General features: G+C 43.9%; 1 protein-coding gene across 1 annotated transcript; it reads right to left on the bottom strand.

The window, feature by feature from the left end:
• Window positions 1-442: 442 nt before the first annotated feature.
• Window positions 443-44,385, bottom strand: LOC112233954 (astrocytic phosphoprotein PEA-15-like). The gene is made up of 4 exons (XM_042329536.1): window positions 43,971-44,385; window positions 2,250-2,424; window positions 1,407-1,562; window positions 443-645 (listed from the first exon to the last, which is right to left on the bottom strand). The coding sequence occupies exons 2-4, from the start codon at window positions 2,419-2,421 to the stop codon at window positions 581-583; spliced, it is 393 nt and encodes a 130-aa protein (XP_042185470.1). The 5' UTR covers window positions 2,422-2,424; window positions 43,971-44,385; the 3' UTR covers window positions 443-580.
• Between the last annotated feature and the right edge of the window lie 27,704 nt (window positions 44,386-72,089).

Here is a 72,089-nt window from a genome sequence, read left to right on the forward strand (position 1 = left end):
CACGGACATGCATTCAGACACACACACACACACACACACACATACACACGCACACGGACATGCATTCAGACACACACATACACACGGACATGCATTCAGACACACACATACACACGGACATGCATTCAGACACACACATACACACGGACATGCATTCAGACACACACACACACACACACACATACACACGCACACGGACATGCATTCAGACACACACATACACACGGACATGCATTCAGACACACACATACACACACGGACATGCATTCAAACACACACTTACACATTTTCTTAAAACAGTGTTACAAGTACAGGTACGTACACAAGCTCTAAACTGACCAACACATCTCTTAACAAGGGGGATTCATTCTCTCCATCTTTCATCTTCAGCTCTTCCTTAGCCTTGGATAAAGGGGCGGCGAAGCATCATGGCGATCTGATTGGTTGATTGGAGAGGTGTTGCTAGCGTCTCTGTGTAAAATGGTTTGTGTTAGTGGAACTGGGAGGAGGCGGGAGGAGGAGGGGGGTCGAGATGGTTGGAGTGCCAGGGGTCAAAGTGCAAAGGTCAGAGGTGTAGACCTCACACTTTTTTAGGGGGAGGAGCCAGCTTGATGATCTCATCTTCAGAGGGTTGGCGAATGATATCTAAAGAGATAGAGAGCAAGAGTGGAGAGAGAGAGAGAAAGAAAGAAAGAGAGGAGAGAGAGAGAGGTCTCAGTAAACTGCTGCAACAGACGTGAGAAAATGACTGAAAATAAATGAAGAAAAAGTCCAACAAGAAAGAAATCTGAGGTTAAGTGAGAGGAACGCCTCGAGGAAGGACTAAAGAAGACTGAGCTCAGAGAAATACAGTTTATAGTTTGAGACAGATTAGGAAAGAGAGCTCAGAGAAATACAGTTTACAGTTTGAGACAGATTAGGAAAGAGAGCTCAGAGAAATACAGTTTACAGTTTGAGACAGATTAGGAAAGAGAGCTCAGAGAAATACAGTTTACAGTTTGAGACAGATTAGGAAAAAGAACTCAGAGAAATACAGTTTACAGTTTGAGACAGATTAGGAAAGAGAGCTCAGAGAAATACAGTTTACAGTTTGAGACAGATTAGGAAAGAGAGCTCAGAGAAATACAGTTTACAGTTTGAGACAGATTAGGAAAGAGAGCTCAGGGAAATACAGTTTACAGTTTGAGACAGATTAGGAAAGAGAGCTCAGAGAAATACAGTTTACAGTTTGAGACAGATTAGGAAAGAGAGCTCAGAGAAATACAGAAAAGATAAGGAAAAAGTGGAGAGAAGAGGGAGAGAAAGTGAGAAAAAAACAAAAAGTGGAGTGAGAAAGATAAGGCAAGAGGAATAAGGAAGAAGAAATGCAAAAAAGAGCCAGAAAAAAAGAGGTATAGTAAAGTGACCTTTGTATTTCTTGGCGGAGGGGATGCGTGTGAGCTTGGTGTCGATCTCATCGTCCTCAGAGATCTTGAGAACCGTGGTGCGGTACTCGATGACACGGGTCAGCAGGTCTGGTCGCCGTGAGATCTCAAAGATGTGCTCAATGTACGACAGGTTATCTGCGAGGGAAACATAGGACATTTTTAAGGTGCAGAAGAGCACAGATCTTTGCAAAAATACAGTAAACCTTACTGTAACATGGCAGTGTGATTACATTTTTTGATTTTCTTCAACGTGCGTTATAAGATCTGTGCTCATTTGCAGCGTCCTTCCTCCTGCTCCCTCCTCTCCCTCTCTCTCTCCCTCCTCTCCCTCTCTCTCTCCCTCCTCTCCCTCTCTCTCTCCCTCCCTCCTCTCCCTCTCTCTCTCCCTCCTCTCCCTCTCTCTCTCCCTCCTCTCCCTCTCTCTCTCCCTCCCTCCTCTCCCTCCTCTCCCTCCCTCCTCTCCCTCTCTCTCTCCCTCCTCTCCCTCTCTCTCTCCCTCCTCTCCCTCTCTCTCTCCCTCCTCTCCCTCTCTCTCTCCCTCCCTCCCCCTCTCTCTCTCCCTCCTCTCCTCTCCCTCTCTCTCTCCCTCCTCTCCCTCTCTCTCTCCCTCCTCTCCCTCTCTCTCTCCCTCCCTCCTCTCCCCTCTCTCTCTCCCTCCTCTCCCTCTCTCTCTCCCTCCCTCACCTTGTGCCAGTTTGTCATTCTTCGCCAGGTAATTAAATCACTCTCCACTCCCCTCCATCCATCCATCCATCCATCCTTCCCTCCCTTCCTTTCCCTTCCCAAATTTTGAGCTGGGAAACCTGGAAACGTCTCCCTCACCCTGTGCCAGCTTTTGGTTCTCCTCCAGGTAGTTGAACCACTCCTTGGAGGAGGTGATGGTGTTGCTCTGGTCCTCTGTGATGTCCTCCTTGCAGGCAGACTTCAGCTGGTCCAAGTCCTCATTGGTGATGTTTTCAGACAGGTCGCTGAGCAAAGAGCTGTACTCCGACATGGTCTGATGGAAGGAAGGGGAGAAAGTGAGGATGAATGTTAGTCAATTCTGGTTCTTTATCAGAGAAAAAACAGGATGAAAACAGCCCAGGTCTTGAGGGTCCCAGAGGCATCTTGCTAGCCTTAGTTTTGCACGACAAGGCTTGGAATGACAAGGAGTGGCAAAGAGTGGAACAATAGCACACACAGATCTATGACCATGCTAGCCTCTTGCTGCCAAAACTAGTAAACTATTATTACATAATGTACATAAGAGCATGAATGTTTGGTTTACATTCCTTTAGTCTGTCAATGTTCTGTTCTGTAGACATTACCCCTTACCCCTATTCCACAGTGAGTTCTATTTCTGATCCTAGAGCTGTGTTTACGGACACCCCCTACATGGAACTGAGACCACAATTCTATCTCTTTAGAGACAGTGAGAGAGAGAGAGACTCTATTGGACACTGTCCTTCTATTGTGATCTCTGTTACAACAAGTTCTCCCACTCTACCGATGGCAGGCTGGAAAGTGGCTATTCTTACCATAGCCAGGAAGCCACAGAAACATCAAAACAGACATTGAGACAGTTGTGTGTCTGTGTGTCTGTCTCTCTGTCTATCTCTCTGTGTAAGTCTGTGTGTGGGTTTGTGTGTGTGCACTATTGACTTCTGTACAATGGCATCTGCGTACAATATAAAATGAGTAATGGTGGATTAAGGAACATCGTGTGAACATCGTACTCAGCTGACAATGGCTGGTACTGGCTGGTACTCAGTTGTCAACAATGCACACGCACACACACTGTCTAGACTTGAAAGGTGAAGTCAAATGCTTGGTGTCAAAGTCACACGCATGCACACGCACACACACTGTCTAGACTTGAAAGGTGAAGTCAAATGCTTGGTGATTCTCTCCAAAGTCTGATTTATTGTGTGTGTGTGTGTGTGTGTGTGTGTGTGTGTGTGTGTGTGTGTGTGTGAGATGAACAAGGCTCAGGGATGGCCTAAATACTATAAGTGTCATATTCTCTTCTACCAGCAGGGGGCAGTGGCTGATCTATAGATGCAATGGTGTGTGTGCCCTCTCTCCCTTAAGCTGCCCAGACTCCTCGCTCCGGCCAAATGCCACACTCACAGATGTTAGTTTCTTCTCTGCAATGAGTCTGGATCTGAGTACCAGCCCGACCCTTCACTGTAATCTCTCTCTTGGCAGAATCTAATCTCAGGTCAGTTTGTGGCATTTTCCCTCAAAAGGTAAGGCTATAGTACGGTGATCCTAGATCTGTGCCCAAAGGAGCAAGGTATAATAACAGGCCCTCCCTTCATTCTCACACACACACACACACACACACACACACACACACACACACACACACACACACACACACACACACACACACACACACACACACACACACACACACACACACACACACACAGAGAGTCATTACCTTAAATGTCACATGCTTAATCAAAAGCCATTTTTACTCAATAAAGGGAAGGTAAAGGGGATACCTAGTCAGTTGTACAACTGCATTCAACTGAAATGTGACCGAGGACTGCCTGGGGAAACACACTGCCCAGGTGAGACCGAGGACTGCCTGGGGAAACACACTGCCCAGGTGAGACCGAGGACTGCCTGGGGAAACACACTGCCCAGGTGAGACCGAGGACTGCCTGGGGAAACACACTGCCCAGGTGAATGGAAGAGGGGATATAGCGCAGGGCTATGTGACAATGCGTGTTTGGGAGGGTGGGAGGGTGTGTGTGTGTGGGAGAGAGGGTGTATGTGTTTGAGAGGGTGCTGAGGGTGTGTGTATGTGGGAGAGAGGGTGTATGTGTTTGGGAGGGTGTGTGTGGGTGGGAGAGAGCATGTATGTGTTTGGGAGGGTGTGTATGTGTGGGAGAGAGGGTGTATGTGTTAGGAAGGGTGTGTGTGGGAGAGAGGGTGTATGTGTGTGGGAGAGAGGGTGTGTGTGTGTGGGAGAGAGGGTGTATGTGTTTGGGAGGGTGTGTGTGTGGGAGAGAGGGTGTTTGTGTTTGGGAGGGTGTGTGTGTGTGGGAGAGAGGGTGTATGTGTTTGGGGGAGGGTGTGTGTGTGTGGGAGAGAGGGTGTATGTGTTTGGGAGGGTGTGTGTGTGTGGGAGAGAGGGTGTATGTGTTTGGGAGGGTGTGTGTGTGTGGGAGAGAGGGTGTATGTGTTTGGGAGGGTGTGTGTGTGTGGGAGAGAGGGTGTATGTGTTTGGGAGGGTGTGTGTGTGGGAGAGAGGGTGTATGTGTTTGGGAGGGGTGTGTGTGTGTGGGAGAGAGGGTGTATGTGTTTGGGAGGGTGTGTGTGTGGGAGAGAGGGTGTTTGTGTTTGGGAGGGTGTGTGTGTGGGAGAGAGGGTGTTTGTGTTTGGGAGGGTGTGTGTGTGGGAGAGAGGGTGTTTGTATTTGGGAGGGTGTGTGTGTGGGAGAGAGGGTGTTGGTGTTTGGGAGGGTGTGTGTGTGTGTGGGAGAGAGGGTGTTTGTGTTTGGGAGGGTGTGTGTGTGTGGGAGAGAGGGTGTATGTGTTTGGGAGGGGTGTGTGTGTGGGAGAGAGGGTGTATGTGTTTGGGAGGGTGTGTGTGTGTGGGAGAGAGGGTGTATGTGTTTGGGAGGATGTGTGTGTGTGGGAGAGAGGGTGTATGTGTTTGGGAGGGTGTGTGTGTGTGTGGGAGAGAGGGTGTATGTGTTTGGGAGGGTGTGTGTGTGGGGGAGAGAGGGTGTATGTGTTTGGGAGGGTGTGTGTGTGTGTGGGAGAGAGGGTGTATGTGTTTGGGAGGGTGTGTGTGTGGAAGAGAGGGTGTATGTGTTTGGGAGGGTGTGTGTGTGTGGGAGAGAGGGTGTATGTGTGTGGGAGAGAGGGTGTATGTGTTTGGGAGGGTGTGTGTGTGTGGGAGAGAGGGTGTATGTGTGTAGGAGAGAGGGTGTATGTGTTTGGGAGGGTGTGTGCATTACAGTATATTAATGAGTATTTTGACCAACAGGACACTGCAAAATACTCCAACATTTAAGGTTTAAGACTTGCTGGACAAAAGTTTTTTTGCGCTCCAAAGATACAGTACGCTACTGTATTCCGTGAGATTGATTTATAGTACCATTCAAAATACATTTTTAAAAATTATTTCCCCGCTCTTAACATTTTCCCATAATGCACCGTAATTTACAGTATACTACAGTAAAACGTAATATAGTATTTTACTGTTAATAATGCCAAAAAATGACTGTATCATTTACAGTTTTACGTTACAGTGTAGTCTATTTCCCTTTATTTTTATTCTTTCTTTCCGTCTCTCCCTCACTCTCTTTCTTAATTTTTGTCTCTCGTACGTTGTCCTTCCATCTCTACATCTCTCTCCCATTCTTCCTCTCTCTCTCTCTCTCTCTCTGTGCCTCCTACCCCCTCTCTTTCTCTACCCCACTTTCTCTCCCATTCTTCCACTCCCCCTCTCTCTCTCCCATTCTTCTCTCTCTCTCTCTCTCTCTCTCTCTCTCTGTGCCTCCTACCCCCTCTCTTTCTCTACCCCTCTCTCTCTCCCATTCTTCTCTCTCTCTCTCTCTCTCTCTCTCTCTCTCTCCACACCTCCTATCCCCTCTCTCTTTCTCTCTCTCTGTGCCCCATTTCTCTCTCTCTCTCTCTCTCTGTGCCTCCCTATCCCCCCCTTTCTCTCCCATTCTTCCGCTCTCTCTCTCTCCATTCCTCCTATCCCCCTCTCTCTCTCTACCCCCCTTTCTCTCCCATTCTCTCGCCCCTTCTCTCTCTCTCACTCTATGACAAGGCTGACATCACTTTCACACATAGTAGAGCTCCTGTCTAAATCCAGCACGTTCTCATGAACACAAACATGCTTTTGTCTCCTGCTCTTCTGCTCTCCCTTTCTCTCTCCCTGTCTCTCCCCCCTCCCTTCTCTCTCTCCCTGTCTCTCTCTCCCTTTCTCTCTCCCTGTCTCTCCTCCCTGTCTCCTCCCTGTCTCTCTCCCTGTCTCTCCCTGTCCCTCCCTTTCTCTCTCCCTGTCTCTCCACCCCTCCCTTCTCTCTCCCTGTCTCTCACCCTCTCTCCCTTCTCTCTCCCTGTCTCTCCACCCCTCCCTTTCTCTCTCCCTGTCTCTCCCCCCTCCCTTCTCTCTCCCTGTCTCTCCTCTCTCCCTTTCTCTCTCCCTGTCTCTCCTGTCACCCCTCCCTGTCTCTCTCCCTGTCTCTCTCCACTCCCTCCCTTTCTCTCTCCCTGTCTCTCCTGTCCTCCCTTTCTCTCTCCCTGTCTCTCACCCCTGTCTCCCTTCCTCTCTCCCTGTCTCTCTCCCCCCTCCTGTCTTCCTGTCTCTCTCCCTGTCTCTCCCTCCCTGTCTCTCTCCCTTTCTCTCTCCCTGTCTCTCACCCTCTCCCTTTCTCTCTCCCTGTCTCTCCACCCCTCCCTTTCTCTCTCCCTGTCTCTCCCCTGTCCCTCCCTGTCTCTCTCCCTGTCTCTCCTGTCCCTCCCTTTCTCTCTCCCTGTCTCTCCACCCCTCCCTTTCTCTCTCCCTGTCTCTCCTGTCTCCCTCCCTTTCTCTCTCCCTGTCTCTCCCCCTCTCTCCCTTTCTCTCTCCCTGTCTCTCCACCCCTCCCTTTCTCTCTCCCTGTCTCTCTCACCCCTCCCTGTCTCTCTCCCTGTCTCTCCACCCCTCCCTTTCTCTCTCCCTGTCTCTCCCCTGTCTGTCTCCTTTCTCTCTCCCTGTCTCTCCTGTCTCTCCCTCTCCCTGTCTCTCTCCCTGTCTCTCCACCCCTCCCTTTCTCTCTCCCTGTCTCTCCACCCCTCCCTTTCTCTCTCCCTGTCTCTCCCCTGTCTCCTCCCTTCTCTCTCCCTGTCTCTCCCCCCCTCCCTTTCTCTCTCCCTGTCTCTCCACCCCTCTCCCTTCTCTCTCCCTGTCTCTCCACCCCTCCCTTCTCTCTCCCTGTCTCTCCACCCCTCCCTGTCTCTCTCCCTGTCTCTCCACCCCTCCCTTTCTCTCTCCCTGTCTCTCCACCCCTCCCTTTCTCTCTCCCTGTCTCTCCACCCCTCCCTTTCTCTCTCCCTGTCTCTCCCTGTCTCTCTCCCTGTCCCTCCCTTTCTCTCTCCCTGTCTCTCTCCCTGTCTCTCTCCCTGTCTCTCTCCCTGTCTCTCTCCCTGTCTCTCCCCCCTCCCCTGTCTCTCTCCCTGTCTCTCTCCCTGTCTCTCTCCCTGTCTCTCTCCCTGTCTCTCTCCCTGTCTCTCTCCCTGTCTCTCTCCCTGTCTCTCTCCCTGTCTCTCTCCCTGTCTCTCCACCCCTCCCTTCCTCTATTCCAGTGTTTGGAGGTTGGAGAGGGGAGAGAACCTCTGCTGGTCTTCTCTGATTCTTTCCTTCTCCCCTCTCTCCTTCCTCCATTCCCTCCCTCCATCCCAGTGTAAGGAGGGTGCAGAGGGGGGACATGGCTGCCTGCCTAGCCAAGGCAGCCCCTCTCCACCGTGACTAAACTGCTAAATCTACCCCCTGGCATCCTTCTGGCCTAGCGCCTAGCCGACCTGGGTTCAAACAGTATTTGAAATCATTCCAAACACTTTGTGATTGATTGAGCTTAACTGGCTTCATGGATCAATAGAATAGTCTCAAAATTGTAATCTCCTCCCATCTGATACCTCTTGGCAGGCTAGAGTAAACGCTCAAAGTTATTTTAAATGTTTTACAAATTATTTGAACCCAGTTGTGGCAGCTTAGAGCCTAGCACACCATAGAAACTGTTAATTTGACAAGAGAGCAATGTCACTGTGCTATTATCTATTTCGCAGACAAGACCTACTGTTCTCACACACACATGCACACACGCATGCACATTCTGTCAAGCACGCACATACACACACAATTGTCAAGGAGCTAAGAACCAGCGAGTAAAATTTAAGGGGAAAACATGCTTCACACACCTGAGAGAGGGAGACTTAGCCTTCTCCTTTAACGCTATCGCTCTTTCTCTCCTTCTTTCTCTCTCACCCTCTCTTTCTCTTGCTCACTCACTCGCTCTTTCTCTCCTTCTTTCTCTCTCACCCTCTCTTTCTCTTGCTCACTCACTCTCTCTTTCTCTCCTTCTTTCTCTCTCACCCTCTCTTTCTCTTGCTCACTCACACTCTCTTTCTCTCCTTCTTTCTCTCTCACCCTCTCTTTCTCTTGCTCACTCACTCTCTCTTTCTCTCCTTCTTTCTCTCTCACCCTCTCTTTCTCTTGCTCACTCACTCTCTCTTTCTCTCCTTCTTTCTCTCTCACCCTCTCTTTCTCTTGCTCACTCACTCTCTCTTTCTCTCCTTCTTTCTCTCTCACCCTCTCTTTCTCTTGCTCACTCACTCTCTCTTTCTCTCCTTCTTTCTCTTTCACCCTCTCTTTCTCTTGCTCACTCACTCTCTCTTTCTCTCCTTTCTCTCTCACCCTCTTGCTCACTCACTCTCTCTTTCTCTTGCTCACTCACTCTCTTTCTCTCCTTCTTTCTCTCTCACCCTCTCTTTCTCTTGCTCACTCACTCTCTCTTTCTATCACCCTCTCTTTCTCTTGCTCACTCACTCTCTCTTTCTCTCCTTCTTTCTATCACCCTCTCTTTCTCTTGCTCACTCACTCTCTCTTTCTCTCCTTTCTCTCTCACCCTCTCTTTCTCTTGCTCACTCACTCTCTCTTTCTCTCCTTCTTTCTCTCTCACCCTCTCACCCTCTTGCTCACTCACTCTCTCTTTCTCTCCTTCTTTCTCTCTCACCCTCTCTTTCTCTTGCTCACTCACTCTCTCTTTCTCTCCTTCTTTCTCTCTCACCCTCTCTTTCTCTTGCTCACTCACTCTCTCTTTCTCTTGCTCACTCACTCTCTCTTTCTCTCCTTCTTTCTCTCTCACCCTCTCACCCTCTTGCTCACTCACTCTCTCTTTCTCTCCTTCTTTCTCTCTCACCCTCTCTTTCTCACTCACTCTCTCTTTCTCTCTCACCCTCTCTTTCTCTTGCTCACTCACTCTCTCTTTCTCTCCTTCTTTCTCTCTCACCCTCTCTTTCTCACTCACTCTCTCTTTCTCTCTCACCCTCTCTTTCTCTTGCTCACTCACTCTTTATTTATTTCTTTCTTTCTCTTGCTCACTCACTCTTTCTTTCTTTCTTTCTCTCTCTCTCTCTCTCTCCCTCTCTCTCTCTCTGTGCCTCCATCACTTTATTACCATGGCTACTCGACCACGTTGGAGGGTGGTCCCTCTCAGTGCTCTACATTGCAAGCATTTCATAAATATTGTCTCGAAGAATGGACACATGTGCAACTTGCAATTTATAGCTAAATCTATACTGCAGTCGCTGTTTTCAAAGTATTTCTGCCATTTTGTTTCATATCTGGAAATGCACAAAGAAATAGGAATCCTAATGTTATATTCCACCTTGCGCAGCAACACTGCCTGTCTGGGAGGCTGTGCGCACTGTGAGTGATGTTCTGAAAGTTTCATTTTTAGAAGCAAAAGCCCACAGGCATAAAAGTTGGTATCCTCGTGTTTCTTGGATATTTAAATTGTTTTGTTCACCACTTCCACTGCTAGAGAAGAGACGTTGTTGGTCTCTTACTATTCAGATTCTCAAAGGCACACCTTCAAACAGAGCTTTTTTCAGTAAGACCGGGTGGAAAAATGGCTACCTCTGTCTATTGCGAGAGAAATACACAAAGAGCCATCAGGTGGACACTGACGCAATGTTGTCGCTCAGGCTCATTTTTCAAAATAAAAGCATGAAACTATGTCTTGTGATACTAGACACATTAAGGAAGCCATAGAAAAAGGAATCTCGTTGATATCCCATTCACTGCTCAATAGGGAAGCATAGGAAGGGACTCTTATTTAGAAACCGCTGCGTTCCTGATTGGATTTTTCTCATTATTTTGCCTGCAATATTAGTTCTGTTATACTCACAGACAATATCTTTACAGTTTTGGAAACTTTAGAGTGTTTTCTATCCTAAGCTGTCAATTATATGCATATTCTAGCATCTGGTCCTAAAAATAGCCTGTTTACTTTGGGAATGTTATTTTTCCAAATATAAAAAAATGACCCCTAGATTCAACAGGTTAAGGAAATAGACGCCTGGCTCAAATAGAAGCCTGTCTGTAATAAGCGCCTGCTGTGTTCAGTGATTTAAGCAAATAAGCACCCAGGCTACTAATTAAAATTTTACGTTATACGGACTGTGTGTGTCTGCCTGATTGGGGGGCTGTTGTTAAAGTAATCACCCCCCCCACACCATTCACCCTGCTGACGTTGCCAACTATTGTAAATACAACCTATATTTATGTTGATTTATTTTCCCTTTTGTACTTGAACTATTTGCACATAATATGACATTTGAATGTTTTTATTCTTTTGGAACTTTTCTGAGAGTAATGTTTAATGTTTTTTACAGTAAAAAATGTGTTAATTTTTATGATTGATTTCACTTTTGTTAATTATCTTCTTCACTTGTTAACATATGTTTCCCATGCCAATAAAGCCCTTGAATTGAATTGAGAGGAGAGAGATTGACTAACTAACTGACTGACTTACTTACTTGAGCTTTTGAATGTGACACCATGGTACAAATGTGACTATGGTGACAACGTCTGACTGATGTCTACACACACGGACACAGGCTCACTGTTCTATAGCTCCATGACCAATATCTTTTGAACCATAATAGTCTACGCCCTGTCTAAGCCAGGACACACAGATTTTGGCCTTACTGCCATTAGCCCATACAAATGCGTTGAATAACAGATTCACAACATGGAACAACAGATAGTCCCAAAAACAAAGTTTGTTCTGAAATGTCTCTCCTATATCTGAGAGATATAGGAGAGACATATCAGGAAACATATGTTATTATTGTTTTACATGTATTTAACTGTTTTTTTGGCATGAAACCGTCTCCATTTATCCTTCCATCATGTTTTCAGCTGGTACCTGGGGACCTTTAGACAAGTCTTTTGAGACCTGTGAGTGTCCTAGAACAGAACAGTGGACATGTACGTGTAGAGTCTCACCGTATTAGTGTGTAGCCCAAACTGTTCTGACACTAGAGAGTCTCACTGTATTAGTGTGTAGCCCAAACTGTTCTGACACTAGAGAGTCTCACTGTATTAGTGTGTAGCCCAAACTGTTCTGACACTAGAGAGTCTCACCGTATTAGTGTGTAGCCCAAACTGTTCTGACACTAGAGAGTCTCACCGTATTAGTGTGTAGCCCAAACTGTTCTGACACTAGTCTCACCGTATTAGTGTGTAGCCCAAACTGTTCTGACACTAGAGAGTCTCACTGTATTAGTGTGTAGCCCAAACTGTTCTGACACTAGAGAGTCTCACCGTATTAGTGTGTAGCCCAAACTGTTCTGACACTAGAGAGTCTCACTGTATTAGTGTGTAGCCCAAACTGTTCTGACACTAGAGAGTCTCACTGTATTAGTGTGTAGCCCAAACTGTTCTGACACTAGAGAGTCTCACCGTATTAGTGTGTAGCCCAAACTGTTCTGACACTAGAGAGTCTCACCGTATTAGTGTGTAGCCCAAACTGTTCTGACACTAGTCTCAGTATTAGTGTGTAGCCCAAACTGTTCTGACACTAGAGAGTCTCACTGTATTAGTGTGTAGCCCAAACTGTTCTGACTCTAGAGAGTCTCACCGTATTAGTGTGTAGCCCAAACTGTTCTGACACTAGAGAGTCTCACCGTATTAGTGTGTAGCCCAAACTGTTCTGACACTAGAGAGTTTCACCGTATTAGTGTGTAGCCCAAACTGTTCTGACACTAGAGAGTCTCACCGTATTAGTGTGTAGCCCAAACTGTTCTGACACTAGAGAGTTTCACCGTATTAGTGTGTAGCCCAAACTGTTCTGACACTAGAGAGTCTCACCGTATTAGTGTGTAGCCCAAACTGTTCTGACACTAGAGAGTTTCACCGTATTAGTGTGTAGCCCAAACTGTTCTGACACTAGAGAGTTTCACCGTATTAGTGTGTAGCCCAAACTGTTCTGACACTAGAGAGTTTCACCATATTAGTGTGTAGCCCAAACTGTTCTGACACTACATACAGAAGTTGGCAGATCAGCTTTACCGACTTCAGAGGAGACTCAACACGCTTGTAGGTGGTCGTAGAGCAGAGCGGAGAACACCTTCGTGTTCATGAGAGGCTCATCTCATAATAGTTTGCAGAACAAACCATTCGGAAGGTACAGACAATTTTGTGAAAAGACCGATTTTCGGAATGTCTCATGGTCTGACAAACACCGATCTAGCTCTGTCACCCTTCACCACAGATGTCTCATGGTCTGACAAACACCGATCCAGCTCTGCCACCCTTCACCACAGATGTCTCATGGTCTGACAAACACCGATCCAGCTCTGCCACCCTTCACCACAGATGTCTCATGGTCTGACAAACACCGATCCAGCTCTGCCAACCTTCACCACAGATGTCTCATGGTCTGACAAACACCGATCTAGCTCTGTCACCCTTCACCACAGATGTCTCATGGTCTGACAAACACCGATCTAGCTCTGCCACCCTTCACCGCGGAAGTGCGACATCGATGGATGTGGTGAATTGAGACGCAGCCAATGCAAATGAACATATATCTTCAGCTTGAAACTGACAGATGTTTATGGGGATGATGTTATTATGCTAAATCAATGTTGGTGGGGCCGTGGACATCGACCTTAGGGATTTTTAAACAATGCCAGATTAACATGGATCCCTTCTACCATTATTTCTCTTCTTTAGACATGGTATGTCGGTGTGTGCGCGCGTGTGTGCGTGTGTGTGCGTGCGTGTGTGTGCGTGCGTGTTTGAGTGTATGTTTGCGTGTTTGAGTGTACATGTGAATGTGCGCACACTTTTGAACCATGGGTCTCAAAGCTTAACCAGAGTGGAATGGCTAAATAGCCATCTTTACATGTACCCATGACAACCACGTTACTGTGATGTGAGACACAAAAATCACTCTGACAAGGATTTAGGAAGAAAATAAAATACCTCCATCTCTCTCTCTCTATGTGTGTTTGTGTGGGTTTCGGTGAGAGAAAGGCCACCCTCTGAGACACAGAGCATGGAGAGGGGTCAAGGAGCAAAATGTTTTTGTTCTACAGTGTACTACAACATTCTATACTAAGTACTACACATGATGAGGGCTGCACATTTTGGAGAATATCCAGAGGTAGCATCTCATTAGTGTGCAAGATCTTGAGAATCAGCTGTACATGGGATGGAAGAGTGCACTGCACATGTGTGGGAGAATGCACTGTGCATGCAGAGGGTTGAATTGAATTGGTGATAGTTTAACTAAAATATGCCACAATACCTAGAATTGCCTTATGTGTATCCCACAAAAAAGGTTCACTGTTATAAGCTAACTTTTCTGATGAATTTAAGTAAAATTCTCAAAATTGCCAGGCTTAACTTCCCGAGATCAAGGGATACTACAGGGTGTAGTATAATATTCTACAGTATACTAAAGTTTACTATAGAATTCTATAGTAAGTACTCTAGTATTCTATTGTAAACTGTAGTATTCTATAGTAAGTATTGTAGTATTCTATAGTAAACTAGTATTCTATAGTATGTGCTGTAGTATTATATAATAAACTGTAGTATTCTATAGTAAGTACTGTAGTATTCTATTGTAAACTGTAGCATTCTATAGTAAGTACTGTAGTATTCTATAGTAAACTGTAGTATTCTATAGTAAACTGTAGTATCTTTGTATGCCTCCCTATCAGTCTTTATTCTATTCACTCCCATAATCTTAAATGATCCTGTATCTTTTCTAAACTCAGTCCCCCCACGGTAGCCCCACTTTCCTTCTCCGCTACAGTGTTGAATTGTCGCATCGTGTGGAGCTGCTGAAAACAAAACATAAACAAACACCCACTCCCAAAACTAGGACAGGACAACAGGGGACAATTCAGACTCTCTGCATGGTGCCACAGCATATCTCTGTCCACTGCTGTGTCGCCGACAGGCACACACACACACACACACACAGCTGGCTGATACACCCTGCGGAACAGAAGGTACTACTCCAACATCTTTAAACACAGATCCACTTTGTCCAAACTACACTACAGACCGGTGGCCAACTGAAATGGAAAGAATACTATTTGGTTATACTATATTCACATATTATTATGTAATTTGTGACACTTGATTCATGACTCTTGATTCCAATTTACCAGTGGTTTGAGATGACTTGGGAATTAATTGGGCTATTGAATGCCACTTGGCATTTTTCGAGAACAATAGCGTATGTCTGATACTAGCGTTAGCACCCCGTATTATCAGCATATTCAACAGCTTTTAAGACATATATTACCTTCAACACTGTTATCTTGTGATCAAGCCGTCAATGTTTTGTGATTATTGGTGTTGTAAAAATGTTAGCTAACGTGTTAGAAATTAGCATGTTGGACATTTCAGTGGAAACACTACGACTATCAGCAGTTTAGCAAAAAAAAATAAGTCTGGTATTATCGGCATACGGTCCCCAGTTATTGGCTTATCAGTTGAATTTAGTTGAAAAAAGAGACACCGACCTCGTATCGAAGTGTTTCCTAGATAGTTGACGAGTTGGCTAGCCTTCCAGTAAAACTAGTCTGTCAACTTGTCATGGTGTAGCCCGGTGCACACTCCTGTAGACTCTTCACTAATTCAGTGTTTTAACCAAATAATGTCTCATTATTTGTTTTACAGATTAATCTTATGTTTTGAGAACATAGATAACATTTTAATAATAACATATAAATGAGCATGAATAATTTAGGTAAAAAGTTGGATATTTAACGACCTGTCACACAGTTGAATTTTACAACATACCTAAACGGCAATGAAAATCAGTGGTCAGCTAGCGAGAAGGGTGTCTTTAGTCGCAAAACTTACCGTTTTTTTTTAGGGCATTGAAACGTTGAGCTCGAGGTGATCCTCCAACCACTAGAGAGTGTCTAAAGTTAGGGGGTGTCCGATGTTGGGGGAAAATGAGCTAACAGTGAAGCACTATTCCACTGACTGTGTCTCTGTCTGTTCTCTGTTTTACAGCTAGAGGGCTTTAATTAAGCATTGTCATGTGAATCCATCCACACACGCCGACACACCAAATGAAGATTTGATCTCACCACAGCACATTAAAGGTTAAAGGCCACGCTTAAGGTCACAGCCATTCGCCTCTCCTCTCCTTCTCACCTCAAATCAATCAACATACACAAGGTTAGCAGACAATAATGCGAGTGTAGCGAAATGCTTGTGCTTCTAGTTCCGACCGTGCAGTAATATCTAACAAGTAATCTAACAATTTCACAACTACTTTATACACACAAGTGTAAAGGAATGAATAAGAATATGTACATATAAATATATGGATGAGCGATAGCCGAACGGCATAGGCAAGATGCAGTAGATGGTATCGAGTACAGTATATACATATGAGATGAGTAGTGTATGGTATGTAAACATAATTATATCTCTTTCTCCTCGTTTCTCCTCCCCTCCCACGTCCCTGACCCTCTCTACCACATCTCCTCCTCTAACTCTGTTTCTCTCTCTGTTTCTCTCTCTGTTTCTCTCTGTTTCTCTCTCTGTTTATCTCTCTGTTTCTCTCTCTGTTTCTCTCTGTTTCTCTCTCTGTTTCTCTCTGTTTCTCTCTGTTCCCTCTCTGTTTCTCTCTCTGTTTCTCTCTCTGTTTCTCTCTGTTTCTCTCTGTTTCTCTCTGTTTCTCTCTCTGTTTCTCTCTGTGTTTCTCTCTGTTTCTCTCTGTTTCTCTCTGTTTCTCTCTGTTTCTCTCTCTGTTTCTCTCTCTGTTTCTCTCTCTGTTTCTCTCTGTTTCTCTCTCTGTTTCTCTCTTTTTCTCTCTCTGTTTCTCTTGTTCTCTCTCTGTTTCGCTCTGTTTCTCTCTTTTTCTCTCTCTGTTTCTCTCTGTTTCTCTCTTTTTCTCTCTCTGTTTCTCTCTGTTCTCTCTCTGTTTCTCTCTCTGTTTCTCTCTCTGTTTCTCTCTCTGTTTCTCTCTGTTTCTCTCTCTGTTTCTCTCTCTGTTTCTCTCTCTGTTTCTCTCTCTGTTTCTCTCTGTTTCTCTCTGTTTCTCTCTGTTTCTCTCTCTGTTTCTCTCTGTTTCTCTCTCTGTTTCTCTCTGTTTCTCTCTGTTTCTCTCTCTGTTTCTCTCTCTGTTTTCTCTCTGTTTCTTCTGTTTCTCTCTCTGTTTCTCTTCTGTTTCTCTCTGTTTCTTCTCTGTTTCTCTCTGTTCTCTGTTTCTCTCTGTTTCTCTCTGTTTCTCTCTGTTTCTCTCTCTGTTTCTTCTCTGTTTCTCTCTGTTTCTTTCTGTTTCTCTCTGTTTCTCTCTCTGTTTTCTCTCTCTCTGTTTCTCTCTCTGTTTCTCTCTGTTTCTCTCTCTGTTTCTCTCTCTGTTTCTCTCTGTTTTTCTCTGTTTCTCTCTGTTTCTCTCTCTGTTTCTCTCTGTTTCTCTCTCTGTTTCTCTCTCTGTTTCTTCTCTGTTTCTCTCTCTGTTTCTCTCTGTTTCTCTCTCTGTTTCTCTCTCTGTTTCTCTCTCTGTTTCTCTCTCTGTTTCTCTCTTGTTCTCTCTCTGTTTCTCTCTGTTTCTCTCGTTCTCTCTCTGATTCTCTCTCTGTTTCTCTCTTGTTCTCTCTGTTTCTCTCTGTTTCTCTCTCTGTTTCTCTCTCTGTTTCTCTCTCTGTTTCTCTCTTGTTCTCTCTCTCTGTTTCTCTCTCTGTTTCTCTCTTGTTCTCTCTCTGTTTCTCTCTGTTTCTCTCTCTGTTTCTCTCTCTGTTTCTCTCTGTTTCTCTCTCTGTTTCTCTCTTGTTCTCTCTCTGTTTCTCTCTGTTTCTCTCTCTGTTTCTCTCTGTTTCTCTCTGTTCTCTCTCTGTTTCTCTCTCTGTTTCTCTCTCTGTTTCTCTCTGTTTCTCTCTGTTTCTCTCTGTTTCTCTCTCTGTTTCTCTCTGTTTCTCTCTCTGTTTCTCTCTGTTTCTCTCTGTTTCTCTCTGTTTCTCTCTCTGTTTCTCTCTCTGTTTCTCTCTCTGTTTCTCTCTGTTTCTCTCTCTGTTTCTCTCTGTTTCTCTCTCTGTTTCTCTCTGTCCCCTCTCTGTTTCTCTCTCTGTTTCTCTCTCTGTTTCTCTCTGTTTCTCTCTCTGTTTTCTCTCTGTTTCTCTCTGTTCCCTCTCTGTTTCTCTCTCTGTTTCTCTCTCTGTTTCTCTCTCTGTTTCTCTCTCTGTTTCTCTCTGTTTCTCTCTCTGTTTCTCTCTCTGTTTCTCTCTCTGTTTCTCTCTGTTCCCTCTCTGTTTCTCTCTCTGTTTCTCTCTCTGTTTCTCTCTCTGTTTCTCTCTCTGTTTCTCTCTCTGTTTCTCTCTCTGTTTTCTCTCTGTTTCTCTCTGTTCCCTCTCTGTTTCTCTCTCTGTTTCTCTCTGTTTCTCTCTCTGTTTCTCTCTCTGTTTCTCTCTGTTCCCTCTCTGTTTCTCTCTCTGTTTCTCTCTCTGTTTCTCTCTCTGTTTCTCTCTCTGTTTCTCTCTCTGTTTCTCTCTTTTTCTCTCTCTGTTTCTCTCTGTTCCCTCTCTGTTTCTCTCTCTGTTTCTCTCTCTGTTTCTCTCTGTTTCTCTCTCTGTTTCTCTCTCTGTTTCTCTCTCTGTTTCTCTCTCTGTTTCTCTCTCTGTTTCTCTCTCTGTTTCTCTCTCACTCCCCCATCATGCCATATGCTTCCAACTGCCTTCCTCGACAGCTACAGGATTTAAGCGCTCCATCCAACCGGCCAACCAGCCTTTAAAAACAACACGTTCCCTTCCTCTCCGACCCTGTTTACCCTACAGTGGGAGTGTATGTGTTCAGTGGGTAAAGAATGAGAGACGGAGGGAGAGAAGGAGAAAGTGAAAAGGGAGAGAGAGTCTTGCTGTCTTAGGTCTCTCTTGTCGTGATGTGTGTTTTGTCCTATATTTTTATTTAATTTATTTTTAATTTTTAATCCCAGCCCCCGTCCCCGCAGGAGGCCTTTTGCCTTTTGGTAGGCCGTCATTGTAAACAAATAAGAATTAGTTCTTAACTGAATTGCCTCGTTAAATAAAGGTTAAATAAAATGACAAACATTTGGTAAATGTTTCATGTATCACTACCTACAGATGAAAACAACTGTTGGACATTAGATCGGTGGAAACGGCTGAAACTTGAGCTTCCCTGATCTGGGTCCTTTGTTTGAACTTCCAGATGCTTCTCCATTCATCTATTCCCCTCACGGAACAACGCCTCTCCCCTGTTTGACCTAGATAGTTTGCGTGTGTATTTATATGTAGGCTCTGTGTGCCTTTTTAAAAATGGATTATTATTGAATGATATAATTCACAGGGGAGAGAGAAGCTGTTGATTACTTTGAATCTTTTAACTTTGTGGCAAAGTGTGTGTGTGTGTTGTGTGTGTGTGTGTGTGTGTGTGTGTTACATACAGGTAAAAGTCTCCCCTGTTGATAGAGGACATCTGGTATTACTGCTCAGTGGTGAAACACACTCTCACTCTCACTCTCTCACACACACACACACACACACACACACACACACACACACACACACACACACACACACACACACACACACACACACACACACACACACACACACACATACACGCACACACACACACACACACACACACGCACATACACTGATAAACAGACTCACACACATATTATTAACCTCAATACTAAAAGACACCCAGTAGCTAGTCAGTAGCTAGTCAGTAGCTAGTCAGTAGCTAGTCAGTAGTTAGTCAGTAGTTAGGCAGTAGTTAGTCAGTAGTTAGTCAGCAGTTAGTCAGTAGTTAGTCAGCTGTTAGTCAGCTGTTAGTCAGTAGTTAGTCAGTAGTTAGTCAGCTGTTAGTCAGTAGTTAGTCAGCAGTTAGTCAGCTGTTAGTCAGTAGTTAGTCAGCAGTTAGTCAGCTGTTAGTCAGTAGTTAGTCAGCGGTTAGTCAGCAGTTAGTCAGCAGTTAGTCAGTAGTTAGTCAGTAGTTCGTTTGCAGTTAGTCAGTAGTTAGTCAGTAGTTAATTTGCAGTTAGTCAGTAGTTAGTCAGTAGTCAGTCAGCTGTTAGTCAGCTGTTAGTCAGCAGTTAGTCAGCTGTTAGTCAGTAGTTAGTTTGCAGTTAGTCAGTAGTTAGTCAGTAGTTCCATCTATAAGAACGCTAAAGCTTCGTCTGGGATTTACCTCATTATCTCAGTTTTAAATCCCAATAAGTATATTTTGATGGATGGAAACGTTTTGTGGAATTGAAAAAGTGATCATTTGATACAGTTGAAATATTTACAAATTAGATGCGCTGAAATCAAAGCAAATTAACACTTTATAGTGATATTATGTCTGATCTGGAAAACAATGTCATGTATGTATAGATGGGTGTAATCTAGAGCCAAGCGTTTTGACTTGTAATCTGAGGGTATCCTGCTTGTTGAATTATGCAACAGAATGTGACAACAACAGTAAATAATGAAGTGGTCTAGACAGCGTAGCTGAGTGCAGGTATGCCTAAACAGAGGAGTTGTTTGTGGTTGCGGCCTTGTTCCACCCCTTTATGTTAATTAATGCATATGTACAAATACACCCCCCATGTATTTATGCAAATGAGGCACATATTATTTTCGTTCTTTTAATATAAAATAAATACCTGATATGATTAGAGCACATATATATATAGGAGTGCCATCCATAAATAAAAAACTGGAACATTTTACAATAAATGGAAAACCTGACCAAAATCCCTGAACTTAATTTCTTTATTTGGCTGTGCCAGTAAAATGTTTTATGATTCCTTCAATACCTAATGGATTTTTTTTTTAATCTAAAGGTTTATGGAGTATGTTGATCCATTGTCCTTTGTGGCATTTATAATAATTATTATAACTTTTAACAATCGTGATGACTGTTGCTTGTGAATGTGTGTGTGTGTGTGTGTGTGTGTGTGTGTGTGTGTGTGTGTGGGTGTGTGTGCGGGTGTGTGTGTGGGTGTGGGTGTGGGTGTGTGTGTGTGTGTGTGTGTGTGTGTGTGTGTGTGTGTGTGGGTGTGGGTGTGGGTGTGTGTGTGTGTGTGTGTGTGTGTGTGTGTGTGTGTGTGTGTGTGTGTGTGTGGGTGTGTGTGTGTGTGTGTGTGTGTGTGTGTGTGGGTGTGTGGGTGGGTGGGTGGGTGTGGGTGTGTGGGTGGGTGGGTGGGTGGGTGGGTGTGTGTGGGTGGGTGTGTGGGTGGGTGTGTGTGGGTGGGTGGGTGTGTGGGTGGGTGGGTGGGTGTGGGGTGTGTGGGTGGGTGGGTGTGGGTGTGTGGGTGGTGTGGGTGGGTGGGTGGGTGGGTGGGTGGGTGTGTGGGTGGGTGGGTGGGTGGGTGGGTGTGTGTGGGTGGGTGGGTGTGTGGGTGGGTGTGTGGGTGGGTGGGTGTGTGTGGGTGTGTGGTGGGTGGGTGGGTGTGTTGGGCATACTGATGCTCGCTGGCGGTAGCAGTTGTATAAGATGAGGGTCTAAGGTCAAACAGAAACCATGGAAGACGTCCAACAAACAGACCAACTAACTTCCTCCTCACACACAGATACACATTCAATCACACACACACACTATGGAGAGGGAGGGATGGAGAGGAGGGAAAGAGAGAATGGAGAGAGGATGAGACTTGAATGTACTGTGGCATACAGTAGTACACAAACACCAATGCAGTTGTAAATAAGAATGTGTTCTTCACTGACCTAACTTGCTTAGTTAAAAAACAGCTCACCACCACTATGAGATCCTTCCCATCCCTCTCTCCTCCCTTGTTCCTTTTCCCCTCCTCTCCCCTGCTTCCTCCCTGCTTCCATTTCTTCTTCCTTTAACCACCTTTTCCTTTTCTCCCTCCCCCTCCCTCCCTCCCTCCCTCCCTCCCTCCCTCCCCCTCCCTCCCTCCCTCCCTCCCTCCCTCCCTCCCTCCCTCCCTCCCTCCCTCCCTCCCTCCCTCCCTCCCTCCCTCCCTCCCTCCCTCCCTCCCTCCCTCCCTCATCGTCGCTCTCTCGCTCTCTCTCTGGGCTTAAGAAGTCAAGCCTGGTTGTCGTGGTAACCCAGCTGTAAGTGACCAACACAAGCTTGCTTCCTGCCATCACCATAGAAACACTTCCTGGCTGGTTGTCGGGGGGCAGCAGAGGAAAAAACAGCAGCTGGATTTACCATCGGTATTACAGTTTTTTCCAACTGCTTACACACAAAATCTTTTCATGTCACACGATTTTTGAAACCTCTCACTCAAAGTGCAAAACTACACACCAAATATCCAAAACCATAAGCTATTTCTCAGCCTTTGACTCAGTTGTCAATTGCATAAAACACTTTTTTCAAAACACTACACACAATTCTAAAACACACAAAAAAAAACCACCTTAAACACAAGAATCTAACAGGAAGTGACTTGCTTTCCTTTTCCAAACACAACCAATCAAAATGCTACACTTATTCACCAGGTCACACACACACTCCTCACATGTGCAAACACTAATAGCTTAACTGATCACTAACCAATCACTGCTTTACTGTAGTATAGGCCTAAAAATAGGTCAAAGGTCAGATTACCTGTTTTGAACAATGGATGCCAACAATGGACAGAGAGCAAGAGGAGTAGGAGGGAGAGGAAGAGGAAGAAGAGGATGAGGGCAAAGAAGAGAAGGAATGAGAGCCATCTCTGATGAATTTAGGGTAACACTTGTTGATCATGTGATCAACCACGGTTTGACCGTGAGAGAGGCTGGACTGAGAGTCCAGCCCAATTTGAGTCGATTTACAGTGGCGTCCATAATTCGAACCTTCAGAAATGAGAACAGGTAAGCAACTGTCTAATGACTATTTTAGCATCACAGTAATGTACTGTAAAATACGTATGACTGCATAGTATTGCATAAACATTTGTAACTCTAAGCCATCCATTTACTGCACTGCATTGAATGAATGAGGTTGGTTATCATGCTGTACTACATTTTTTTGTACATTGTTTACAGTTCCTATGCTGAACACATACTGTGTTTGAATTCTGTACAGAGTGGAAAGGCAAAGACATCATGGAGGACGAGGATGCTTGTTTACAGATGTACAAGAAACTGTAATTATAAATATGGTTTTGGCCAACAATGCAATTAGGATTCGAGAGATAAGAGAGCATATCTTGAATAATGACACCATATTTAACTACATCAATGCTGTAAGCCTGTCGACCACACAACGTATTCTCCAACGGCACCGAGTGACGATGAAACAACTTTACAAGGTGCCATTTGAGAGAAACTCTGACAGTCAAGAATATGCCTTTATAGAGGTATGTATGCAACACTACTTCCAGTACTTCAGACATACCATATTTACTCATCTGTATATCCTTTTGTCTGTTACAGAGAGTATTGGAGCTGGATGCCCATGTAATTCGCCATGAATTTATTTATGTGGATGAGGTTGGCTTCAACCTCACCAAAACCAGGCGCCGCGGAAGAAATGTAATAGGACAGAGGGCATTTACCAATGTCCCTGGACAGCGTGGGGGTAATATAACTGTGTGCTGCCATCACTCAAAACGGGGTCCTCCATCACAATGCCACACTGGGTCCGTACAACACCGGCCATATGCTCACTTTTCTGGATGCAATTTACACAATGCTTGTCCCTGATCCAGATCAGGAGCCTGCTAGATTTGTGGTTTTATGGGACAATGTTAGTTTTCACCGGGCCGTTCTGGTCCAAAACTGGTTTGCCACCCATCCACAATTTGTAGTTTTGTACCTACCCCATATTCACCTTTTCTAAATCCCATAGAGGAATTCTTCTCATTCTGGCGCTGGAAAGTGTATGATCGCCAACCCTATGCCCGCATGCCGCTTCTCCAGGCAATGGAGGACGCATGTGGGGACATAGAGGTTGCCTCTGTCCAAGGTTGGATACACCATGCTAGGAGATACTTCCCTCCATGTGGGGACAGAGAAAACGTATCTTGTGATGTTTAGGAAGTATTGTGGTCAGACTCAAACCGGAGAAGAGATGAAGCGTAGCTTAGCACTGTTGACTGCCCCCCTACCAATTCCTGGACTGACCCCCCGGGACCCCACACACACAATTTTGTTCTTTACTGTATTCTAAAGAATATACTTTTTTTTGGTTTACATATGTTTATGGTTTTGTTGTATGCTACTGTATACAACAGTAATGTTTGGCCTAATAAATATTTTCTGTTTCTACATTGCATTGGTGTTTATAGTGTCCTTGTTACCCCTCTCAGCAGATTATTCACTGTAGAACATTGTTTTGAAATGTAGATATAAGCCTATGAAAGACCAAAGAGCTTTAGATTTAGAACAACAGTGTTTACATGGTATATCCAAAAATGTACTATTATGAAAGCAGTGTTTGCCATTTGATGCAAATGCTTCATTCAAACATGTGTTTATGGCATTTTGAATGCAGTGTTACATTTTGAAGGAGATGTGAGGCATTTTGCATTTTCTCTCACCCTCTTCCTCTCTCTCTCCTTCTCCCCCCTCTTATCTCCCTACCTCTCTCTCTCCTTCTCCCCCCTCTTATCTCCCTACCTCTCTCTCTCCTTCTCCCCCCTCTTATCTCCCTACCTGTCTTTCGTTCTCTTTCACCTCCTTCTCTCTCTATCACTCTTTATCTCTCTCTCTTTCGTTCTGTATCTGTCTGTATGTCTCACTCTCTGCCTGTCTCTCTCCCTTTATATGTCTGTCTCTCTCTTTGAATGTTGTATTTGTGCAGCTCTCAGTTCCCTGTTGTTGGTTTTGTCTGGTGTAATATGTTAATTGATTCACCATATTCTCAAGCTGAGTCCCAAATGGAATCATATCATCATAGAAAGAGGAAGAGGGGGAGAGAGGGGGAGAGGGAGGGAGAGATAGGGAGAGGGAGGGAGAGATAGGAAGAGGGGGAGAGGTATAGTCGATTATGCCATCACTGACATTGACTCCTCCTCCATTAGTGCATTCACTGTCAGACCACAGACACCATTGTCAGATCACAGTCAGATCAATGTGTTTCTGAAGAAATTAACTGGCAATATTCAATATTCATATGCTCCAAACAGTGCAGAGATTCAATGAAACATTGAACTCAAATGAAATGATGAACTCTATACAGTTTCTCAATAACTCACAATACCAAAACAATAAAGATGATGTCAATTTGGCTACTCAAAACATCAATTGCATATTCCAAAAAGCAAATCTGAGAAAACGAAAGAAATGCAACAGGGGAATTTGCATAAACAGTAACTTGGGAAAGGTTTTCTGTTGCATTTTGAATTCAAGAATTCAAACCTTTCTTCAAGAAAAAAATGTACTAAGTAAATGTCAAATTGGCTTTCTCCCCAACCATCGCACTACTGACCATATATACACCTTACACACACTAATTAATAAACACATCCACCAAAAAAAGAGGGCAAAATCTTTGCTTGCTTTATTGACTTTAAAAAAACATTTGATTCTATTTGGCACAAAGGGCTATTCTACCAAATTCTCCAAAGTGGGCTTGGTGGTAAGGTATATGACTTAATAAAATGTATGTACACAGAAAACAAGTGTGCAATAAAAATCTAAAACCAAAGAACATAATTATTTTCACAATGTCGAGGTGTGAGACAAGGCTGCAGTTTGAGTCCAGATTTTTTCAACATTTATATCAATGAATTAGCAGACATGTTGGACCATTCTCCAGCCCCAGGACACTATTTAACACAGAGGTGAAATACCTGCTATATGCTGATGACTTGGTACTTCCATCACCAATCAAAGAAGGTCTTCAACAGAACATTAATATTCTAGAACAATATTGCCATAATCGGGCCCTGGCCCAAAAATGAATATCATGATTTTCCACAAAAAAAAACATACGTCAGAAACACAAATATAAATTCACCCTGAACAACACCATAATTGAACACACTAAAAATGACACCTACCTTGGTCTGACCATATCTGCATCGGGAAACTTTAATATGGCAGTGAATGCACTCAAAGAAAAAGCCTGCAGATCATTGTATGCAATAAAAATGAAATTATTCAAAATCAACATCCCAATTAGAATTTGGACCAAAATATTTGACAGTGTAATCCTACCAATAGCTCTTTACGGAAGTGAGGTTTGGGAACCACTCAATAACCTGGACTTTAATATGTGGGACAAACATCCAAATGAAGCCCTACATGCAGAATTCTGTCGGAAAATTCTAAGTCCAGAGAAATAAACCAACTAATGCACGTAGGGAAGAATTGGGCTGCTTTCCAGTAGTAATGAAAATACAGAAAAGATCCTAAAAATGTTGGCTACATCTAAATTCAAGTCCAAATTGAAGTGTGCAATTTAAAGCACTTCAAACCCAGGAGCTGAGCCCAGAAACGAGCCCTCTCAGTCAGCTGGTGTTGGACCTCACAACCAAGCTGACATCAGCACTGCTTCAAAAGAAAGAATTCCAATAACCAAAATCATGAACCAATCAAAGGACTCATATTTACAACATTGGAAAAACTAAACTAAATCCCAATTCCGACTAAATTGCTATCTGACCCTAAACAGAGAATATGAATTGGCTGATAATCTCTACTCTGTCAGAGATACGAAGCAGAGACAGATCCTTACCAAGTACAGGCTGAGTGACCACCGATTGGCAATAGAAACCGGCAGACATAAAAAGACATGGCTACCCAAAGAGAGACAGAGATGCACTTTCTCCTTTACTGTGATAAATATTCCTCACAAAGAGATTCATTATTCACAGAAATGACTACATTTATTCCAAATGTGAACTTATTAAACCCAGAGGAAAAACTAAGAATACTCATGGGTGAAGGAGCAATGGCTCCTCTTGCAGCCAAATATGTATTTTCCTGCCATAGCCTGAGGGACACTGAATAATAACATCTGCATAGTAAGCAGTAACTTACTTATTATTACTATTATTGTTATTACTATTATTATTGCTGTTTATCATTCCAAATAGTAGTGGTATGGGTAGTAATGGTAATGATGACAGTTTAGTGATGGTAGTAGTAGTAGTAATGATGATAGTTGTTGTAGTACTGATGTAATGGTGAAGATGACCGTTATTTAGTTAGTTAGTTATAGTTTCATTTTCCATATTTATATTTTTATATTTATTACATTTCTACTATTGACTGTTACCATTATATTGTTATTATTTTTGTATTTAATTTTGTATTTATTATTTACTACCATTTTATATTATTATTTATTATCGTTTATAATTGTACTACAATGTATATTGTATACATTGTTGCTTTTGCAATATTGATACAATGTTTTTCATGCCAATAAAGCAGCTTGAATTTGAATTTGAATTCGAGAGAGAGAGGGGGAGACAGAGAGAGAGAGAGGGGGGGCAGAGAGAGAGAGAGAGGGGGGAGACAGAGAGAGAGGGGGAGAAAGAGAGAGAGAGAGAGAGGGGGGGTGGAGACAGAGAGAGAGAGAGAGAGAGAGGGGGGGGACAGAGAGAGGGAACGAGAGAGACAGAGAGAGAGTCTGAGACAGAGGAGGCATACAAAAGGAGAGCGTGCATTTGAGGTTGAGAGAGAGAGAGGGATAGAATGACAGAGGAATTGAGGGATAGGATGAATAGATCAGTGGAGGAGGGCTAAGGGATGAACAGTTCACTCTGACAATACTGGCACACACAGTGTCTTTGTGTCTGTGTCACAAATGGCACCCTATTCCCTATGTGGTGCACCTCTTTTGAACTGGTCAAAAGTTGTGCACTATTTAGGGATTCCACACATTTCAACGGAGACATATTGCATACCCAGGTCTACAGTAATTACTTCATCCTGGAAATAACCCCATGTTCAGAGGGCTAAATAACAGCAGAGTCTTCAGTAAGAAGTCACTAAGTACTCAAAGCCAATCATTTTTTACTGTTAGCATTAGTGGCTAGCATTAAATGAAGATCATGAATAGCTGCAAGCCACTAGTGTTTACGATTGGCATTAGCTAGCATCGTGAGTAGCATGAACTCCTAGCATTTGGACTGATTGAAGGCAGAGCATAGCATAGTTTAGCATAAGCTAGTGTTCTGTATGGTCAGTGTGGTTGAACATTTCAGATTCACTGTAGCCTACCTCAGAAACAAAGAAACATTCAACTCCATTGTCAAAGACTAGTATTTAGCAGTGGCATCATTTTTACATCTAAAGCACCAACTGAATCTGTCAGTGAAAAAGCACATGAAGGTATCAACACGCTACAGCTATTAAAATTATTATGGTAGGGATTGGTAGTGATGCGTGACTCTCCTTCCCTCCTTCTCTCTCCCTCTGTCTCGCCTTCCCTCCCTTTCTCTCCATCTCTCTCCTTCCCTCCCACTCTCTCTCTCCTTCCTTCCCTCCCTCTCTGTCCCTCTCTCTCTCCTTCCCTCCCTCTCTCTCCCTCTGTCTCTCCTTCCCTCCCTCCCTCTCTCCTTCCCTCCCTCTCTCTCCCTCTGTCTCTTCTTTCCTCCCTCTCTCTCCCTCTGTCTCTCCTTCCCTCCCTACCTCTCTCTCCTTCCCTCCCTCTCTCTCCCTCTGTCTCTTCTTCCCTCCCCTCTCTCCCTCTGTCTCTCCTTCCCTCCCTCCCTCTCTCTCCTTCCCTCCCTCTCTCTCCTTCCCTCCCTCTCTGTCCCTCTCTCTCTCTTCTTCCCTCCCTCTCTCTCCCTCTCTTTCCTTCCTTCCCTCTCTCTCCTTCCCTCCCTCTCTCTCTCTCCTTCCCTCCCTCCCTCTCTCTCCTTCCCTCCCTCTCTCTCCCTCTGTCTCTCCTTCCCTCCCTCCCTCTCTCTCCTTCCCTCCCTCTCTCTCCCTCTGTCTCTCCTTCCCTCCCTCCCTCTCTCTCCTTCCCTCCCTCTCTCTCCATCTGTCTCTACTTCCCTCCCTCTCTCTCCCTCTGTCTCTCCTTCCCTCCCTCTCTCCCCCTCTGTCTCTTCTTTCCTCTCTCTCTGTCCTCAATGACAATATATTGTATAATGCAGAGACTGTCTGGAGGCATCCCAAAAACACTATACAAATCGCTTCTATCTATAAATTGCAACAAAAAATCCAGATAATGTCAAAGTACTAATGTGGCAGAATGTGTGAGTTAGAAACACAGATGACTGTGTATGGATCATTCTTGACTGTGGATGACACTGAGTGTGTGTGCGTGCATGTGTGCGTGTGTGTGTGAGACTGTGAATGTAGGTTAACATGGATGAGAGTTGAGCTCTAGTAGCGTGGTATGAAATGTATTTCTGTATTCTAATGGTTCATTAGTGGCTCTGCGTTACAATAGATAAAAATATCATTCTGCCTGTGGGTGGAGAGAGAGAGAAAAAGCGAGAGAGAGAGGTGTGAGTTTACTTCACTTGATCATTTGTGATTTTTCAGTACTGTGTGTGTGTGTGTGCGTGTGTGTGTGTGCGTGTGTGTCTGTGTGTGCGTGCTTGTGATTGTAATTGTTCTACTCTGACTAGAGGAAGACAGTAGTGCACTATACTAGGAATAGGTACAGGGTGTCATTTTTGACACAGAGACAGGGACACCCAAGTGAAACATGGTGACAACTTTGACTACTGCTGCTAATGAGAGCTAACAATACATCATGGACAGAGAGAGGTAGATGTAGAGAGAGAGAGAGAGAACGAATCACCTACCGATAGAGAGACACACTGACAGACACACACACAGACAGTTTGAGGACAACTTGCCAGTAAGGAAGCTCAGACAGACATTTTGGTCTAAATCAGTCTGGGGGTTTGTCTGGTAGCTCCTAGCCTACATCCCAAATTGCATCCTATTCCATATATAGTGGCCTAGTTCTGACCAGGGCCCATAGGGTTCTCTGTGCACTATGTTGAGGGTGACATTTTGGATCATCTAATGGGGTGAGAGATGAACACACAGGAATAAAGGAGACAAGAGGAGAGATGCCTGAGGGAAGAAGAGAGAGAAAGAGAGAGAGAGAGAGAGAGAGAGAGAGAAAAAAAATAGAAAGAGTATTGGGTATTTAGCATGTAGCCTAATGACAGAGACTATGGCGAGCACAAGAGCCAGGTCATTTCCTGGAACCACAACGGGTTAAAGATAATTAAGTCATCAAGTCAAGAAGCTGGAGGTCAGGGATCATCAGGCATTAACAAGAGTATTTCTTAGTATTCACCAGCACGCGTGTGTGTGTGTGTGTGTGTGTGTGTGTGTGTGTGTGTGTGTGTGTGTGTGTGTGTGGTGTGTGGTGTGTGTGTGCATCGGTTTCTGTAACTGAGTTGAGTGAAGATTCTCTGCTTCGTTGTCATCAGCCTCCGATGGAACAGAGTAAATAGGCATTTTAAATTCATAGATTTAGCCGGTGGTAATTTGTGGAATAGACACCGGCTGGAATGCGCTTCTGACCAATCAGCTTTCAGGATTAGACACGTATAAGATGAGAGATAACATGCTCCTTTCATTTTCTTTTCTCACCTTCTCACTCCTCCAACACTTCTTCTGTTTCCTTCCCTTCATCCATTCTGCCATTCTCTCTCCACCCCTTCCCTACACCCTCTGTCTCCAACCATTCCCTACACCCTCTATCTCCATCCCCTCCCTCTATCTCCACCTTCCTATCACCCTCTTCACACATGGTTATTCTATTTATCCTCTGTCTTGCTCTCCTTTTCTCTCTCTCTCTCTCTCAAGACGGTGCAGGGTTATCGTAATCTCAGAACTTGGTCTCTCTCTCTCAAGACGGTGGTGGGTTATCGCAATCTCAGAATTTGGTCTCTCTCTCTCTCTCTCTCTCTCTCTCTCTCATCACCCACCTCCAGATAATATGTGTAGGAGGGATAGAGAGACAGAGAAAATCAGAGAGAAGGAGAGAGAGAGAGAGACAGGGATAGAGAGACAGAGAAAAGGAGAGAGTGCTATAGCTTGGCTGACATCAACCTCTCACAGGATGTTACTGCCAAGAATCACAACAACACAAGGTTCATACTGCTGTACACAGCATAACACACAGCCAATATTGAAGCCTCCTACCTGTTCAAATACAAAGTGCTTTTATGCAAACATGTGCACAAGCAGCTATGCACCTAGTCGTTTAGACTTTTCTGAGGAGCTGGACGCATGCACACACACACACACCAACAGTAATGTACCTTTCTATAAATTACTAGTATAAACAAATGCCTGAGTGAATTATTCTAATCCTAAATGGACAGGTAAGATGTTGAACATGTCAGGCTGCACAATGGCTGTGTGTGTGTGTGGCTCAGTGATTTCCTGCTGCAGTTCTTTGATGAACCCTTCAGCCCGCCTCTCTGCTGCTTTCTGATTCCCCTTGATCTCAATGAGCTCAGCCGGGCTCATCTCAATTAAGAGCTTCATATCGCTGACGGACTTCAAACTGATCTCTCGCTCGCTGTCTGCTCTACTCTTGCTGAGCTCCACAGAGTGTTTGATCTCCTTAACGTTCCCCAGTTGCTCCTAGATCATCTGCTGCATTTCTGCCTTCGCTTTCTTGAACATCTTCTCTCCCCCCAGAGGTTTGTCTGGCTTCTTACACCCCCCTCTGGGTACTTCAGTGAGCATGTTTCACTCTGGTCAGACTGCAGGTATGTCTGTGGATACATCATCAGAACCAGAGCACCAGGGCCATGATCATACAAAGCACAAGTCCAGGTCTTACCAGGGAAGGGGCTGGTACTGGTAGGGGCTGGACCTGAGGCTGGTGTTGGGGCAGGAGCTAAGCCTGGAGCTGGGGCTGGTACAGGGGCAGGAGCTGGGGCTGGGACAGGGTATGGAGCTGGAGCTGGGGCTGGGGGTTGGGACAGGAGCTGGGGCTGGGGGCTGGGACAGGGGATGGAGCTGGGGCTGGGGGCTGGGGCTGGGGGCTGTGACAGGGGCTGGGGCTGGTACAGGGGCTGGAGCTGGGACTGGTACAGGGGTTGGAGCTGGGACTGGTACAGGGGCTGGAGCTGGGACTGGTACAGGGGTTGGAGCTGGGGCTGGTACAGGGGTTTGAGCTGGGGCTGGTACAGGGGTTTGAGCTGGGGCTGGTACAGGGGTTGGAGCTGGGACTGGTACAGGGGTTTGAGCTGGGACTGGTACAGGGGTTGGAGCTGGGGATAGTACAGGTGTTTGAGCTGGGGCTGGTACATGGGGCTGTAGCTGGGACTGGTACAGGAGTTGGAGCTGTGGCTGGTGCAGGAGCTGGGCACTTTGCATTAAATTGATCCACAACATCTCTTAGTGTTGTGTTGACACGTAGCTTAGGTCTTCTTTGGAATGGCTCTTGACAGAGTGAACACTTGAACGGGTCACTTTTTCCCAGTGTTTGTTCATTGCAGGCCTTGGCAAAACTTGTGTCCACATGAGGTGGTGACTGAGTCAGAGAACAAATTTAAACAGAAGGAGATCTCAAAATTCTGTACATACTGGAGACTGTTGAGGGTTTCCATAGCTGGAAACAGAGACAGGCACATATTAGAGACAGGCTTGTGGCTGTTGTTGACTTGATTTCAATGCACTCCTGGTCTGAATGAACAGTCCAAAGTCCGACTACTTGTATCGACACATCAGAAGATGGGTACAGCTCCATGTTCACAACTCTGACAGTAAACATTGATATGGCAAACAGTAAAAAAAATATATAAAAAAACTGGAGATATAACTAAAATATATGTACATTAATTTATAGTTTGATGTCATTTGTAGATCTAGTGTGTGAATTAAAGCACTCTCCTCCCCTTCTCCGTGTCTCTTCCTTCATTCTCCCTCTCTTTCTTTCTCCACCTATCTCTACCTCCACTCAAGTTTTATGTGTCACATGCACAAGTACAGTGAAATGCTTAACTTGCAAGTCCTACCCAACAGTGCAGTACTCAATACCGAAATACTCTCTCCTTAATCGAGTGTGTGTACATTATGCTCTTCCTACAGTGAATCTGACGATGTCCATAGGAACGGAATAGTCAGTTGAATTGTGTGGAGTTACTTGAAGGGCTGGTATGAGTAACTAAATATTAACTTCACCACTGTTCTGAAAATTACCCTACCGAAGTCAAAGTACAGCATTGTCCTGATAAATGTAACATTTAGGGACTGTAAAAAAAAAAATAATAATTAAAACAGTAACAGTTAAAAGTTAGGACACACCTACTTTTCACACCTACTTTTCTTTATGTTTACTATTTTCCACATTGCAGAATAATAGTGAAGAAATCAAAACTATGAAATAACACATATGGAATCATGTAGTAACCAAGAAAGTGTTAAACAAATCAAAATATATTTTAGATTTTAGATTCTTCAAAGTAGCCAGCCTTTGCCTTGATGGCAGCTTTACACACTCATGGCATTCTCTCAACCAGCTTCACCTGGAATGCTTTCCAACAGTCTTGAAGGAGTTCCCACATATGCTGGGCACTTGTTGGCTCATTTTCCTTAACTCTGCAGTCTAACTCATCCTAAACCATCTCAATTAGGTTGAGGTCGGGTGATTGTGGAGTCCAGGTCATCTGATGCATCACTCCAATACTCTCCTTCTTGGTCAAATAGCCCTTACAAGTCCTAGAGGTGTTTTGAGTCATTGTCCAGTTGAAAAATAAATAATAGTCCCACTAAGCGCAGATGGGTTGAATTATTGCTGCAGAATGCTGTGGTAGCCATGCTAGTAAAGTGTGCCTTGAATTCTAAATAAATCAAAGACAGTGGCACCAGCAAAGTACCCCCACACCATCACACCTTCTCCTCCATGCTTCACGGTGGGAATCACACATGCGGAGATCATCCGTTCACCTACTCTGCATCTCACAAAGACACGGCGGTAGGAACCAAAAATCTTGAAATTGGACTCATCAAACCAAAGAACAGATTTCCACAAGTCTAATGTCCATTGCTCGTGTTTCTTGGCCCAAACAAGTCTCTTTTTATTATTGGTGTCCTTTAGTAGTGGTTTCTTTGCAGCAATTCGACCATGAAGTCCTGATTCATACAGTCTCCTCTGAACAGTTAATGTTGAGATGTGTCTGTTACTCTGTGAAGCATTTATTTGGGCTGCACTTTCTGAGGCTTTTAACTCTAATTAATTCATCCTCTGTAGCAGAGGTAACTCTGGGTCTTCCTTTCCTGTGGCGTTCCTCATGAGAGCCGTTTCATCATAGCACTTGATGGTTTTCGACTGCACTTGAACAAACTTTCAAAGTTCTTGAAATTTTCCAGATTGATTGACCTTCATGTCTTAAAGTAATGATGGACATTCGTTTCTGTTTGCTTATTTGAGCTGTTCTTGCCATAATATGGACTTGGTCTTTTAACAAATAGAGCTATATTTTGTATACCACCCCTACCTTGTCACAACACAACTGATTGGCTCAAACGCATTAACAAGGATTAACTTTTAACAAGGCACACCTGTTAATTGAAATACATTCCAGGTGACTACTTCATGAAGCTGGTTAAGAGAATGCCAAGAGTGTGCAAAGCTGTCCCTTTTTTGGTTACTCCATGATTCCAAATGTGTTATTTCATAGTTTTGATTTCTTCCCTATTATTCTACAATGTAGAAAATAAAGAAAAACCCTGGAATGAGTAGCTGTGACCAAAATTTTGATTGGTACTAGTCAGACCCCTTCACTTTTTCCTCATTTTGTTACGTTATAGCCTTATTCTAAAATGGATTAAATAAAAAATGTTCCTCGTTAATTTACACACAATACCCCATAATGACAAAGCAAAAACAGGTTTTCAGAAATGTTTGTATAAAAAAATGAATTTTCTTATTTTGCAATGGTTCCTTAAATACAGATGCTGGGAGACAGGAAGCAAGTACAGGGTGAGGATTTAATAATAAATAGACATGAAACTAAAAAAGAACAGCGTCTGGACAAGAGAAACAAATCAACATCAATGCAGACACTGGGATGAAACTGGGAAAGTGACAGATATAGGGGAGGCAATAAAGGATGTGATGGAGACCAGGTGAGTCCGATGAAGCACTGGTGCGAGTAACGATGGTGACAGGTGTTCGTAATGATGAGCAGCCTGGTGACCTCGAGTGCCAGCGAGGCAGAGCGAAAGCAGACGTGACATATTTACAGAAGTATTCAGACACTTGGATATTAGACTCAGGTCCCACAGTTGACAGTGCATGTCAGAGCAAAAACCAAGCCATGAGGTCGAAGGAATTGTCCGTAGTGATCCGAGACAGGATTGTGCCGAGGCACAGATCTGGGGAAGGGTATCAAAACATTTCTGCAGCATTGAAGGTCCCCAAGAACACAGTGACCTCCATCATTCTTAAATTGAAGAAGTTTGGAACCACCAAGACTCTTCCTAGAGCTGGCCACCTGGCCAAACTGAGCAATATGGGGAAGGGCCTTGGTCATGGAGGGGACCAAGAACCCAATGGTCATTCTGACAGAGCTCCAGAGTTCCTCTGTGGAGACGGAAGAATATTCCAGAAGGACAACCATCTCTGCAGCACTCCACCAATCAGGTCTATGTGGTAGAATGGCCAGACGAAAGCCACTCCTCAGTAAAAGGCACATGACAGCCCACTTGGAGTTTGCCAAACTCTCAGACCATAAGAAACAAGATTATCTTGTTCACTATGGTGAAGCAAGGTGGTGGCAGCATCATGCTGTGGGGATGTTTTTCAGTGACAGGGACTGGGGTGCTAGCCAGGATCAAGGGAAAGATGAACAGAGCAAAGTACAGAGAGGTCCTTGATAAAAACCTGCTCTAGGGCGCTCAGGACCTCAGACTGGAGTAAATTTTCACCTTCCAACATGACAACGACCCTAAGCACACAGCCAAGTCAACATAGGAGTGGCTTCGGAACAAGTCTCTGAATGTCCTTGATTTCTGAACTAGTACTTCTAAAACTTGCGGTGCTCTGGTACAAAATGCGCAAGGAGGCCAGCGGAAACGCAGACTCTGCGTGGGCCTTTCTCACCTTTAAAACTCAATGCAAGCCATTGACATGACTTGCACATGCGTGTTTCTACCTTATACTGCCAGCTAATGGACGTCAAAAGGCACAGAGCTACGATGCCTTTCATGTGTCAATACCGTAAAACATCTATTAATGGCACAGGCATTTATTTTCTTAAATCACTAAAACAACAGGCACTTATAAGAGACAGGCTTCTATTTGAGCCAGGTGTCTATTTCCTCAATGCAGACAACTTTTGCTCATTTGCATAGTTAAAAACTTCTTTGGGCTGAGATCCCGCTAACAGGATCGATATGACAACAGCCAGTGAAAGTGAAGGGCGCCAAATTCAAAACAACAGAAATCTCATAACTAAAATTCCTCAGACATACAAGTATTTCACACCATTTTAAAGATACACTTCTTGTTAATCCCACCACAGTGTCCGGTTTCAAAAGCACCACAAACAATTATGTTAGGTCAGAGCCAAGTCACAGAAAAACACAGCCATTTTTCCAGCCAAAGAGAGGAGTCACAAAAATCAGAAATAGAGATAGAATGAATCACTAACTTTTGATGATCTTCATCAGATGACACTCATAGGACTTAATGTTACACAATACATGTATGTTTTGTTTGATAAAGTTCATATTTCTATTAAAAAAATCTGAGTTTACATTGGCACGTTATGTTCAGTAGTTCCAAAAACATCCGGTGATTTTGCAGAGAGCCACATCAATTTACAGAAATACTCATTATAAATGTTGATGAAAATACAATTGTTATGCATGGAACTTTAGATATACTTCTCTTTAATGCAACCACTGTGTCAGATTTCAAAAAAGCTTTATAAGCAAATAATCTGAGTACGGCGCTCAGAGACCCAACAAGCCAAATAAATATCCGCCATATTGTGCAGTCAACAGAAGTCAGAAATAACATTAGAAATATTCACTTACCTTTGATGGTCTTCATCAGAATGCACTCCCAGGAAACCCAGTTCCACAATAAATATTTGTTTTGTTCGATAATGTCCATCATTTGAAGATTGACATCATTTAAAAAAATCATTACTGAGTTATTTAATGTAACAAATCAAACATTAAACCTCATCAACAATGAATGATTATTCATGGTAACCTCGTAAACAATGAATTGAAACCCAGCGTTTATTTGAAACAGGCGTTTATTTGCTGAACGGCTATTAAAAGGGACAGGCGGCTATTTGAGGCTGCGTTTAATTGTAGTTTTACGGTATGTCCCATTCATTTTCATTGCACTGAAATAATAAATTGACGTTAAAAAAGTAAAGGGATAGAGTTCAGCCCTGCCTATAGACGCCATTCGTCATCTGCTGCCTTTTGGCGGTTACTTTACGTTCGTTTTACTGCTAGATAAAAGTAAGCTGATCGGGATGGTTTAACGTGTTGCATCTCAAACAGTTTTCAAAGTGGGATCTTCTCGTGAAAATTGTGGTGATAAGGCATGGAAGACGAATACCTGAGTTTAGGGACCTACATCAAAAGGGATTTAAAATAGCACAACAATTTAAGTCTGAGTGTTATCAACGGAAAGACTGGCTCTGTGGCTGCACTGCTAGCAGCCGACTCTACTGAGGGCCGTGCCAACCAGATGGAACTCAACCTCCAGGCTGGTGCAGACCATCTACCTTTACCAATGCGCTGTTCTGGATTATGAGGGACAATCCGGATGACTGGGATGGTGAAACCCTGGCCATGGCCTCCGGAGTTGATCTTTGGCTGTCAAAGGCCTGCTTTTTGCTCAAGGCCTGTGTTGGAATTTTCTATGAAACTGATCATGCACTCTTCCATGTTCTGCAGAATAAAGAAAGTGATGGATTTGCCGTTTTAACTGGAACCATGAGGAAACCTGTAGGAAATATTATGCTGAAGAACTGAAATTCCCACAGAAGTACATTGTTTCTTTACATTCTTGGAACAATTTGAGAACATGACTTTAAATAGAACCATGGGTAAACATGTAGGGAACGTTATGATGAAGTACTGACATTCCCACAGAAGAACATTGTTTAACATTTTTGGAACAATTTGAGAACATCACTTTAAATAAAAGTGAGAGTAAACCTGTATGAACGTGTTTTTGTCAAGTTCCTTAAATTTGCTGAGAATGTTCCAAAGCCAAGCAACTATCCATTTTTATTATGTTTTTATTTTATTTTCACATATACCAGGTGCAGTAAAATGTGTGGTTTTACAAGGTCAGCCATAACAGTATGGTGCCTCTGGAGGAAATTAGGGTTAGGTGCCTTGCTCAAGGGAACATTGGCAGATTTTTCACCTTGTCGGCTTGGATATTCAAACCAGCAACCTTTCGGTTACTGGCCCAACGCTCTAACAGCTAGGATACCTGCTGGAACTGCACCCTTCCCAGAATGCTGTATGCAAAATAACTATAAGACAACAACGCTCTCACCAACCTCTAAGAAACATATGGTTCTCAGAATGTTATGTGCTAGCTGGGATGTCATTTAATAAATGTCTCATCTCCTATAGAAGGAACGCATGCGCAGGAGGACGATGATTGGATGATTGACTGAGTTTCATTTTCTCTGAATCATATTGCGTCCTCCTTCTCCTCCTACATCCATGCTGCTGATTCCACTAATGGAAAGAACAAAGTGCACCCACGCACAGACCCACGTGCGCTCACACACACACACACACACACACACACACACACACACACACACACACACACACACACACACACACACTCACACACACACACACACACACACACACACACACACACACACACACACACACACACACACACCACACACACACACACACACACACACACACACACACACACATCACACACACACACACACACACACACACAAACACACAAACACACACACACACACATACACACACACTCACCACACACGCACACACACACACACACACACACACACACACACACACACACACACACACACACACACTCCTGTGAATCATGCTGTAAAGTGTTGAGTCACACAGCCATGCTTCTGCTTGGGAGTAAAGTCATACTCTAATTAAGTGTTTATCTCTGCGCCATACTGCTAGGTTAAACACAGACGGTAACGCTAAGTATGGGTTTGAGCTATTATAGAATAGATATACATCAGATAGAAGAGGGAAGGAGGTCAGTAGCTCAAATACAACTACTAAGGTATAGATATAAACTAGATAGAAGGGAAGATGAGTTGAGGTCACCTAGCAGCCCCCACACTGACATCATCAGATCTGAGTGACACTAAACCCTCTTAGGTAATGGATGCCATGAATGATAACTTCCTCCTCTCTCCTCTCGTCCCTTCTTCTCTCTTCTCCTCTCCTCTCGTCCGCCCCTCCCTCTGTTCTCCGATGATGTCTGTAACTGTAGATGACTCAGACACACTCCTCCTTCCCCTCTCCCTCCCTCCTCCATCTCTCCCTCCCTGTTACTCCCCTTCCCTTCTGAAAAGATCTCCTGCTTCCCCTCTCCCTCCCTCCTCCATCTCTCCCTCCCTGTTACTCCCCTTCCCTTCTGAAAAGATCTCCTGCTTCCCCTCTCCCTCCCTCCTCCATCTCTCCCTCCCTGTTACTCCCCTTCCCTTCTGAAAAGATCTCCTCCTTCCCCTCTCCCTCCCTCCTCCATCTCTCCCTCCCTGTTATACTCCCCTTCCCTTCTGAAAAGATGTCCTCCTTCCCCTCTCCCTCCCTCCTCCATCTCTCCCTCCCTCCTCCATCTCTCCCTCCCTCCCTGTTACTCCCCTTCCCTTCTGAAAGGAAAGTAAAGCAACGTGACGCTGCAGGCTGTACTTGCCATTAACAGATGTACTGTAGGATCAGGTTTCCCATTAGGATCTGAGAATCAAAAGCAACCCTGGATCTGTTGGACACAGAACATTATACATCTGACACCTGAACCAGCTGACACCTGAAACCTGAACTGGGATCAGGTCTTACAGTAAATAACCTGACATCACTTGTTCTGCAACATGTTACAGCTGACTCAGAGTCCGTGTGAAAAACAACATGGGTGAAAGTCAAAGGCTTCACTAACAGGTGTTTCTCCCTCTTTAGTTTCCACCACTAGGGCAGTTAGAGTAAGAGGCTTTGGGTGTTGTCATTAAAGCAAACAGTGGATAATAATATAACGTTTCCATGCCAACGGCCTGTCCTTATCTTCCTCCTGCTTCATTGGTTTATTTGATTATTTCTTCATTTTATTTAACCTTTAACCTATTTAAGTAAGTTAAGAACAAATTCCTAGCCAAATATATAAATGCAGATACAAAACGGAAGCTACTTTCCTCCCATGATGCAGCTGGGCTGTTGACTATAATCAGGATTTTGGCCTACATTCAATGGGAAGTAGGCTGTGTGTGTGTGTGTGTGTGTGTGTGTGTGTGTGTGTGTGTGTGTGTGTGTGTGTGTGTGTGTGTGTGTGTGTGTGTGTGTGTGTGTGTGTGTGTTGCAGCTGTGACCCTGGTGCGCTAGTGGGAAAAGGTCATTGCATCCTGTAGCATTTCCTCATTCATTTTCCTTCTATTCTGCTTCTTCTCTCTCTCTCTCTCTCTCTCTCTCTCTCTCTCTCTCACACACACACACACACACACACACACACACACACACACACACACACACACACACACACACACACACACACACACACACGCACACACACACACGCACACAGCAGGCCTTGGTCCGGATGTGAGCATTACACACACAGATAAAGGGGTCTGTAATGCTCTAATGCTCTGTTCACTGGGGCTGGCTGCGGTCCAGAGGGGTGTGTGTGTGTGTGTGTGTGTGTGTGTGTGTGTGTGTGTGTGTGTGTGTGTGTGTGTGTGTGTGTGTGTGTGTGTGTGTGTGTGTGTGTGTGTGTGTGTGTGTGTGTGTGTGTGTGTGTGTGTGTGCATTGCTCCTACCTTCTGCATATTTTCACAGTAGTGTTGAATTTCCAGTGTAACAGGCAAACAGCAGCTGTTGATAAACTGCCAGATTGAGCTCTTGGCATATACACTGACCCTTCTGCACACGTGTTGTACTAACCAATTATTAACTGGCTTTACAGAATAAAAACACTTTATCCAAACTCATGATATAACACAATGCAACAGCTCTGAGACTGAGCTACATGTCTCCATCAACAGACTGTGGTGAAAAAAACAACAACACATATTATATATTATTACACATATTATTCGCCCACAGTCAGAAACACTCAATAGATGCCATGTGAAACATTGGTGTTCAGCCAGAGAGGACAGTACTACTACTAATTTAGCATAGTTGCCAATGACGATGGAATATACAGTACGGTAATGCTGCTATTTCATTGCAGCTATCTCAAGAAACCTTCAGAAAATACCTCATACCAAACACACACACACACACACACACACACACACACACACACACACACACACACACACACACACAGCCATATAACATGTTACCTAAAATGCTACAGCTGAGAGCTAGCAGCAAAAGCATTAGGATACGGTATAAGGTATTCACATGTATTACATAAGCACAGCACAAGGTGAAACACACATACACATACAGACACACACACACCACACAAAATGCAAGGTCTCTCCGTTGCTTCACATTTGATTAGTTCCTCTTCTATTAGGCTAAAGTGAAAGACTTCCATTAGTGTGTGGGTTGTTGTGCTCATCTGTGCCAGTCAAGGATGTAAATTTGATGGTGTGTGTGTGTGTACGCATGTGTGTCCCCGTTTGTGTGTGTGTGTCTGCCTGCGCATGTGTGTGAGCGTGTGCGTTTCTGTGTACATTTGTGTGTGACTGAATCACAATAAATCTGGATCCAAATCTGTTCCAGAATGGAATCATGGTTTGAAAGATTTTGGGGAGATTTCCAATTCCAAAATTCTCTCCAGAGTTCAACGCAATATAAACAGTTACAGCTCAATGATGTAACACAGGAAAAAATGATGTAACACAGGACAAAATGATGTAACACAGGACCCAACAGGAGGATCCCTTTGAGACAGAGCTTCCTCTACATCTGGCAGAGTGAGATGAACATGTTAACATTCCAGAGCTATAACGGATACTGTGCATTGTCACGAGCACATCCCGACTCCCTTATGTGGAGAGACTGCCAACACCAATACAGAAACACTGCTGTATCTTAAATCATATCATGACAAAGCATTTCATTTATACAGTCCTTTCCTTCTGGAAGAGAGTGGGGAATTCCTTAATCCACAAGTGAAGTGAGTCAGTCAGAAAATTCTCAATGGTCACAGTACAGAAAGTTCTGCTCTGATCTGTAAAGCCAAAATAACAACAGGGTGTGTCTCCTGGACGTGGTGGTAGATATGTGACATTGAGTCAGCTTTCTGGTTGAATGATTCTCTGCCCCCCCCCCTATATCCTCTCTCTCTCTCGCTCTCTGTCTGTGTGTGTGTGTCTCTCTCTCTCTCTCTCTCTCTCTCTGTCTCTCTCTCTCTCTCTCTCTCTGTCTCTGTCTCTGTCTCTCTCTCTCTCTCTCTCTCTCTGTCTCTGTCTCTCTCTGCCAGGCCAGGCAGTGTGCTCCCATTTGATCTATTGATTTCAGTGTTTTTGCTCGGTGGACAAAAATGGCCAGTGCAGCAGAAATGTGCTTCCCCTTGGCTACTTCCTGTCTGTGTCTGTGGGAATGTTAGTGGTCAAGTGTTTGCAGCAGTCTCTGAGTCAACTAAAAGGGGTTTCAGGAAGACATTTAAAAACATTAAACACAAAAACAACTGGTCCTTTTCTAATAGCACAGATCAGAGCAGAACTTTCTTTGCTGTGACAGTTTAAGTGTTATACCCTGTTACAGAATGACCTTGGACAATATAAATATTGCCTGTTACCAAATATGTGTTTTTAACCAAATATCATTGGCCTAGTACACACACTCAGATACAACAGACGTATAAAACATTTGACACGACGTGTTATGGTAGCCTACAACAGATATTATTTTATGAGTTTATCTGCACACTTTTTTGTACACAAGTATTGTGCACATACATATCATTAGTCAAACTAGTGGAAGTGTACTTGGTATATTTGGAATGTCACTTTTGAGAGGAAAAGCAATGGCAGGAAATGCAGTGACAGGAAATGCAGTGACAGGAAATGCAGTGACAGCTGTCATCCTTTGCTTAACCATGTTTACAGCGTATTCCACCATGTTTGGCTAATTCTTGTACAGAATGGTTCAATCTGGATCACTATACTTACTGTAGGGAGGATCAGGAACCATATGTTTCATCAAGTGTCTCAGAGTAGCATTGCAGATCTAGGATCAGCCCCCCCCCCAACCTTCCATTTAATGGTATTCAATATGAGCTAAAATGATAAACTGATTCCAGATCAGCAGTCCTACTCTGAGATGCTACCTATATGGAAGCAGCTCTGTAGTCTAGTAGTGCAAGGAAAATATAAACACTGTGCACCAAATCACTGACAGAAATGAGAATGAAATCGACCGATGATCATCTTGATGATAATACATTAGTAATGCATTAGTACTAATTAACCACCTAATAATGTTGTTATCATTTCATTACAGTAGTGTTAGTAATAACACTATTGTCTCAATAATCATCCTTATTCATTACGGTATAGCCCAACAGTAGTCATTCAGCAAGCAGTCATTCACTCCCCCCCAATTTCTCACTCGCGAGTCGTGCACACATTCGTGCATGGTGATGCTGGACTCGCGCAACACTCGGGATTAAGAATGATGTAGGCTCGACATTTTCCCCATTCATTCCTACTCACGAGGCACGGATGAACACCAACTGACACTAACTAGATCAGAGGTTGTTATTTTAATATCGATTATTATCGTCCGAAATTGAACGTCATAGAACGTTCCAGATGTATGGGTTGCTATTCGATGTTAAAATAAAATCATTTTATTAAAGGATGGGATTTGATACTACTGCACTGTTGGAGTTATGAACACAAGCATTTCTCTACACCCGCAATAACATCTGCTATATATGTGTATGTGACAAATAACATTTTATTTTATTTGAAGAGGTTAACCTCGTCTACGCAACAATGTGTAGAAATCAGGAGTGACAGCCTACACAATATCATCACAACGATTAATCCATAAATCAACTAAATGAAATGGTCCTTAGTTGGAGGATAGGGCCGTCTCCTTTAACGGTTCAACCGTCAGGTCCATGTAAACCGGTTCATTCAAGCCGGGTTCTCTTCCGAGTAACCAGCCATCATTCAAACCAAGGAAAATTACCGGCATTGTTAACTTGTTGGGAAATGGGTCATCATCCCAGACAAAAAAAACAACGACAACTAAATGAAAATGAACCATGTCAAGCGTTTTGAAACACACCATAATGAAAGTATCATGGTTTATGGTCCATTGTGTGTGGGAATGCACACCGATGGTGCAAAAATGACGATAGGCTATAGTTTACAACAAGTCCAATGATTGATTATTGATTATTTGATCATGACAAAGTTCCACAAGCAAAACTACAGCCAAACACATTCGCACACAATACAATATATAACACCAACATTATTATAACATCAAAACGAATGAGTGAAGACAGATACGAAAAGACTTGGTGACTTACCCTGGGTTCTGTGTAGGCTATGAGTCAGCGAAGCGAGAGATGATCTGTGTCTGTGCGAAAGAGAAAGTGTTCACTTCTATCACAAAACTTTATTAAAATGTGATTTATATTTGATGTACACGCGTACAATCTTGCTGCAAAGTACTCTTCCTCAGTCAGCTCCTCTATCCAGAATGTAGTTGCTTTAGGATGTTGTTAGCTGTAGACCGCTGTCTTGTAATGGATTTTATTGTATAGCCTAAATATATAAAAGCGATTACAAAAGCAATTCTTATGTTGAAATTATATTGGCTAGTGTGGATAAATGCGTTGTTTTTTTGGTCCAGGCAAGTTTGATCCGTCCGTCAGGTTGTAAGTAGGATAAACTACACAGTCTTGCCGGATCGTGGATGGAAACGCCTTTTCCCACTGGTATTCTGGCAGCAGCACAAACGATGATGTTACACTGTATGCTAATAAGGAATCCTTCAAAAATAAAAGCCCACATTTCAAAACATTGCAATGTGGATAACTCATTCAAATTATATTGCATGTGAATTAATGGCCACGCAATAAGTAATTTGAGAAAACAAATTTTAAAAATATGGTTTTAAAAACATGTTTTAAGGCCAATAACGAAAAAAAATGAAATTGGACACCGGTATGTTGAGAAAATGGGACTGTAGAGAGAGAACTGTTCTACCTGTATCAGCTAAAGTGGGTGGAGAATACTCAGTGGGGTCTAACTAACCAAATATGTGTCGTTTTAGAGGGGGGCTGTGTCATACATACCCAGCAGCACTTCCTTGTCCACCAACCCAGAGCCTCCAATGCAATACAATGTAATATACTTTACATGGGATGCATATTGACTTGTTTCAGCTAAAGTGGGATGGAAAATACTCTCTACTAACCAAATATGGTTGGTTTTGGAGGGGGACTGTGTTATACACGTATGCATTTAGTCATGCATGTTATATGAATTCCAAAACAATAAATGAATCTACCGTTGTTCTGTTCAATATCAGTTGTAAAGACTGAACACTTTTATGTTGTTGCTTACTTTGTTCTCCCAGGGTGAAATAAAATGTAAACAAAGACACAATGTACACAATGATGGACTGGCATACCTGTTAACGACCTAGATTAACCTAATGGGGATGGTAATAGACTAACCATTACACATTGAAATCAGCCTCAGGCAAGCCCTGACATGTGCCAAAAAAAATGCATCAAGTCAATCGCTTGACCTGACAAATAAAATGTTTGTTTTTTTGTGTTAGTATCCTAGGAAAATCACGTTGCTTTAGGTTTACATCACCTCAATTATGCAAAGCCTTCCAATGATTTACTTAAACACACTTTGGTCGCAATCAAATCAAAGGTTTGCCTCTTGGACTCATTCATAGATCATTGATCATCTCTCCAAATTGCAATTTGTGAGAAATACAAGTGATTATTACTTGGCCTTTGTCTTATTAAAATCTTCCATGTTTAGCATTCCACGAACAAAGACAAAAGATTCAACATTATTTTCAAGCAAATGATTACAAAGGGAGAAGCACCACACACATGCAGTGAAATGTGCAGCAGTACTCAGTAGACAAACAATTTACACCGGCACTCCAGATATTCTTGTACTTTTTGTTACTTGTGTAAGGTCAAAGGTCACCACTGTAATTCAAAACCCTGTATCCCCATTTCGCTTTATTGATCTTCCAGCAGTTTTCAATGAGAGGTTGACCTACAGATTGAGCTCAGTAATCTGTCATTCAGGGATAAAAGCCAAGAAAGGACACTATTGGGCCCAGTTTATATTTGACTCATTTAAGATTAAGACTTTTTCTATAGAAGACCCAAATATTGAGGCCACTGCAATAGTTATACACTTACCGGACAGTTTATTAGGTAACGCACCCCATTCACGAAAATGGAACACTCCTACGAACAGTGAGTCACCGGGCGTGGCTTGCTATATAAAGCAGGCTGACAGGCATCGAGGCATTCAGTTCAATCAAATCAAATCAATGTTTATTGGTCACATACACGTGATTAGCAGATGTTATTGTGGGTGTAGCGAAATGATTGTGCTTCTAGCTCTGACAGTGCAATAAAATCTAACAAGTAATATCTAACAAATTACCGTAAGGACCGACGCTGGGGATGAGAAGCAAGTACGGGGAGTCAAACAATTGTTTACAGACAGATTATTTCACTTACAGTTCACTGTATCACAAATCCAGTGGGTCAGAAGTTTACATACACTAAGTTGACTGTGGCTTTAAACAGCTTGGAAAATTCAAGAAAATAATGTCATGGCTTTAGAAGCTTTTGATAGGCTAATTGACATAATTTGAGTCAATTGGAGGTGTACCTGTGGATGTATTTCAAGGCCTACCTTCAAATTCAGTGCATCTTTGCTTGACATCATGGGAAAATCAAAAGAAATCCGCCAAAACCTCAGAAAAAATGGTAGACCTCCACAAGTCTGGTTCATCCTTGGGGGAAATTTCCAAATGCCTGAAGGTACCATGTTCATCTGTACAAACAATAGTACACAAGTATAAACAACATAGGACCATGCAGCCATCATACCGCTCAGGAAGAAGACTGTGTTCTAGAGATAAACGTATTTTGGTGCAAAATGTGCAAATAGTTCCCAGAACAACAGCAAAGGACCTTGTGAAGATGCTGGAGGAAACAGGTACAAAAGTATCTATATCCACAGTAAAACGAGTCCTAATCGACATAACCTGAAAGGCTGCTCAGCAAGGAAGAAGCCATCGCTCCAAAACTGCCATAAAAAAGCCAGACTATGGTTTGCAACTGCACATGGGGACAAAGATCCTACTTTTTGGAGAAATGTTCTCTGGTCTGATGAAACAAAAATATAACTGTTTGGCCATAATGACCATCGTTATGTTTGGAGGAAAACGGGGGAGGCTTTTTCCAGGAGGGAATGGAGAACTTCACAAAATAGATTGCATCATGAGGTAGGAAAATTATGTGGATATATTGAAGCAACATCGCAAGACTTCAGTCATATATATATATATATACATATATATAACATTTGTGGGCAGAACTGAAAAAGCATGTGCGAGCAAGGAGGCCTACCAGCTCTGTCAGGAGGAATGGGCCAAAATTCACCCAACTTATTGTGGGACGCTTGTGGAAGGATACCCTAAACATTTGACCCAAGTTAAACAATTTAAAGGCAATGCTACCAAATACTAATTGAGTGTATGTAAACTTCTGACCCACTGGGAATGTGATGAAAGAAATAAAAGCTGAAATAAATCATTCTCTCTACTATTATTCTGGCATTTCACATTCTTACAATAAAGTGGTGATTATAACTGACCTAAAATAGGGATTTTATACTAGGATTAAATATCAGGAATTGTGAAAAACTGAGTTTAAATGTATTTGGTTAAGATGGATGTAAACTTCTGACTTCAACTGTAAATAAAAATAATTCAATTTTTTTATTATTATTTTTAACTATTTTCTACGTGGTAGAATAATATTGAAGACATCAGAACTATGAAATAACACATATGGAATCATGTAGTAACCAAAAAAGTGTTAAACAAATCAAAATATGTTTAATATTTGAGATTCTTCAAATAGCCACCCCTTTCCTTGATGACAGCTTTGCACACTCTTGACATTCGCTGAACCAGCTTCACCTGGAATGCTTTTCCAACAGTCTTGAAGGAGTTCCCACATATGCTGAGCACTAGTCGGCTGCTTTACCTTCACTCTGCTGCCCGATTCATCACAAACCATCTAAATTTGGTTGAAGTTGGGGGATTGTGTAGGCCAGGTCATCTGATGCAGCTCTCCATCAATTTCCAATTCTGTTGGGTCATTGTCCTGTTGAAAAACAAATGATTGTCCCACTAAGCCCAAACCAGATGGGATGGCGTATCACTGTAGAATTTTTTGGCAGCTGTTCTGGTTAAGTGTGCCTTCTATTCTAAATACATCACAGACAGTGTCACCAGCAAAGCACCCCACCCCCTAACACCCCCTCCTCCATGATTCAGGGTGGGAAATACACAAACGGATATCATATTTTTGATGTCTTCACTATTATTCTACAATGTAGAAAATAGTAAGAAATAAAGAAAAACCCTTGAATGAGTAGGTGTTCTAAAACTTTTGACAGATAGTGGACATGTTATGGCCAAAAGTTTTGAGAATGACACAAATATTAATTTTCACAAAGTCTGCTGCCTCAGTTTGTATGATGTCAATTTGCGTTTACTCCAGAATGTTATGATGAATTGCAATTAATTTCAAAATCCATGCAAATGAACTGAATCCCCCAAAAACATTTCCACTGCATTTCAGCCATGCCATAAAAGGACCAGCTGACATCATGTCAGTGAATCTCTTTGTTAACACAGATATCAGTGTTGACAAGGACAAGTCTGGAGATCACTCTGTCATGCTGATTGAGTTCAAATAACAGACTGGAAGCTTCAAAAGGAGGGTGGTGCTTGGAATCATTGTTCTTCCTTTGTCAACCATGGTCATCATTGCTTTGCACAAAAAGGGCTTCACAGGCAAGGATATTGCTGCCAGTAAATTTTCACCTAAATCAACCATTTATCGGATCATCAAGAACTTCAAGGAGAGCGGTTCAATTGTTGTGAAGAAGACTTCAGGGCGCACAAGAAAGTCCAGCAAGTGCCAGGACCGTCTCCTAAAGTTGATTCAGCTGCGGGATCGGGGCCACACCCGTACAGAGCTTGCTCAGGAATGGCAGCAGGCAGGTGTGAGTGCATCTCCATGCACAGTGAGGTGAAGACTTTTGGAGGATGGCCTGGTGTCAAGAAGGGCAGCAAAGAAGCCACTTCTCTCCAGGAAAAACAGACTGATATTCTGCAAAAGGTACATGGATTGGACTGCTGAGGACTGGGGTAAAGTCATTTTCTCTGATGAATCCACTTTCCTATTGTTTGGGGCATCCGGAAAAAAGCTTGTCTGGAGAAGACAAGGTGAACGCTACCATTACCTACCAACAGTAAAGCATCCTGAGACCATTCATGTGTGGGGTTGCTTCTCAGCCAAGGGAGAGGGCTCACTCACAATTTTGCCTAAGAACACAGCCATGAATAAAGAATGGTACCAACACATTCCCTGAGAGCAACTTCTCCCAACCATCCAGGAACAGTTTGGTGACAAACAATGCCTTTCCAGCATGATGGAGCACCTTTCCATAAGGCAAAGGGGTTAACTAAGTGGCTCGGGGAACAAAACATAAATATTTTGGGTCCATAGCCAGGAAACTCCCCAGACCTTAATCCCATTGAGAACTTGTGGTCAATCCTCAAGAGGCGGGTGGACAAACAAAAAAACACAAATTCTGACAAACTCCAAACATTGATTATGCAAGAATGGGCTGCCATCAGTCAGGATGTGGCCCAGAAGTTAATTGACATCATGCCAGGGTGGATTGCAGAGGTCTTGAAAAAGAAGGGTCAACACTGCAAATATTGACTCTTTGCATCAACTTCATGTAATTGTCAATTAAAGCTTTTGACACTTATGAAATGCTTATAATTATACTTCAGTATTCCATAGTAACATCTGACAAAAATATCTAAAGACACTGAAGCAGCAAACTTTGTGGAAATTAATATTTGTGTCATTCTCAAAACTTTTGGCCACGACTGTATATAAAGTGTAATATTGGGATGCAAACTCAAAATGTCACATATTTCAACTCTATATCTGACATGGTACAGATCTCTTCTTTAATTTAAGGTCATAACCATGTGTGTGAGGTGTATTCTTTTGTTTCAAAGTAGATTTGTTTAAGACTACCAAGAATCACTCGGTGTGACCCTGTTATAGCCCACTGCAGTAAAAGGTTAATGTGTTAGGTTAGATTACTCGTTGGATATTACTGCATTGCCGGAACCAGAAGCACAAGCATTTTGCTACACTCGCATTAACATCTGCTAACCATGTGTATGTGACAAATACAATTTTATTTTATTTTGATTTGAAGACATTGCTTGTGAAGGTAGATAGGCCAGCAGAGAGCTGTTTACCCAGGAGCTTGAATCTATCCAGCATATATAGCAGACACCTCTCTGAATTATCTAGTGTTATAGCATTTTCCGATAATTACACATTTGTGAAATCGTACACATTAGCTCTGTTATATTGACTGCACTCATGTATCCCAACCAAGTGTGGGCTTAACTTTAGAGGAGGTCCACGAGTTCCTGAAGCATGCTGTGTTCTATCTGGTATCATACGAAAAGAAGCACAGTGAAAAAGTACTACATTTTCTTCAGAAAGACAGAAGTATCTGTGCTCTGACAAAGGCACAAAGAATGACTCATCTGTGTCTAAACTTCTAATTCCAAAGACAACCAAAACGATTCATCGACCAAATATTGGTTCATCGACCACATGAAGTCTGTGTGAAGGAACAATTTGTGTCACCTGCGTCTTTTGCAAGTCAACAATTACAGTGTCTGTTTAGTGACAGCGAAAAGGTTATGCCAAATGTGCCTTGCACGGCCCAAAACTGCTGGTGTTTTGATCATGTAATAGTTACTGTGATCTTGAAGTCACATTGGACAGTTATAGCCAGCTATAGATATGCAACATATGCTAGCGGTAATAGCATTACATCAAATGGAACAATTATGGATTCCTTAAGCCAGTATGAAAGAGAAGAAGAGGATACACTAATTCCACTTCCACTATCTTTTTTCTCTCGACATTCCCAAAGTTTAGCATGTCTTTGCAGAGGGACTCTTATTTTGAAAAGATACATTTCGCGTTCGTGCTGCCATCATAATATCCTGCTGCTAGGAAAACGGCAATCCCCCCTCTCTCTCTTTCAATTCAAGGGCTTTATTGGGATGGGAAACATATGTTAACATTGCCAAAGCAAGTGAAGTAGACAATAAACAATAAAAAATTAACAGAAAATATTACACTATCGCTATCCTCTCTCTGTTTTCGTTCCCGGTTACACGCGCTGTCTGGGTCCTAACTAGTTACCATGAACACAAAGTCATAAACCCCGCCCATTTCTACCATTTATCTTTTTAAAATCAGATTTTGAACCTAACCCTAACCTGAAACCTAATTTTAACCACACTGTTAACCTTATTCCTAACCCCTAACCTTAAATTATCAGCCAATTTTGTTGGTAACTAGTAGAAACCGTCTGATAATGTTGCTTTGCAGACACTCGCATTTTTCCAAGCTGATGTCACCGCGCTATCCGGTTCGTAAATCCTACCTCGTTTTCCCTCCCTCCCTCCCTCCCTCCCTACACAATTCCCATCCAACTCTTTTTCTACCATCTCAGTGTGCCATCGGAAGCGCGAGATGACAGAAAAAGCTCTAGGGAGATGGCATGGAATTCTCTAGACTGCAGAATAGGTTTGTTTATCACAGTTAAAAAACATCAGAATTACAATTTTCTCTCAACTTTGATGCAGTTGTAGCCAAATTTGTAGGCCTGCTGTTATTCACCAGCCACTTCTGCTTAAAACGTGATTATCCTGGGGATGAGGTTAGCCTACTATAGGGTTTATTACAAGTAGACTCTGAAATATGACATAGATGCAGAAAGTAAACAGCACAGTGTGTCAATTTCCACAACAACTAATAGGGTTGAAGCCCAGGCTCAACTTCTCCACTGTTTTGGTCACCTGGCTACAAAGAAAACCAGTGCAGATACTGTGCGAAGTCTTGCATCTTGCTCATCTCAATATCTGTGGTGCTTCTCGTGGCAACGCTCTTTAGCTAAGTCCACCTTTAAACTGTCATCTTGTAGCTATCCTAGACCCAGGCTATGTGGGTGGGATGTGGTGGGTTGAGTATTATGGGAGAAGCAGAGGAGTGAGATGGCAGGAACAGAGATGGACAGAGAAGGGACAGCTGTTTTTGACTAGAGAGAACAGAGAATGGAATGTCCTCCTTTATTTAAAAGTGTAACTTTAGACACAGACATGCCACACTTTCACAGGGGTGTTTAATGGAGGTAGAGATGTGAGTGTGTGTGTGTGTGTGTGTGTGTGTGTGTATTAGAGCCGGGGTGATATGGACAAAAATCTTGAATAGATGTGAAAACGATATGTAGAACGATAACATGCTGTGTTGTTGTCTTTAGGTCTCTCTTTATGTAGTGTTGTGGTGTCGTGATGTGTGTTTTGTCCTTTATTTTTAATCCCAGTCCCCACAGGAGGCCGTTTGCCTTTTGGTAGGCCATCATTGTAATAAGAATGTGTTCTTAACTGATTTGCCTAGTTAAATAAAGGTTAAATAAAAAATAAAATGAATAAATATAACACTGTGCACCACAGTTTTTCTTAATTATCTTTTGAACTTCTACTACTAGTTTGATGGTTGTAGTGTCAGGTGTGTGTGTACTGGTAGCGGAATCAGGTGTGTGTGTACTGATAGCGGAGTCAGGTGTGTGTGTACTGGGAGCGGAGTCAGGTGTGTGTGTACTGGGAGCGGAGTCAGGTGTGTGTGTACTGGTAGCGGAGTCAGGTGTGTGTGTACTGGTAGCGGAGTCAGGTGTGTGTGTACTGGTAGCGGAGTCAGGTGTGTGTGTACTGGTAGCTGGTAGCGGAGTCAGGTGTGTGTGTACTGGTAGCGGAGTCAGGTGTGTGTGTACTGGTAGCGGAGTCAGGTGTGTGTGTACTGGAGCGGAGTCAGGTGTGTGTGTACTGGTAGCGGAGTCAGGTGTGTGTGTACTGGTAGCGGAGTCAGGTGTGTGTGTACTGGTAGCGGAGTCAGGTGTGTGTGTACTGGTAGCGGAGTCAGGTGTGTGTGTACTGGTAGCGGAGTCAGGTGTGTGTGTACTGGGAGCGGAGTCAGGTGTGTGTGTACTGGTAGCGGAGTCAGGTGTGTGTGTACTGGTAGCGGAGTCAGGTGTGTGTGTACTGGTAGCGGAGTCAGGTGTGTGTGTACTGGGAGCGGAGTCAGGTGTGTGTGTACTGGGAGCGGAGTCAGGTGTGTGTGTACTGGTAGCGGAGTCAGGTGTGTGTGTACTGGGAGCGGAGTCAGGTGTGTGTGTACTGGTAGCGGAGTCAGGTGTGTGTGTACTGGTAGCGGAGTCAGGTGTGTGTGTACTGGTAGCGGAGTCAGGTGTGTGTGTACTGGGAGCGGAGTCAGGTGTGTGTGTACTGGGAGCGGAGTCAGGTGTGTGTGTACTGGTAGCGGAGTCAGGTGTGTGTGTACTGGGAGCGGAGTCAGGTGTGTGTGTACTGGTAGCGGAGTCAGGTGTGTGTGTACTGGTAGCGGGGTCAGGTGTGTGTGTACTGGGAGCGGAGTCAGGTGTGTGTGTACTGGGAGCGGAGTCAGGTGCAGGAGAGCAGAGAGCTGTGAACAGGTGCACACTTTATTGAGGCAGGAATAAAACCAACAGACGGACGCAACTGAGTCAAAACCTCCAGCCAATAAGGCAAAAGTGCAAATCGCACCACAATAATTATGTTCAAACAAGTAAACATACCTCATGACAAAACATGGGAAATACAAACACCAGTCTGGCGCGTCAAACATGACACGTAACACACAACAATATCACACAAAGACATGGAGGGGAACAGAGGAATAAATACATGCAGTGTGATTGGGGGATGAAAACCAGGTGTGCAAAACAAGACAAAAATGGATCAATGAAAAGTGGAGCGGCGATGGCTAGAAAGCCGGAGACGTCGACTGCCGAACGAGGAAAGGAGCCGACTTTGGCGGAAGTCGTGACATGGAGCCATAAAATGTCCCACTAACAATCACCCATATATTTATTTTCAAACTTAACATTTCTCTAGCATAGACTACTTATCATAATGAATGATATCAACAAATGCCTGGGATAAGTGATCGGTATGGTCAGTGTCGATCATTTTTGCGTTATCATCCCAGCTCTAGTGTGTAAATACCTCTCTCTCTCTCTCTCTCTCTCTCTCTCTCTCTCTCTCTCTGTCTCCCTGTCTCTCTGTGTCTCTGCCTCTCTCTGTGTATGTGTGTGTGTGTGTGTGTGTGTGTGTGTGTGTGTGTTTGTGTGTGTGTGTGTGTGTGTGTGTGTGTGTGTGTGTGTGTGTGTGTGTGTGTGTATGTGTGTATGTGTGTTTGTGTGTGTGTGTGTGTGTGTATGTGTGTGTGTGTGTGTTTGTATGTGTGTGTGTGTGTGTGTGTGTGTGTGTGTTTGTGTTGAAGAGGGCATGTCGCCATATCTGAATATGCCCTGATCTGTTTAAAAGCAGCATTAGTACTCTAAGAGCTGTGCCAGAAAGTGTGAGAAATGAACAGAGTCTGCATCCCAAATGGCACCGTATTCTCTATATACAGTAGTGCACTACGTTTGACCCTAATTCCCCATGTCTTTACATCCAAACTCATTATGGTATTGAATATCATCTGGTATCCTAATATGAAATGTGAATACACACCCCTGACATGTTTTATGTGAAAGGACTTGTGTGTGTTAGGATGGATGACACTAGACAAGTAATTGCACGTATAATCTTTATTGTATTATTCAAAATGATAATACGAAGTACAAGCTCGACTCCACAAGACCAATTACTTTATAATTATATATCTCCATGACAATAATATCGGATGTGACATAATAAAAATAGGTAGCTATAAAGCATAGATTGATTATTTTAAGTTGGAATCATTATACCAAAGTGCAAAGTTTGGTGAGAGAATGACGGTTTCTGCTGTTTGTGCCGTCGTTCTGTTACCAAACTTTGCATCTGCACTGTTCAACTACCTTATAGGCCCATGGCTTTCTTCATCATATTGACAGTTGGTTTCAAGAATAACACTGGCATATTGTTTTTGCCTTATGCAAATCATCTTCCTGTTCTATATTTGCATACTTCTAACAGAAAAGGGCTGATTGGTGGTCCCTTGTTGCTGAAGCCGATACAGCACAATAGCCAAACAGAAAACAGAACAAAGAAATACAGTTGAAGTCAGAAGTTTACAGACACTTAGGTTGGAGTCATTTAAACTCGTTTGTCAACCATTCCACAAATTTCTTGTTAACAAACGATAGCTTTGGCAAGTCGGTTAGGACATTACTTTGTGCATGACACAAGTCATTTTCCCAACAATTGTTTACAGACAGATTATTTCACTTATAACTCACTGTATCAAAATTCCAGTGGGTCAGAAGTTTACATACAGTAAGTTGACTGTGGCTTTAAACAGCTTGGAAAATTCCAGAAAGAATGTCATGGCTTTAGAAGCTTCTGATAGGCTAAATGAGTCATTTGGAGGTGTACCTGTGGATGTCTTTCAAGGCCTACTTTCAAACTCAGTGCCTCTTTGATTGACATCATGGGAAAATCAAAAGAAATCAGCCAAGATCTCAGAAGAAAAATTGTAGACCTCCACAAGTCTGGTTCAGCCTTGGGAGCAGTATCTATATCCACAGTAAAACAGGTCCTATATCCACATAACCGTAAAGGCCGCTCAGCAAGGAAGAAGTCACTGCTCCAAAACTGCCATAAAAAAGCCAAACTACGGTTTGCAACTGCACATGGCTACAAAGATCGTATTATTTGGAGAAATGTCCTCTGTTCTGATGAAACAAAAATAGAACTGTTTGACCATAATGACCATCGTTATGTTTCAAGGAAAAAGTGGGAGGCTTTCAAGCCGAAGAACAACATCCCAACCTTGAAGCATGGGGGTAGCAGCATCATTTTGTGGGGGTGCTTTGCTGCAGGAGGGACTGGTGCACTTCACAAAATAGATGAGGTAGGAAAATTACGTGGATATATTGAAGCAACATCTCAAGACATCAGTCAGGAGGTTAAAGCTTGGTCGCAAATGGGTCTTCCAAATGGACAATGACCCTAAGCCTACTTCCAAAGTTATGGCAAAATGGCTCAAGGACAACAGTCAAGGTATTGGAGTGGACATCACAAAGCCCTGACCTCAGTCCTATAGAAAATGTGTGTGCAGAACTGAAAAAGCATGTGCGAGCAAGGAGGCCTACAAACCTGACTCAGTTACAACAGCTCTGTCAGGAGGAATGGGCCAAATTTCACCCAACTTATTGTGGGAAGCTTGTGGAAGGATTCCCTAAACATTTGACCCAAGTTAAACAATTTAAAGCCAATGCTAGCAAATACTAATTTTGTGTATGTAAACTTCTGACCCACTGGGAATGTGATGAAAGAAATAAAAGCTGAAATAAATCATTCTGTCTACTATTATTCTGACATTTCACATTCATAAAGTGGTGATCCTAACTGACCTAAGACAGGAAATGTTTACTAGGATTAAATGTCAGGAGTTGTGAAAAACGGAGTTTAAATGTATTTGTCTAAGGTGTATGTAAACTTCTTTCTTCAGCTGTATATAATATAGAAAGTATCCGTGTTTTCTCTGTGACTTTGCAATGGATAATGAGTATGTTTTTTACAGATCTTGTTCCATACTCTTTAATTAAATGAAGAGTTACCCAGCGTTTGAATAGCACAGCAGATCTACAGAGTAACCCAAAAGTAATTACTATGAAGTATTATAGAGAAACGCAGACTCCTTGGTGTTGGAATATTCATGCAGTGGTTTTACATAATGTTCCCAAGAGATTCTGACTGGATCCTGGATTGTGTTTTTACCTGTTTTTCACATATATTAATATTTGATCGTGTTTGTTTGACAAACACAGCACGTGTCCTGCCATGTTCATGTGTATGTGTGCGTGTGTGTGTGCCAGTGTGTGCTATTCAGAAGTGTGTGTGTGTGTGTGTGCTAGTGTGTGCTATTCAGGAGTATATGTGTGCTTGTGTGTGTATATGTGCATGTGTGTGCACGCGTATGTGTGTGTGAGTTCATGCACATGCACAGATATGTGTACATACTTGCGTGTGAATCCATATGTGTTTGTTAGTGTGTTTGCATGCATGCAAATGTGTGTTTTTTAAGTGCATTTGGAGTGCTGTGTTGGCTCTCCCTGTCTGGTCTGGATTGTGTTTACAGGGACTGCATGTTCCTGGGTCGAGACATAGAACACACTAGGAAACAAGGCCCTGTCTGTGTGTGTATCTGTTTGTCTTTGTGTGTGCTTGTTTCTGTCTTTGTGTGTGTCTTTGTGTGTGTCTGTGTGTGTGTGTGTGTCTGTTTTGTGTGTGTGTGTGTATTATGTGTGAGAGAGCATGTTTGTTTTGCATAGTGTGGTGGGTGTCTGTTTGTTTGTGTGTGTGTGTGTGTGTGTGTGTGTGTGTGTGTGTGTGTTTGTGTGTTTGTGTATTCACACCCAGGAGAAAGTCTAAAAGGGAAGTTCTCATTTCCCATCACAAGATCAACTCATTTAGGGAGAAGAAGAAGTGACTATCAGAGACGAACACACACACACACACACACCCAGAGGAACTCTTCAAAAACAACCCTCCCTTAGGAGCTATGCTTATCAAGGCCATTTGAGAACAAAGGAAATGAAAGTAAGGAAGAAATATTAGATACAAAGATAAAACTAAATGATTAGTAGGAGAGATAGAGGAGAGAAATATATATTGTTTTAATTTATAAAGACAAAGATTTACTGTTGTAGATACAAAAGTAGCTTTGTTATTGTGGATTCTGAGAGCAGCCTGTACAATACAGCCTAAACACATTTCTGCCAGTCATCTGATGGAGCGAGAAGGAGAGAGAGAGACAGGGAGAAGGAGAGAGAGACGGAGAAGGAGAGAGAGAGAGAGAGAGAGGGAGGAGAAGGACAGAGAGAGACAGGGAGAAGGAGAGAGAGACAGGGAGAAGGAGAAGGAGAAGGACAGAGAGAGAGACAGGGAGAAGGAGAAGGACAGAGAGAGACAGGGAGAAGGAGAAGGACAGAGAGAGAGACAGGGAGAAGGAGAAGGACAGAGAGAGAGACAGGGAGAAGGAGAGAGAGACAGGGAGAAGGAGAAGGAGAAGGACAGAGAGAGACAGGGAGAAGGAGAAGGACAGAGAGAGACAGGGAGAAGGAGAGATAGAGAGAGACAGGGAGAAGGAGAAGGACAGAGAGAGAGAGACTGTGAGAAGGAGAAGAACAGCAAGAGAGAGACAGGGAGAAGGAGAAAGACAGAGAGAGACAGGGAGAAGGAGAAGGACAGAGAGAGAGAGCGTCTGTGTGTGTGTGTCCTCTCCTTGACCACTGGCTGTGATGTCGCTGAAAGGAACGCTTGTTGTGGGGGTGGAGTCGACAGAAAAGACAAAAAGTGAAAATGCGGAGTCATTCTGCCCCTCTCTCCTTTTAACTCTTGCTCTTTCTCTTGTTTTAAACCACTCTCTTTTTTCCTGTCTGACACTGATCTGACAGCCCTGATTAGAGACTGGACAGTCCTGTGTGTGTGTGTGTGTGTGTGTGTGTGTGTGTGTGTGTGTGTGTGTGTGTGTGTGTGTGTGTGTGTGTGTGTGTGTGCGTATGTACGTGTGCACGTGCGTGTGTCTAAGTACAGGCTGGCCAACACACGTCGCTAAGTACTAATTGGACGTCAATAACAAGCGTAAGGAAGTAAAGAGCGCTTAATATTGACATCTAATTAGTACTTAGAGATGTGTGTTCCAGTGCAGTGGCTGGAAAGGCAACCCTGCTCCTGGATTGCCTTCTGAGGTACTTCCGTTTTTTGAGTTGACCTTTTCTGCTTAAAACCCTGGGAAACCATGTTCGGTAGGCGGAATTTATCCAGCCTTATTCAGAGAGAATGTGTTATTCAGAATGCACAGCTAGAAAACGTAGCAAAACCTTTTAACTAACTGGATGGGACCCTGAGTTTCTCACAGCCATGCATCAACACCAATTTGTGTTCTCCCCAGTGCTGCGTGAGAGTCGACGAGGCCAGGTCACAGGGAACCCTATTCCCTTTATAGTGCAGTACTTCTGACCTGGGGCTCTCAGGGCTCTGGTCAAAAGTAGTGCACTATATAGAGAATAGGGTGCCACACAGAACCGGCCTAAGACCCGAGTGGGACACTAACGGCAACACTAATTAGTATATATTACCAGAAGCTCGTTAATTAGGCCCCTACCCCGGGGGCTGTGACTGGAAGCCACGCTGTAATTACAGACCCGATTAAGCAGCTGCTAGGCCCTGGCAACTGCAGCACAGAACCCCTGCTGAGCTACAGCTTTTACTTCATTAATCTGTATTCAAAATGGTTGCAGTTTCAGTGTGTTGCAGGTGGAGGGAGAAGTTCCCAAATGGCTGCAGTTTCAGTGTGGTGCAGGAGGATGGAAAATATCCAAAATGGCTGCATTTTCAGTGTGGTGCAGGTGGAGGGAGAAGATCCAAAATGGCTGCATTTTCAGTGTGGCACAGCTGGAGGGAAAATATCCCAAATGGTTGCAGTTTTAGTGTGGGTCAGGGAGAAGAACAGTAATGGCGGGTTGCAAAACTAGAGCGGGTTAAATTAATGTTCTGTTTCTTTGTGATCCGTTTGATTGACTTTGTAACAATTTACAAAAACAATTAAGAGGTTGTTACAGTAGGCCTACAGTATGTTTTATGACTATAAAATGGCTGCATCAAGTTGATTCAAGGTCATGTAGACTAAAGGAAAGCAATTACAATTTCAGGAACTGAAGTGACTAATTGGACAAAGATGTTTTCCACAGAACATGATAAACAGAGAATGAAGATAAACACAAAGAAAGGGCCTCTGTATTGCTCTTTGGTTAAAGCACCATCTGCCTCAGATACAGCTCTTTAGTGTGTGTGTGTGTGTGGATAGAGAGAAAGAGACAGAGAGAGTGCGTAAAACACACACACACACACACCCTTTGAGTTTAGATTTTGACATTCTGTAAGGTTCTGCAGTTACCAAGCAGCATGTCCCTGAGTCGTTAACAAACTGTCAAAGAATCCTTCCATTTTTACACTTACTTTGTCCCAAATGGCACCCTATTCCCTATGGGCAAGGATACTCTAGGGTGCCTTTTGGGATGCAAACAGTGACTACTCATTGTCATCTTCTTGTCATCCTGAAATGCCAATATGTGTCAGACATGGGTTCAAATAGTATTTTAAATATTCTAAATACTTTCAGTGTTTGGTCCAGCATGCCTGGAGTGCCAGGTGAACAGGATTAGCAGTTTGGGGACTATTGTATTGGTCAATTAAACCAGGCAAGCTCAATCAAGCACAAAAAAGTATTTGAAATTTCCTAAATAGTATTTGAACCCAGGTCTAATATGAGTAAAGCCAACAGAAGGCGTATTGAATAATAGTGATTTTGATAATAATACAAAGCATACAAAATCATTTGTGTTCCTTCACACGCAATACCCTTTTCAAAATCTCTCTAAAATGTCAAAGTAATACTCCTCAGGCTGACGTGCGTGTTTGTGTGTCTTACCCACACACTTCTCAGCCAATCCTGGTTGCCTGGACACCAGTGTAAAAGGCTGGCATAGGTTTCCCAAAACCATTTGGTGAGCTCACAGCAGAGGGGAAACACACACACACACACACACACACACACACACACACACACACACACACACACACACACACACACACACACACACACACACACACACACACACACACACACACACACACACACACACACACACAGCTTAGCAACATTTAGACTAACATACGGACTGTGGGCGAGCTGCAGAGGGGGAGCAGGTACTAGGGCCATTACAGTCCCAGCAGGGTATGTTTGTGTGTGTGTGTGTTTGGTATGTTATACACTGTGTTCCTGTTAGATTTTAGAGCAGGTTATGGAGATCTAATGGTAGGAAAAGGAGAGAGTGTATGAGGGTTTAATGATCTGATGGAGCTCAGGTTCAAGCCAACATCAATATGGAAGGGACTGTTCGGAAAGGTGTGTGTGTGTTTGTCTCTATCTATGTGTGTGAGCAAACAGAAGCATTTTTGAGCTTGCGTCTATGCAAATGTTTGTGTGTTTGAGCATGTGTGTGAATATAGACTGAGTGCACATAACATTAAGAACACCTGCTCTTTCCATGACACAGACTGACCAGGTGAATCCAGGTGAAAGCTATGATCCCTTATTGATGTCACTTACTAAATCCACTTCAATCAGTATAAATGAAGGGTAGGAGACAGGTTAAAGAATGATTTTCAAGGCTTGAGATAATGTAGACATGCCATTTAGAGGGTGAATGGGCAATACAAAACATATAAGTGCCTTTGAACAGGGTATGGTAGTAGGTGCCAGGCACACCGGTTAGAGTGTGTCAAGAACTGCAACGCTGCTGGGTTTTTCACGCTCAACAGTTTCCCTTGTGTATCAAGAATGATCCACCACCAAAAGGACATCCAGCCAACTTGAAACAACTGTGGGAAGCATTGGAGTCAACATGGGCCAGGATTACTGTGGAACTCTTTCGACATTTTGTATAGTCCATGCCCTGACAAATTGAGGTTGTTCTGAGGGCAAAAGGGGTGCAAATGTTTTGTACTCAGTGTATGTGTGTGCCCATGCAAAATGTGTGTGTGTGTGCATGCGTGTGTGTGTGTGTGTGTGTGCACTATACACACTCCCAGTGAGTCTTTGAGTATAACTCAGTCATTACTGAGAGTAATTACTGTGATACTTGCCAAGTCAGAGAGACAATTTACATTTGCCTCATAATGATTTTAATTTTCTCATAGATATGTATGTACATACGTATGTATGTATGTATGTACGTATGTATGTATGTATGTATGTATGTATGTATGTATGTATGTATGTATGTATGTATGTATGTATGTATGTATGTATGTATGTATGTATGTATGTATTGTCACGCCCTGGTCTTAGTATTTTGTGTTTTTCTTATTTATTTGGTCAGGCCAGGGTGTGACATGGGTTTATTTTGTGTTGTGTTTATGTATAGGGGTTTTTCGTAGGTTTTGGGATTGTGGCTAGTAGGGGTGTCTAGCATAGTCTATGGCTGCCTGAGGCGGTTCTCAATCAGAGTCAGGTGATTCTCGTTGTCTCTGATTGGGAACCATATTTAGGTAGCCTGGGTTTCACTGTGTGTTTTGTGGGTGATTGTTCCTGTCTCAGTGTGTTTGTATTCACCAGATAGGCTGTGTAGGTTTTCACGTTCCGTTTCTTGTTTTTGTATTTTGTCGTGTTTATTCATTCATTAAACATGTATCGAACTAACCACGCTGCATTTTGGTCCGACTCTCCTTCGACGGAAGAAAGTTGTTACAGAATCACCCACCACAACTGGACCAAGCAGCGTGGTGACAGGCAGCGACAGCAGAAGCAACAAAGAGAGGAATGGACATGGGAGGATGAATTGTTCGGAGAAGGACCCTGGGATCAGCCTGGAGAATATCGCCGCCCCAAAGAAGAACTGGAGGCGGCGAGAGCTGAGAGGCGCTGGTATGAGGAGAAGCAACAGCGGCAGCAGGAGCAACAATATCGGGACTACACTACTTGGGAGGAAATAGACAGGTGGGCTGTCGACCCAGAGAAAGTGCCGGAGCCCGCCTGGGATTCGCTGGAGCAGTGCGAAGCAGGTTATCGGAGAATGGAGTTGGCGAAGCAAGCATGGCGGCGCGGACGGAAGACCGAGAGTCAGCCCCAAAAATGTATTGGGGGCTCAGGGAGAGAGTGGCAGAGTCAGGAGTCAGACCTGAGCCAACTCTCCCTGTTTATAGTGAGGAGCCAAGGAGGAGACCAGAACCAGAGCCGGTGTTAGAGGTGAGCGAAGCAGAGACTGTGAAGGAGTTAATGGGGAAATTGGAGGAGAGAGTAATGAGGGAGTTGCTAGTTTGGTGCTTTAGGTACGATATTCGTCCGACGGAGCGAGTCAGGGATTTGATGGCACCTGGGTCAGCGCTCCATACTCGTCCTGAGGTGCGTGTTAGTCGGCTGGTGAAAATTGTGCCAGCCTCACGCACTAGGCCTCCTGTGTACCTACCTAGCCTTGCACGTCCTGTGCCAGCCCTGCTCTCAGGCTCTCCAGTACACCTTCACGGTCCGGTCCATCCTGTGCCACCTTCACACACCAGTCCTCCGGTGGCAGCTCCCCGCACCAGGCTTCCTGTGCGTGTCCTCGGTCCAGTACCACCAGTTCCAGCACCACGCACCAGGCCTTCAGTGCGCCTCGCCTGTTTAGCACAGCCAGAGCCTTCCTCCTCTACAGCGCTGCTGGAGTCTCCCGCCTGTTTAGCGCAGCCAGAGCCTTCCTCCTATCCTGCGCTGCCGGAGTCTCCCGCATGTTCAGCGCTGCCAGAGCCTTCCTCCTCTACAGCGCTGCTGGAGTCTCCTGCCTGTTCAGCGCAGCCAGAGCTGCCAGCCTGCATGGAGCAGCCAGAGCTGCCAGTCTGCATGGAGCAGCCAGAGCTGTCAGTCTGCATGGAGCAGACAGAGCTGTCAGTCTGCATAGAGCAGCCAGAGCTGCCAGTCTGCATGGAGCAGCCAGAGCTGCCAGTCTGCATGGAGCTGCCAGTCTGCATGGAGCAGCCAGAGCTGCCAGTCTGCATGGAGCAGCCAGAGCTGCCAGTCTGCATGGAGCAGCCAGAGCTGCCAGTCTGCATGGAGCAGCCAGAGCTGCCAGTCTGCATGGAGCAGCCAGAGCTGTCAGTCTGCATGGAGCAGCCAGAGCTGCCAGTCTGCATGGAGCAGCCAGAGCTGCCAGTCTGCATGGAGCAGCCAGAGCTGCCAGTCTGCATGGAGCAGCCAGATCCGCCAGTCAGCCAGGATCCACCAGTCAGCCAGGATCTTCCAGATCCGCCAGTCAGCCAGGATCCGCCAGTCAGCCATGATCTTCCAGATCCGCCAGTCAGCCAGGATCTGCCAGAACCACCAGCTAGCCAGGATCCGCCAGTCAGCCAGGATCTGCCAGAACCACCAGCTAGCCAGGATCTGCCAGAGCCTACCTCCTGCCTGAGTTTCCTCTCAGTACTGGGCTTCCTCTCGGTACTAGGCATCCTCTCAGTGCTGAGCTTCCCCTCAGTGCTGAGCTTCCCCTCAGTGCTGAGCTTCCCCTCAGTGCTGAGCTTCCCCTCAGTGCTGAGCTTCCCCTCAGTGCTGAGCTTCCCCCAATGCTGAGCTTCCCCCAATGCTGAGCTTCCCCCAATGCTGAGCTTCCCCCAGTCCCGAGCTACCCCTCAGTCCCGAGCTACCCCTCAGTCCCGAGCTTCCCTTCAGTCCCGAGCTTCCCTCAGTCCCGAGCTTCCCCTCAGTCCCGAGCTTCCCCTCAGTCCCGAGCTTCCCCTCAGTCCCGAGCTTCCCCTCAGTCCCGAGCTTCTACCTCAGTCCCGAGCTGCCCCTCAGTCCAGTGGGGTCCTTGGTGAGGGTTATTAGGCCAAGGTCGGCGGCGAGGGTCGCCAATCAAAGGACGCGTTACAGGAGGACTAAGACTTGGTTGGAGTGGGGTCCACGTCCCGAGCCGGAGCCGCCACCGTGGACCCTCCCTATGGGTTTTAGTGTGCGGCCGGGTGTCCGCACCTTGGGGGGGGGTTCTGTCACGCCCTGGTCTTAGTATTTTGTGTTTTTCTTATTTATTTGGTCAGGCCAGGGTGTGGTATGGGTTTATTTTGTGTTGTGTTTATGTATAGGGGTTTTTCGTAGGTATTGGGATTGTGGCTGAGTAGGGGTGTCTAGCATAGTCTATGGCTGCCTGAGGCGGTTCTCAATCAGGGTCAGGTGATTCTCGTTGTCTCTGATTGGGAACCATATTTAGGTAGCCTGGGTTTCACTGTGTGTTTTGTGGGTGATTGTTCCTGTCTCAGTGTGTTTGTATTCACCAGATAGGCTGTGTAGGTTTTCATGTTCCGTTTCTTGTTTTTGTATTTTGTCGTTTTTATTCATTCATTAAACATGTATCGAACTAACCACGCTGCATTTTGGTCCGACTCTCCATCGACGGAAGAAAGCCTATGTAATGTAATGTAATGTAATGTATGTATGTATGTATGTATGTATGTATGTATTTTTTTATTTAACCAGGTAGGCTAGTTGAGAACAAGTTCTCATTTGCGACCTGGCCAAGATAAAGCATAGCAGTGTGAACAGACAACAAAGAGTTACACATGGAGTAAACAATTAACAAGTCAATAACACAGTAAAAAAAAACAGAGTCTATATACATTGTGTGCAAAAGGCATGAGGAGGTAGGCGAATGATTACAATTTGGCAGATTAATTAACACTGGAGTGATAAATGATCAGATGGTCATGTACAGGTAGAGATATTGGTGTGCAAAAGAGCAGAAAAGTAAATAAATAAAAACAGTATGGGGATGAGGTAGGTAAAAATGGGTGGGCTATTTACCGATAGACTATGTACAGCTGCAGCGATCGGTTAGCTGCTCAGATAGCAGATGTTTGAAGTTGGTGAGGGAGATAAAAGTCTCCAACTTCAGCAATTTTTGCAATTCGTTCCAGTCACAGGCAGCAGAGAACTGGAACGAAAGGTGGCCAAATGAGGTGTTGGCTTTAGGGATGATCAGTGAGATACACCTGCTGGAGCGTGTGCTACGGATGGGTGTTGCCATCGTGACCAGTGAACTGAGATAAGGCGGAGCTTTACCTAGCATGGATTTGTAGATGACCTGGAGCCAGTGGGTCTGGCGACGAATATGTAGCGAGGGCCAGCCGACTAGAGCATACAAGTCGCAGTGGTGGGTGGTATAAGGTGCTTTAGTGACAAAACGGATGGCATTGTGATAAACTGCATCCAGTTTGCTGAGTAGAGTGTTGGAAGCAATTTTGTAGATGACATCGCCGAAGTCGAGGATCGGTAGGATGGTCAGTTTTACTAGGGTAAGTTTGGCGGCGTGAGTGAAGGAGGCTTTGTTGCGGAATAGAAAGCCGACTCTTGATTTGATTTTCGATTGGAGATGTTTGATATGAGTCTGGAAGGAGAGTTTACAGTCTAGCCAGACACCTAGGTACTTATAGATGTCCACATATTCAAGGTCGGAACCATCCAGGGTGGTGATGCTGGTCAGGCGTGCGGGTGCAGGCAGCGAACGGTTGAAAAGCATGCATTTGGTTTTACTAGCGTTTAAGAGCAGTTGGAGGCCACGGAAGGAGTGTTGTATGGCATTGAAGCTCGTTTGGAGGTTAGATAGCACAGTGTCCAAGGACGGGCCGGAAGTATATAGAATGGTGTCGTCTGCGTAGAGGTGGATCAGGGAATCGCCCGCAGCAAGAGCAACATCATTGATATATACAGAGAAAAGAGTCGGCCCGAGGATTGAACCCTGTGGCACCCCCATAGAGACTGCCAGAGGACCGGACAGCATGCCCTCCGATTTGACACACTGAACTCTGTCTGCAAAGTAATTGGTGAACCAGGCAAGGCAGTCATCCGAAAAACCGAGGCTACTGAGTCTGCCGATAAGAATATGGTGATTGACAGAGTCGAAAGCCTTGGCAAGGTCGATGAAGACGGCTGCACAGTACTGTCTTTAATCGATGGTGGTTATGATATAGTTTAGTACCTTGAGCATGGCTGAGGTGCACCCGTGACCGGCTCGGAAACCAGATTGCACAGCGGAGAAGGTACGGTGGGATTCGAGATGGTCAGTGATCTGTTTGTTGACTTGGCTTTCGAAGACCTTAGATAGGCAGGGCAGGATGGATATAGGTCTGTAACAGTTTGGGTCCAGGGTGTCTCCCCCTTTGAAGAGGGGGATGACTGCGGCAGCTTTCCATACCTTGGGGATCTCAGACGATATGAAAGAGAGGTTGAACAGGCTGGTAATAGGGGTTGCGACAATGGCGGCGGATAGTTTCAGAAATAGAGGGTCCAGATTGTCAAGCCCAGCTGATTTGTACGGGTCCAGGTTTTGCAGCTCTTTCAGAACATCTGCTATCTGGATTTGGGTAAAGGAGAACCTGGAGAGGCTTGGGCGAGTAGCTGCGGGGGGGGCGGAGCTGTTGGCCGAGGTTGGAGTAGCCAGGCGGAAGGATGGCCAGCTGTTGAGAAATGCTTGTTGAAGGTTTCGATAATCATGGATTTATCGGTGGTGACCGTGTTACCTAGCCTCAGTGCAGTGGGCAGCTGGGAGGAGGTGCTCTTGTTCTCCATGGACTTCACAGTGTCCCAGAACTTTTTGGAGTTGGAGCTACAGGATGCGAACTTCTGCCTGAAGAAGCTGGCCTTAGCTTTCCTGACTGACTGCGTGTATTGGTTCCTGACTTCCCTGAACAGTTGCATATCGCGGGGACTATTCGATGCTATTGCAGTCCGCCACAGGATATTTTTGTGCTGGTCGAGGGCAGTCAGGTCTGGAGTGAACCAAGGGCTATATCTGTTCTTAGTTCTGCATTTTTTGAACGGAGCATGCTTATCTAAAATGGTGAGGAAGTTACTTTTAAAGAATGACCAGGCATCCTCAACTGACGGGATGAGGTCAATGTCCTTCCAGGATACCCGGGCCAGGTCGATTAGAAAGGCCTGCTCACAGAAGTGTTTTATGGAGCGTTTGACAGTGATGAGGGGTGGTCGTTTGACTGCGGCTCCATAGCGGATACAGGCAATGAGGCAGTGATCGCTGAGATCCTGGTTGAAGACAGCGGAGGTGTATTTGGAGGGCCAGTTGGTCAGGATGACGTCTATGAGAGTGCCCTTGTTTACAGATTTAGGGTTGTACCTGGTGGGTTCCTTGATAATTTGTGTGAGATTGAGGGCATCTAGCTTAGATTGTAGGATTGTCGGGGTGTTAAGCATATGTATGTATGTATGTATGTATGTATGTATGTATGTATGTATGTATGTATGTATGTATGTATGTATGTATGTATGTATGTATGTATGTATGTATGTATGTATGTATGTATGTATGTATGTATGTATGTATGTATGCAGTGGCAACCCGACATTCAGGGCAGGAAAATTGGGTCTGGGAAACTGTAAAATTGGAACGGGGAAATCTCAGACTTCAGTGAGTTCAAGACAACTGGGAACTCTGAAAAAAACGATTACTTACTCGGGAACATTTTGAACGGTCATCCAACTCAGAATTCCAAGTCGGATACTTGGGGCTCTTTCTAGAGCTCCGACCTGAAGATCGCTGATGTCATGATTAAAACTTGCTTTTTTTCAGAGTTCCCAGTTGTCTTGAAAGCACCATAAATCAAGAGAATGCCAGACTTTGATGACAAAGTTTGATGACTAAATTTGCCCACCAGAAGGACCGCCATGCCAACTTCCTGTTCATGTGAGCACAGCACAACAAGGTGAGTCCATGTATTGTATGCTGCTGCATAAATGATGTAATATGCCAGGGAGGAGTGTATACTGTAGCTAAGACAGTAATACTAAGTGTATGTTGTGTAGTAAGATGTTAGAAGCCCATGTGCCTCACCCTAATATCTGGTCCCTTTCCCCTCATAATTTATTCTACTGTTCTGATTTGGTGGTGCACATGTAGCCTTTAGCCTGTTTTAGAGAAATGTAATCATTGTAAAAAAAAAAGGTCAGTTTGCCCCATCAAGATTTACATGCTAAAATCACCACTGTACGTATGTGATTACTGAAGATTAACCAACAACCATTGAATATACTCCCTTCCTCTCCCAAGTTCTCCTACTAAAGAGACAGACTGTATATGGTTGGCTACTGCAGTCATTGTAAATTGTGTGTGTGCTGTTTCCACCGTGATTGGAGGATCTCACTTCCTTAAACAAAGAAGGTGTTTGTTTACACATATGTGTTAGTGGCATATCACTAATCTTGCAAGTACACCATGTCTACTAAGAGGAGGTTTTCATCATCTCATGTATCCCTTCAATAAGTGATTGCATGTAATCGGTTCTTCTAAATCAAGCCTTGTGAAATGCACAGTATGATATGTACTGTACATAATGTCACCTCCCTCAGACCAGATGCATGGTGGGAACTGAGAGAGAGAGCGAGAGAGAGAGAGAGAGAGAGAGAGAGAGAGAGAGAGAGAGAGAGAGAGAGAGTAGAGAAAGAAAGAAAATGAAAATAAGAGAAAAACAATACAATTGGTTTTAGAGAGACCCTTAGAAAAAACAACATGAACAAGAAAATGTGAAGAATGTCACCTGTAAAAGAAAAAAACATTTGATATTTTCACGAGTCAGACACACGGTTACATTTTTCACATGTTTTTCCCTAATGTGAAAAATAATTTCCCCACCTGTGACTTTTTTCCACCACTTCCAGCTACGTCTGGTCTCCCATCCAGGGACTGACCAGGACCGACCCCGCTTAGCTTCAGAGGCCAAACAGAAATTGCTAGTTATTTTTGTTTACATCACTAAGATTTTTGTTTTGGACATTAAGATGCAGTAATATTATCCTATTACGTATCTGCGTAGACCGGTGGAGGCTGTTGAGGGCAACAACGTTGATTCTGATGTGTAAGTTCTATTTGGAAGAGGGTGGGTTATATTGTGACCAGTCCAAGTTCCATTTAAAACAATGTATGTACACTACCGTTCAAAAGTTTGGTGTCACATAGAAATGTCCTTGTTTTTTAAAGAAAAGCACATTTTTTTGTCTATTAAAATAACATCAAATTGATCAGAAATACAGCGTGGACATTGTTAATGTTTTAAATTACTATTGTAGCTGGAAATTGCAGATTTTTTAATGGAATATCTACGTTGTATTAGCTAATCCAAGTTTGTCATTTTAAAAGGCTAATTAATGATTAGAAAACCCTTTTGCAAGTATGTTAGCACAGCTGAAAACTGTTTTGCTTATTAAAGAAGCAATACAACTGGCCTGCTTTAGACTAGTTGAGTATCTGTAGTATCAGCATTTGTGGGTTTGATTACAGGCTCAAAATGGCCAGAAACAAATAACTTTTTTTCTGAAACTCGTCAGTCTATTCTTGTTCTGAGAAATTAAGGCTATTCCATGCGAGTTATTTCCAAGAAACTGAAGTCCAGAATCCCGGAGTCGCCTCTTCACTGTTGACGTTGAGACTGGTGTTTTGCGGGTACTATTTAATGAAGCTGCCAGTTGAGGACTTTTGAGGCGTCTGTTTCTCAAACTAGACACTGCAATGTACTTGTCCTCATGCTCAGTTGTGCACCGTGGCCTCCCACTCTTTCTGTTCTGGTTAGGGTCAGTTTGCGCTGTTCTGTGAAGAGAGTAGTACACAGCGTTGTACAAGATATTCAGTTTCTTGGCAATTTCTCACATGAAATAGCCTTCATTTCTCAGAACAGGAATAAACTGACGAGTTTCAGAAGAAAGGTATTTGTTTCTGGCTATTTTGAGCCGGTAATCAAACCCACAAATGCCTATGCTCCAGTTCCTCAACTAGTTTAAAGAAGGCCATTTTTATTGATTCTTTAATCAGCAAAACAGTTTTCAGCTATGCTAACATAATTTCAAAAGGGTTTTCTAATGATCAATTAGCCTTTCAAAATGATAAACTTGGATTAGCTAATACAACATACCATTGGAACACAGGAGTGATGGTTGCTGATAATGGGCCTCTGTACGCCTATGTAGATATTCCATTACAAATCAGCCACTTCAAGCTACAATAGTAATTTACAACATTGTCTTTCTGATCAATTTTATGTTATTTTAATGGACATTTCTAAGTGACCCCAAACTTTTGAACAGTAGGAGTGGACATATCCCTGGAGTAAACAACTAGTGGAGGTTGCTGCGGGGAGGACGGCTCATAATAATGTCTGGAACGGCACAAATGGAATGGCATCAGTACCGTTGTACTGATTCTGCTGCAGCCATTACCATGAGCCCATGCTCCGCAATTAAGGTGCCACCAACCTCCTGGGGTTGTAGATGTGTGCAAAGCAGGTGACTGACAATCATAGTGATTGGGGTTCAACAGGTTTGGTGCCATTACTGCTACGGCCAGGTGAGGGTGCTGTTGTCCACTGAGGTGCAATACAGTACACGTTATCTGTTGGTGGTCGTCATATCCTGGAGGGGGGGGGGGTGTCCTAGTACACACACCCCTAACACATGCACGCATGCACACACACACACGCACGCATGCACACACACACCACAAGCACACATGCACACAGGCTTGGTCGACACACACCCAGTCTGCCTATCTCTCTCTCTCGTTCTCTCTCTTTCTCTCTCGCTCTCTCTCTCTCGTACACTCACCACCAATAAAACAGATGTTCCGCCAACCTTGCTATAGTTACCTACCCCATACCTACAGTACCATCTTCCTGCACCCTCTTGGCCTGGGATCTAAATAGGCCTAAACTGCAGGAGAGTGCAGGAGAGGTCAGGAGAGGTCAGGTTACACCATTATTAATAACTCCTCTCCTGTTTCACTTTGTAAACTAATATCTGACAAGCTCTCCCTCTTTAGCTCTCCTTCTTTCTCAAATTTCCGCTTTATCATCCCAGCTCTAGTGTAAATACCCCTCTCTCTCTCTCTCTCTCTGGCTCTCCAAGCCCCCTAAATATATATACACTCACTAATATAGTGTTGCATGCAGACACACACGCAAAACAGGCCAACATATGTCACAGTCAGCCAAAGCTAAAAAAAAAATGGAAACGTTAGGCTTTCTCTCTCTGTAAACTAATATCTGACATGCTCCCCTTTCTCTCTCTGTAAACTAATATCTGACATGCTCCCCTTTCTCTCTCTGTAAACTAATATCTGACATGCTCCCCTTTCTCTCTCTGTAAACTAATATCTGACATGCTCCCCTTTCTCTCTCTGTAAACTAATATCTGACATGCTCCCCTTTCTCTCTCTGTAAACTAATATCTGACATGCTCCCCTTTCTCTCCCTGTAAACTAATATCTGACATGCTCCCCTTTCTCTCTCTGTAAACTAATATCTGACATGCTCCCCTTTCTCTCTCTGTAAACCAATATCTGACATGCTCCCCTTTCTCTCTGTAAACTAATATCTGACATGCTCCTTTCTCTCTCTGTAAACTAATATCTGACATGCTCCCCTTTCTCTCTCTGTAAACTAATATCTGACATGCTCCCCTTTCTCTCTCTGTAAACTAATATCTGACATGCTCCCCTTTCTCTCTCTGTAAACTAATATCTGACATGCTCCCCTTTTTCTCACTGTAAACTAATATCTGACATGCTCCCCTTTCTCTCTCTGTAAACTAATATCTGACATGCTCCCCTTTCTCTCTCTGTAAACTAATATCTGACATGCTCCCCTTTTTCTCACTGTAAACTAATATCTGACATGCTCCCCTTTCTCTCTCTGT

Source organism: Oncorhynchus tshawytscha, linkage group LG10 (genome assembly GCF_018296145.1).
Source record: "Oncorhynchus tshawytscha isolate Ot180627B linkage group LG10, Otsh_v2.0, whole genome shotgun sequence".
Taxonomy (NCBI): Eukaryota; Metazoa; Chordata; class Actinopteri; order Salmoniformes; family Salmonidae; genus Oncorhynchus; species Oncorhynchus tshawytscha.

Bases quoted from the DNA above. Each gene is read 5' to 3' on its own strand.
- LOC112233954 (XM_042329536.1), bottom strand. From the start codon at position 2,421: ATGTCGGAGTACAGCTCTTTGCTCAGCGACCTGTCTGAAAACATCACC. The intron at 1,563-2,249 runs GTGAGGGAGACG...TTTCCCTCGCAG, and splicing joins GAACCAAAAGCTGGCACAGG to ATAACCTGTCGTACATTGAG. The intron at 646-1,406 runs GTCACTTTACTA...CTATCTCTTTAG, and splicing joins CTCCGCCAAGAAATACAAAG to ATATCATTCGCCAACCCTCT.